The sequence below is a fragment of the Brachyhypopomus gauderio genome, chromosome 20 (assembly GCF_052324685.1).
Source record: "Brachyhypopomus gauderio isolate BG-103 chromosome 20, BGAUD_0.2, whole genome shotgun sequence".
NCBI classification, from domain to species: Eukaryota; Metazoa; Chordata; class Actinopteri; order Gymnotiformes; family Hypopomidae; genus Brachyhypopomus; species Brachyhypopomus gauderio.
In genome coordinates, this window is record NC_135230.1 from 3355816 (window position 1) to 3419123 (window position 63308).

The 63308-nt window shown below is 43.1% G+C and overlaps 2 protein-coding genes across 4 annotated transcripts; one reads left to right on the plus strand and one right to left on the minus strand.

Annotated features, from left to right (window-relative positions):
• The first annotated feature begins 4379 nt into the window (after positions 1-4379).
• On the plus strand, positions 4380-28323 carry LOC143484196 (uncharacterized). 3 transcript variants are annotated; one of them, XM_076982820.1, is made up of 4 exons: positions 4380-4702; positions 7964-8182; positions 8385-8982; positions 27285-28323. In XM_076982820.1, exons 2-4 carry the CDS (start codon positions 7964-7966, stop codon positions 27770-27772), a joined length of 1305 nt encoding a protein of 434 aa, XP_076838935.1. In that variant the 5' UTR covers positions 4380-4702; the 3' UTR covers positions 27773-28323. The 3 variants fall into 3 exon arrangements, with proteins under 3 accessions (XP_076838935.1, XP_076838934.1, XP_076838933.1); XM_076982819.1 differs by having other exon boundaries at positions 4381-4776; positions 8382-8982; XM_076982818.1 differs by having other exon boundaries at positions 4382-4702; positions 8382-8982.
• A 19660-nt stretch (positions 28324-47983) lies between these two features.
• On the minus strand, positions 47984-51911 carry LOC143484205 (uncharacterized). The gene is made up of 4 exons (XM_076982839.1): positions 51734-51911; positions 50556-50774; positions 49754-50354; positions 47984-49232 (listed from the first exon to the last, which is right to left on the minus strand). The coding sequence occupies exons 2-4, from the start codon at positions 50772-50774 to the stop codon at positions 48568-48570; spliced, it is 1485 nt and encodes a 494-aa protein (XP_076838954.1). The 5' UTR covers positions 51734-51911; the 3' UTR covers positions 47984-48567.
• Between the last annotated feature and the right edge of the window lie 11397 nt (positions 51912-63308).

Genomic DNA, 63308 nt, shown 5'->3' on the forward strand with positions numbered 1-63308 from the left:
CCTCTGAGACACTAAGCTGGTTGACTGTTTGCAGTACATCAACTGCAACAGGTTCTGGTTTGGGCATCCGGCTCAGTTTTTTCCTGTTCAGTTCCCAGGCCCGTGCTCTGCTTTTAAGGTTATAAATTTCCTGCTTATGCTGAGTGACTTTGTCAGACACGAGACGTTCCCATGCTAAGACCTTCTGCTCCAATTCATGGAGCCCTTCCAAAAAGCCATCACGTAGGGCTTCAAATTCATGTTCTGAATTGCAACGTTTGCATTTTCCACTTCCTTGCATTTTCCCTCTGTTCCTTCAATGTAGAGCAGAATCTCGGGTCTTGCAAATTTCTTGTACAGCGTTTCTCTGGTGAGCTGGACGGTGTCACTGTAAACAACAAGACATTGCTCGATTTTTGCTTTCGTGGTTCTTGCCTCTTCTTCACTGTCATCCACATCATCCAGAGCCTCCAAGAGGGCTAGCGCAGTGTCATGCATCCTGTTAAAGTCAGCACTGAGTGCACGCATTTCATCAGCAAGAGCTCCTTTTTCCAAGACGTCAGCAGTGAGAGACAGCTTATTTGCTCTCCTGGTGAACGTAGCTTGTGCAGAGGACCATTTTCCCTTTAGATCTTTCATTTCGGTAGAATCCATTTTCCTTTGTTTTTTGACGTTTAGAGGCGAAATTTTATTTAGAAGGATTTCTTCTTTTCTTTCGTTGAGGCACCGCAGTTTATGACTGTTCGGTTTTCCCACCGAAAGGGCATTGACGAAACGGCAGACAGATATAACTCTTTGTGGATTTGTTTATTTTCTTTATTTTCAGGTTATTCCCACAGCTTTTAGGCAGCCTTTAGTTGGCTCTTAGTCAGCATTGAGGTAGCTCTTAGGTCATAAACCTAAACCTTACCCATTTTGAACCAGTTCCCAACCCAACTTTAAGAATAGATTAATGGCGATAATTTTTATATCACACGATAAGAGTATCACCACTATTTGTTATTATAGACATGTTATTGAACAGAAACTCAGTGGATGAGCTACTTAGCTTTGAACTCTTGGTCCTTTAATTAAAAATGATGTAACATAATTTTCTTCACTATGCTTATTCCTGCTGTTCTTTTTTGTTTAAATAATTTGTATTTTTCATTATAGATTCACAACTTTGCTACTTGTGCTTCCTGACTATGAAGATGACCCAAGACCATGTGCTGACTGGAGTCCATTTCAATACTTTTCACAGTACATAGATCACAAAAACTTTGAAGATTTGGCAAGATTAAATAATCAAAGAGAGTTACAATCCAGAGGAGTGTCTCTGAATACTACTCCCCAAGAAATGAAGATCTTCTTTGGGGTCTCTGTCCACATGGCCTGCCTTGGCTATCCCAGAATTAAAATGTTTTGGGCCAAAAAAAACAAAAGTGCCCATTGTAAGTGACAAAATGTCAACAGACAGATTCTTCAAGATTAGAAGCTGCTTAAAGTTTGTTGATGACCTAGCAGTCTCTGATGAAATAAAAAAACACATTTTGTGGAGAGTCAGGCCTTTACTTGAACATGTGAAGCAAGCTTGTCTCAGCCTTCCAAGAACACAGAAGGCCTGCATTGATAAGCAAATTATACCTTTCACTGGTCACTGTCCAGTCAGGCAGTTTGTTCCTGTGAAGCCAAACCCTACTGGCTTAAAGGTCTTTGTCCTTGCTTCTCCAAATAGCCTAGTGCTTGATTTTGAAGTATTTCAGGGGAAGAATACATTCAGGGACCAAGCACATGGCATAGGAGTAGCATCAGTTCTGCGTATGGTTGAGACTGTTCCAACTGGGATCCACTTGTTCTTTGACCGGTACTTCACCACAATTAAACTCATGGATACATTGCTAGCAAAGGGCATTCCAGTGACAGGGACCATAATGACAAACTGAGTCCCAAAGGAATGCAAGCTACCAGGAGACAAGGCGATGAAAAAGCGTGGGAGAGGAACATCAGTGTTGGTGGTCAGAAGGAATCCTGAGCTGGCTATCACAAAATGGTATGATAATAAAGCAACACGGTGGCTTGGTGGTTAGCACGTTTGCCTCTCAGCACTGGGGTCTTGGGTTCAAGTCCCTATCTGAGTGGAGTTTCCATGTTCTCCCTGTGTCTGCGTGGGTTTCCTCCGGGGTCTCCGGTTTCCTCCCACAGTCCAAAAACGTGGAGGTTAGGTAAATTGGCAGTCCCTGACAAATTCTCCCTGAGTGTGTGTGTGTGTGTGTGTGTGTGTGTGTGTGTGTGTGTGTGTGTGTGTGTGTGTGTGTGTGTGTGTGTGTGTGTGTGTGTGTGTGTGTGTGTGCGCGTGTGTGTGTGTGCGCGTGCCCCCAGTGGTGGATGGTGCTCTGCCACTAAGGTCTGTCCTCTCTACCCTTCCTGCACCCCATTCAGTCCCCCAGGGAGCTGTGGCTTCCGGTAGAGAGTACGCTGTGTGCAATTGGCTGCTGCTTCTCTCCGGTGTGTGTGTGATTGGTTGTCTGTGACTTGTACCTGTGTTAAATTGTAAAGTGCCTTGGGAATTTGGAAAGGCGCTATATAAATTGAACATTGATTCATTCATTCAAGCAGTGATAATGGCGTCCACTGTGCATGGAAGAGACCCAGAGGATATTTGCCTCAGGTGGTCCAAAAAAAAGAAACATGTCCAGGTGAGAAGACCAGCAGTGATCAAACAATATAATGACAACATGGGAGGTGTAAACTTATGTGACCGCATATCGAACAGAACCACAAAATGGACAACACGTGTGATTACTCACTTCTTTGATGTTGCAATCACAAACTCCTGGATCCAGTACAAGTCTGACAGCAAAGCACTAAACCGATCAGTGAAGAACACGGAACAGTATTTGGATTTTAAACTGCATCTGGCTGAGGAGTTGTTGGATAGTCCAGAACTTGATGGCAACAATGAAGACAGTGAAGAAGAATATGAACCACCAACCAAAGTAAGAATCCCACAACCAGAGCCATCTGTGCGTAAACTAGGAGCCATACACATGCCAGAAATTATGGATATCAAGAATGCAGAGAGATGCAGGAACAAGGGCTGCAAAGGAAAGACGTACATGAGGTGTGCTAAATGCAAAATGTTTCTTTGCATCACCAAAATAAAGAATTGCTTCATGGGTTATTATCGCTGAAGAATGCAAAATATGAAATTTATGAAATTAAACATAAAGAATGACAACCTGTTTTCAGGGTTATTTTGTCATTGAAGTATAACTCTGCAGGCAAATTCAGTTCATTGTCAACTTTTAAGGGCGTACTCACACTAGGGTCTGTGATCCGGACCCGGGCACGGTTCCCTGCTGAAGCACGGTTCGTTTGACTAGTGTGATCGCTCCGAACCGTGCCCGGGCCCGGCCCAGTTAACCATGCCCGGGCCTGCTTGAAGAGGTGGGCCAGGGCACGACTCGCATGGACTCGGGCACGGTTTGCTTCTAGTGTGAGCGCTATCCGTGCCCGGGCCCGCTTGGTGCCTCGTGTGATTGGTTCATTTTGCCGGAACTCAAACATGACGTCAGTGATGCGACGCTCACGTTAAACAGTCATGGCGGCAAATGACAAATGATCGATAAATCTGTGCTTGCACGGTGTTTCTGCACTCCCAAAACGACTCCAAAAATACAATAAAAAGAGAATTGGGAACTCCATAGTGTTGTGCGAGCGCGCTTTTTTCCAAATAAAGAGGAGTTGTGATGACGTAAGCGTGCTCGGGCCGGCTTGATAAAGGCAGTGTGAGTGCAGGCCAGAGGGGGAGTGGGGAGGGGCAGGGCTTAATTTGAGCTGGATCCTGCCGGAACAGGATCCGGGAACTCTTTAATTTTGAAGCGTGCGTTCCTCGATACGGTAACATTTAATGTTGTCCGCTGTTTGCGTTCCGGCATCATTTGATTTACAAATTAAGCACTTGGGAGGGGGGATAACCGGGCCCCAGCACGGTACCAGCAAACTGTGCCTAGTGTGAGTACGCCCTAAGTTTAGTTCACTTTTCATACTTAACTGGATTGTTAGTCCACTTAATTATAGATTCCCATTATGTAGAGAATTGCAGAAATAAGGCCTGCAAAGGGAAAAAATATCCAGTACATGAGGTGTTCTAGGTTTTAAACCTGTTTTAAGAGTGAACTTATCATTCTACAATTGATTAATTTTCATGGTTTAAGTTTTTTTTTCAATGTTTATACTAAAATGGTCTTTTGTCCACTATAATGGACATGCTGTAAAATGAAAATAAAAAAGAAATTTAAAAATCTAAATTGTAAGTTGTTTTTTTTTTTTTACCCTAAATGGTTAGGAAATCACAACAAAAAAGAAACTGGATGACACTTTTTTTCCCTGGTTCCCAGGAGGATATGCTCGTACAGAAAACCTGCATAACGTCATCCTCTTGCGTCAAATAAACCCGGAAGACTTTGCGGAGCAACTTTACAAATTCTCTGCACCCTGACTGGGACGGAAGTTTAACTAACATTTAAAGACCTCAGCCATATGTTCGTCTCATGGATGAACATCCTATATGAATTTATAGGATAAATGTGTTTTGTATGTGGTTTTCACGTTGGGTTTTATGCACGTTTCTAATACCAAAGACCCTGGGTTGCTGAATTAAGTGTGAAGCGCTACACAAAGACCCAACGCGACCCGCCGCGCAATCTGGACGTTGGTCGCACACACTGCAGTAGCTCTGGTGCGTTTAACGGTGTTACTTTGACTTCTCAGTCGTGCTGTTTCTCTGAGTGTCTTGAGGACGTTTTCCGTGCGGTTAGTAATCGCTCGTCGTTAATAGTTTACTCGGTCGTACAGTCATTTCCTAGCGTGTACAGTGCATGCGTTCGTTCACCTCCTTGCGATCTGATTTCAAGCATTTACGTGAATATGATATTTGTTGGCCACCGTCGCTTCTGTTAATGGTAGAACTGTGATGACTGTTTTCGGTTTGTTTTACTCGAAACTTTTTAGTATTATTTTTCCGATGCAAAAATAGCATGCTGTTTCGTCTGTGTTATGGTAGTCCGAGGATGGATCGAAATTACTCGTCCACTTTTCACAACTCTTCTCACTTTGATCCCTTCTTTTTCATTCCTCGTTTTTCATTCATTTTCTTCAATTATTTTCACTGTCTTTTAGCTCCTGTGTCGTATATAGATTATTGTTGTATATGTTATTACTATGTATCAGAGGTGGGGACTCGAGTCACATGACTTGGACTCGAGTCAGACTCGAGTCATTAATATTAAGACTTTTGACTTGACTTGAAAAAATATTCAGAGACTTAGACTTGACTTGGACTTTTACACCAATAACTTGGGACTTGAATTGGACTTGAACCTGTTTACTTGCAAAGACTTGATTTTTTTTTACCCCAAATCTAAATTTTAAAACGCATATTAATATTTATAAAGTGCGCCCCATTAATTTCATTTCCGTCCTTCTGACGCAGACCAGTCCTCTGCTTTTCCACACTCTGTACGTGTGTGTGTGTGCATGAGCTGCAGCACAACCAATCAAATGGGGGGTTGGCGAACGTAAATTTTTACCGGGCGGGGTGTAAAATGGACACAAATTAAGTATTATATCGCGATCGATCGATCGCCAATGGTTGGTGCCAGAGCGAACTAGTAACTCATTGAATCATAGATGTGGATCAGAGGTAAATAAACTAGATTTTTTTCCGGCGTGAGAAATCGGATGTGTGGCGTGAGAGCGTGTGAAGACGGTCAAATGCGTGTGTCTCACGCTCAATGCGTGAGAGTTGGCAACCCTGGGTTCTGTATCTGAACTCGGGGAAGAGAGCCTCTCTCTGTCACCATCATAATATCCAGTTCTATCTCAGCATGGATTGTGTATTTGAAGACATCTACGTCGAGAAAAAAATATATTGACAAAAGTGGAGCGAGTTTTCCGCTATGGGGACATCATTCATCGTGCACAAATGACATACAGACTTTTGGCCAGCAAATGCAATGCAGAATAGTTTACTGAAATGTCTAAAGTTGCAGATTCCTGTTAATTGTTCAGTTCTTATATTTGTTTGTCTTGTGTCACTCACACATGTTCTCCAAGAAACCAGATAAGAGAAGAGAGGGAAAATGCTGTTATGGTTTTTTGTATTGTACTGTGAAAATATCAGCACTTTTTATTTGAACATGGAGTTCTACTTATGACTTTTTCACATAATATTTATTTCTGGAAAATTGTAGTTTAAAGTATGAATATTTTTGCAGCTAATTTTAATTTTTTTTTTATACTTCGTGTTTTCAGTTGCACATGTTTTATCAAGATTTGAGGAGAATACAGATTTTAAAAAGATAATGTCTATTATTTACATTTAAAATATACCTGCAACATTGGTAAAAAAAAAAAAAGACTCGAAAGGACTTGAAATTCCAAGTTTCAGACTTGGGACTTGACTTGACTGTTGCCTGTCTTGACTCGAGACTTGACTTGACTTGAGTGTCTTTGCTTGAGACTTGACTCGGGACTTGAGGTATAAAGACTTGGACTTACTTGAGACTTGCAAAACACTGACTTGGTCCCACCTCTGCTATGTATATATAGGATATTCGTCCTTTACCCATCACTCTATTGACTTTATAACTCCTTCAACTGTATAGATAGTACAACTAAATATGCTGTACTGACTCAACTGTACATATGCTAAATATGGGCTTACATTTTCTAATATGTTCTTAAACAGCCCATTATTTTCTTATAGTTATTCATTCTTTGTCATCTCTACATCCCTACATTGATTTTATCACTCTCTTAATTTTCAAGTTATGGTGATCAAACTTGGTGACAGTAGACAGTAGCTGACCCCAAACACCAACATGCATTCCATATTGACTGTACTCATCCATCTATTATCTCTGTCCTTCTATTCATCCCTCCATCCTCCCATAGGAAGCCATTGATTTTGTAACTGCTTCAACTGTAAAGCTAGAATAACTTCACTTGCTGTTAGGGATGCACCGAAAATTCGGCCACCGAAAATTTTCGGCCGAAATGGCTTAAATTTGCATTTTCGGTTTTCGGCCGAAATACTTTCATCACCGAAACAACACGGCCGAAACAATGTGCTGTGATGACGCAAACAAAAATCGCCACCTGCACGCGCTTATTTGGATAAAGCTAGCAAAAAAGTTTTCCAGTGATGGCGCCGAGGCAAAAGACATGACACCAAAAATTATGGAACTCGTTGCCTTAGACGATCAGCCGTTCTCTGTCGTAGAGGATGTGGGATTTCGTAGGCTAATAGAGCACATGGAGCCCCGTTATGTTTTGCCGAGCAGACGACATTTCTCAGAAGCGTGTTTACCTGAGCTGTTTAATGTTGTTGCAACTCACGTCACGTTTTTATGAGAGAATTTATATTTATCTTTCAGGCCAGTCAGTTATAACTAAATTTAACTCGTATAAAATACATATATTTATCCTCTCAGATAAAAACGGTCTGCAAGCGAGTTTAATTTAATTAGTGGTCGGCCGTTGTCAGCGGTATCGCCGTTAACGGCCCACCACTAATTTTATTTTATAATATGCATTACTGTAATGTCAGTGCTAAATAAATATTTACAAATCAAATTTTGTAGTTGATTTATTCTTTGAATAGCAATGCCTTGATTTTAGTGAGGTTAGCCATAAATCCAATGCTACTAATAATTGGCATAATGTAGGCTATTTCGGTGTTTCGGTTTTCGGCTTTCGGCCTTGGTTTCCTCATTTTCGGTTTTCGGTTTCGGCTAAGAATTTTCATTTCGGTGCATCCCTACTTGCTGTACTTATTGAACTACCAGGCCCTACTGGAAACTACTATACAGTTATTTGAGAATAACCACCATTTTAAATAACATATCAAACTACAACAGTGTGTTCTGTACAAGTAGTTGTGTGCATGTTCTTTTTTCCTTCATTCAATTAAACAGTTTCTCATGTTCCACCACTGCAGATGTCTGCTGACAGCAGTGAGGGTGGAGAGGAGGGTGGAGAGGTTCTACTGGAGTTACACCTGTTATGTGACTCTGAAACATCCTGCACAAAGTCAGTAGGGACTGATCTCTCTATGGAGGACATTGGAAACCTACAAACTGAAGTCTGTGAACTGAGAAAAGTGATTGAATTGCTGGAGAGAAAGTTGAATCAGCAAAGAAAAAATCTTTCTAAAGAGGTATGTGTCATTGGATTGAAGAAATTGTTTACACAAAAAAGTATTTTGCATGTTTAAAGCATACGCATGTGTGTATGGTGTTAATCAAATGCCTTCAACTGGTGCGGAATCATGTTTGCTATTTCATGTATGAATAACTCCATATTTACACTGTGTTTTCCCTGTTTGTTTATAATGTTTTTGTGGTCTTTACGTCTAGAAGGATGTTGCCCCTGTGTGCAGCGTCTGTAAAACTGAACTAAACCAAAAAGAAACACAAGACTATGGTCAGAGAGACCAGCACACACCACAGGACACAGAGGATATACTCAGTCAGAATCCAGTGTGTAAACCCGAAGCAAATCCCATGGAGACACTGGAACCTGACTGTAACGCTGGAGTCCAGCACACACTACAGGACATGGAGGATGTATCCAGTCTGTCTCCAGTGTGTGAAATGAAAACAAAACCCACAGAAACACTGGAACTTGACTGTAACACTGAGTACCAATACATAAAGCAGGAGATGCAGGATGTGCCTTGTGTATTTGTGATGTGTAAGACTGAATCAAACCCTGTGGAGACACGGAACACTGACTCTAACACCACGAGCCAATGCATAAAGCAGGAGATACAGGATGAAACCAATATGTCTCCTGTGGATAAAATAGACCCAAACCCCACAGAGTCCCTGGGCTCTAACTGTAATGTTGGAGACCAGCACACACCGCAGACTCCATTAAAGATGTGTTCAGTGAGACTGGTGGACTGCATCCGTGGTGGACATGATGATTGTAATAATAAGAATGATTTTATACCAGGTGAGTTAAGCAAGTTTAATTAAACACAGTATTAACCAAAACAACTATTGAGGAGGTCTGAGATTAGCCTAGAATAATTATTATAACCCTAAGGAGGAAATCGGCTTGTTTAGAAGTTAAATTACTTACCAAATAATTGGATCATTACAAGTATTATAGGATCTAATTACGTTGGATGATGGCTTATATATGTATCAATGTATGGAAGTACTATTGGTTGAGTTCACTTTATCACTGTCAGCCATTGTGCTACAACCTGATTGTTGGATAATAGCCACAGCGCTAATGTAGCATCTGTGCATGACTGGGCTGGATAGGATTACATCACAACAACCAGTCAAAGGCAACTTGATTGTCAAATCTGTGATGTGTACAGGACATACACAGGATTGAAATTACGTTACTCTCAGACTCCATAGTGCAGCGGTAAACATTTACTTAAAATCAACATTAACAAAAAGAAATAGTACAATAGTAATGGTAACAAATATAACTAATTAGGGGTGGGCATAGATAAATTTTTTTAATCTAGGTTAATCTCACTGAAATCTTGAAATTAATCTAGATTAATCTATATTAAAATGGCTCATGTGCGTGCTACCCAAGTAATGACTAAAAGTCAGTTTTTGAGATAGGGTTTATACAGAGGGTGCATTAGACCAGGGGCTCATCTCCTGTTTCCAAAATGCATCAATGACTGTTTGAGGAAGCTGTTCTGTTTTGATACTTGAAGAAAAAAAACATGCTCAATAAAATGTAGGCTACTCGTGTTCAACGGTTTATTCAGTTAAACATGAATTTGTAAGCCTACATACTGTACATTAAAAGTAGAGGTGGGCGGATCGATCCAAATATCGATAATATCGATACCAATGCTGGTATTGATATTGAACAATACTCGTGTAAAAAGATCGATACTCTAGCTGTTTTTCTCTCCCGCACGCACTGACTGCTGTGCACGCGGATTCATCAATGTCTCCCCTCTGTAAGAGCAGCGCTGCGTCACACAGCACGGAACAACGACCCGCCCCCCTCTCGTCTTTTGTTGTTGCATTACGTGGCTTAGTGGCGCTAGCCAAACAACTATGCAGGTAGCTTGGCCCACCCAATCAGCGCTCTCCTCGAGTCGACACATCACAGTACGGAGAGAGACACCACAGAAGTATTGAAATGTCTGAGAGAAAGAGAAGTACCGAAATCCCTCCGTAGCATACACCCACGAACCAGGATGAGACTTACTGATGATTTTTATGGGGTTTATTGAACTTCTCTGAATCTCAATTTCATTTTATCACCATACCCATTCAATCACCCTAAGAGCTGAAACATACAAAACATAACAAGCTTAACTTGCTGCCTTATATTTATACAAAACGAACATATACATACAAATGTTAAAATATATAAGCTGTTTAACAAACCTTTTGCCTCTTTGGAGGAGCTGCCAATATAAAGGGAAACTTTGGAGATTCGCTATACCTATCTTACGCGAGTGAGCAAATTTCACGTTCTGAACTGCGCTAAACGAGATTAACTTTCAAAATAAAAGTGCTTCGCTTAAGACAGGAAGTTACATTCAAACATTCAAAATAAAATACAATCGATTTGGCCTTAACAAAACATACAAAATATGGGGGTTACTTACACCCTCGTTTATCACGTTTATGCACTACTATTTATAACATTCCTTTATTAGGGTTCACACACATAGTGTGGGAACCCTATTGTAATTGCTGGTATTTTTCTTTCTTCTTCTTATTATTATTCTTTTGCCCATTTTGCTGTCTAAAAATGATACTGCAGCCTAAACCGTAAGGCCTAGACACACCAAACTTGCCAAACTTGTTCTCTAGGTCAAAAGGACCACACTCACTTATATTGACCCACATTGGCCTGATGGTGGCGCTATAGCACACTATGTGACTTTTTGGCCCATATCTCCCATACCATAAGTCATAGAAACAAAATTCCACTTCATATGCATTCCTTGGCTCAATTCAATAGGACATTTCATATACAACTATGAAGCTCCGCCTACTTAGATTTTTTTGCTAATTTGCATAATATGCAAAACCTACTTTTGCCTACTACTCCTTGGTTTTTCATCTGATCACCACAATCTTGGTATCAAACTACTCAGAAGAATCTCATTATCAAAACTTATCGCCAACATTGTGACATTTCCATAAAGCCTGGCTGTCACATGTCAATCAATAGCTCTGAGGCGTGGCCAAATTTACTTCAGCAGCTATATCTCAACAATGCTTTGACCAATCTTCATGAAAATTTATCAGTTGTTAGGGCATATGACTCGGAGGCCACAGGTCAAAGCTGGCCACGATTGTCCAATAGGGGGTGCTATAACATGGGAAAAACTGTTTCTCAGAAACCATTAGTCACATCAAGCCAAAACTTTACAGGCATCATCATGGGGTCAAGTGGTATCAAGACACACAATGATGACCTCATCACTCAAAAAACATGGCCGCCATAAGCCAATTAATTTTAATTTTAATTAATTGGCCATTTGACAGACTTACCATAGGTACATACACATGAAACTGACATGGTATGTTCATGTACACACCCTCTAAGACATACTCATGTTAGAAGGGAATTGCACTACTAGGTGGCGCTATACTAGAAAATCCAGAATTTCTCCTACATATTTTCACTTATCAAAAAATGCTTGGACTCATATGATTGTATGCAGAATTCCTAGCAACTTTGTAATTACATGTGCTTTGCAAAAATGTACCACTTTTTCACTATTATCTAATATATATAACTAGTCATTTTCATACTAGTCCTAGCATTTTAACTCCATCACCTTAAATCACACCTTGTAATACTCAGCAGACTCTGAAATGCTAAGATTAGCGAGAAAATCCTAAGTTTTTGACAAATTAATATTTTTCGTATGCATCACAATGCTACCATCATAACACATCAAATTCCCAGTTCAATAACTATGCCATAGTATGTCTGATTGTTATGGAAATTGAAATCCACATTCACATGACCATTGTGGTGCGATGTGCCAATTTTGAGCCAAATCCGTCCACAAACAGCTCTACAGTGAATATTTTCATTTTCCATACAAAGCAGTGGAGGGAGGCATAGACAGCTGCTAAGCCACACACGCACGTGCCTTTCTCACACACTCTGCCCCCCCCTCCTCCACTCCCCTCACACTCCCCCATGCTTCCAACACTTTACAACCCATGGGCTCTACCTCCCCCCTCTCTCTTTCACATGCACTTACAAAAACACAGGCCTCTGTAGCTTTCACACTGCCCTTGCCATACCTACCCATTTCTCTATGAGTAACCCAGATACAAACACACAAACTGACGTTTAGCTTCTGTTTTTGAAAACACACTCTCTCTCTCTCTCTCACACACACACACACACACACACCTACTTATAGGTTTAACATACACACTGCCCTAGCCATGTATACCCATTACTCTTTGACTAAAACACACACACACACACACACACACACACACACACACACACACACACACACACACACACACACACACACAGATATTTAACTTTTTTCTCCATACACATTCACACACAGGACTACAATTATGCTTCATATACACAGTTCTCTAGCCATTTCCAACACACTAACTGATGTTTAGCTTATTTTTGTCATCCAAAGACACACTAAGATAATCTCAGCAAGTGATTTAGATCTATTATCTGAATTGTTTTGCCATTACAATGTTTTGTGACCTTTTGGGCCTTGGTGACTCATAAGCCAGTTAAATGGACACTGATACTTCAGAGCACGCTACATGTATTCAAATCCAAGGTTAATTATTTACTCTAAACAATGCTCATATCCTATATGGCCCATGGGCCCCTGCATATCTTCTTGAGATTCAAGACAATTGACAATGGGTGACTTTATTTGCTTAATCTGATTAATGTCAGAACATACACTACCACAAACACACACACAAACACACACACACACACACACACACACACACACACACACACACACACTTCTACCTAAATGTATGTATAGTTTGTATGCATATTTATAGTATATGTATAGTATATGTCAGTCGTGCCAGCAATGTCAGTCGTATCAGTCATATCAGGCATGCCATGCCAGTCATGTCAGTTATATCAGTCATGTCAGTCATGCCAGTCATGTCAGTCGTGTTCTGCCAGTCATGTAAGTGGTGTCATGCCAATCATTTCAGTCCAGTCATATCAGTCATGTCAGTTCACATTCATACTTTGAATACATGGACAGTCATGTTAGGCGTGCAAGGTGTGCAAGGAGTGAATTAACAAAGCAGAGTCTCTGGCTCCCTCAATCTCTCTCCGTTGGTAATATACAGGCCCAATCATGTATAGACACAAGCAGGCCTTCCTATATTGTTCACATAGATGCAACCCTAGCCAGATGAGCTATTTCTGTGTCTCCTTTTCTGACACAAGCAGATGTCAGTCATGTCAGTCCAGTCATGTCAGACATAAGTCATGTCAGTCATATCAGTCATGTCATGCCAGTCATGTTACTCATATCAGTCATGTCATTACAGTCATGCTAGTCATGTCACTCATTCCAGTCATGCCAGTTGTCAGTCATATCAGTCATGTTATTTTTGTTCATCATGCCAGTGAAGTCATTTCAGTCATGCCAGTCATATCAGTTATGTCAATCATGCCAGTCATGTCAGTCATGTTATGGCAGGCTTTGCAGACTACATTCATACTTTGAATACATGGGTAGTCATTAGGGGTGCACGATATGGACTAGAATTGCGATGTGCGATAACATTGTTGGATATCCCGATATCGATGTGAACCACGATAAATTAAGATAAAAATACAGAAATGTAGTGTCTCTCTGAACAGCAGCACGTTAATTTGTTTTGTTTTTTACTGTGTAATGAATCTAGAATAATTCCAAATATTTTGCATGTTTATTCAACAATAGATTCAATCTAGGTTTATACTTTCACGAGTGAGCGACTCCGCACACCTCGTTAACCTCCGCGAACGGCGGAAGCGTTTAATCTTGCCGTGTCACATTCTTTGCAGTGTTGTCCGAAACGATATGTAGGCCTAGTAGTATAAAAAAACACCCCTCAAATACAGGGGAATGAACTTTTACCTGACCAATTTTAATGTTGCTTTGTGTTTCAGGTTTGAAAAGTGCTGGAATTTAGGCTAAAGTACTTGAAAATGCTTGAAATTGTAACTACTTCGTTTCACAACAAATATCTGTCTGACTGAACAATTCTCTTGTATTACGTTAACAAATACGAGCCTCTTGTAATTCCAGGACGAAACATGAGAGAACGTGAAGACGTTAAGATTGGGCGTTTTGAAAATAAATATCCATTAAATAATGTGATAAAAAAGCGAATTATTTCGAATCATTTAGAGTATATGTATAAATATTTAATTCAATTAAGTTTAACGTGCTGGGAATTATTGAAATGGACCTTGAAAGTGATGTACAAGTGCTTGAATTCCACCTTGTATAGGTGTATGAACCCTGCAAACATGACTGTTCTCATTGCGCTGAGACGCGGCGTGCGCGAACTTACAAAATTCGAGAGGTGCACGACCTCGTGAATCGACAGCGCGCGAGGCCATTGCACACGGGCGAAGCCACCGCGATTACGTTATTTTCGCCTCCCGGACCCTCGCGCCGCATCGGGGGTGGCGAGTGTGATATGGAGACAAATTAAGTATTATATCGCGATCGATTCTTAGTGTTGACTTGTATGCGGATGGATTTTCAAACAAGCCCAATTTGGCGTGAAAACCGCGAACCTGGCAACTCTGCCTCATTCTGCCTCTTGCCTACTTACGTCACGTGATCATAGTCTGCAGCGCGAATAGCTCCCTCTATTGCTGGACGAGGATAATGCAATTTGAGTTTGCTGTTATTCAAGGAGTTATCGTGGCTCTTTCGATGTGTTTATCGTGAAACTTCACATCGCGATAACGATAAAAATATGATTAATCATGCAGCCCTAGTAGTCATGTTATGCGTGCTAGGTGTGCAAGGAGTAAATTAACAAAGCATATTCTCTGGCTCCCTCAATCTCTCTCTGTCGGTAATATACAGGCCCAATTCATGTATAGACACATCCAGGCCTTCCTATATTGTTCACATAGATGCAACCCTAGCCAGATGTGCTATTTCTGTGTCTCCTTTTCTGACACAAGCAGATGTCAGTCATGTCATTCCAGTCATGTCAGACATAAGTCATGTCAGTCATATCAGTCATGTCATGCCAGTCATGTTACTCATATCAGTCATGTCATTACAGTCATGCTAGTCATGTCACTCATTCCAGTCATGCCAGTTGTCAATCATATCAGTCATGTTATTTTTGTTCATCATGCCAGTGAAGTCATTCCAGTCATGCCAGTTATATCAGTTATGTCAGCATGTGATTTACTTCTGATCTGAATCATTTTGCCTATTTTTTGGACTTTTTTGCCTTTTCGTGTGTGAACCCGCAATTGCCGCTTGCGGCTATATTTGTTAGAATTAATATTTGTAATATATTTGTATACAATTTGGGATCTTTTTCATGTAAAAATTCATAAAATATATATTTTTCCTCCGATCGAATAATGCAGAAAACCGGCGAAAAAGCGAAGATCCGCAAATTATTTTAAAAATTAATATCTTATAAAAACATGTGAAAGAGTGAAGCTGCACAAGCTGAAGCGTGAAGTGACATGGGATCACTGTATATAATATAGCCTATATAATTAAGACATTGAGATAACCTACTACATTTGTAAGAGTGTTATCTAAGATAACATTAGATTAAGCTTTAATCATCCCACAACAGGGAATTTTATAGAATTAAAGCAACAAGCAAGTGCACATAGTGCAAACAAATTTTCATAAGGATTGAAAGATATAATATGAGAAGTGGACTAGAAAAAATATTATGAACAATTTAACTTCAAGGAATATTTACACAGCCATACAAGTATGAAATTTATAGAGACTTTAAACATACAGAGGTAAAAAAAAAATTAGATTAATGATTTTCTGTCATTTTTTTACTGTTTATTTAAGAAAAAACAAATGCAATGAAAGGAAGAAAATAACTTTTTTCCTATGAACAATTCTTTAAAAAAATAATAAACAGAAAAAGAAATAGAAAAGATTTCTAGTGAGGGGATCATTTTTATTCATTTTGTATTTTTTGTGTATTCTACTTGTTTGGGCAACACGGTGGCTTGATGGTTAGCACTGGGGTCTTGGGTTCAAGTCCTTGAGTGGAGTTTCCATGTTCTCTGCGTGGATTTCCTCATGTGTCTCTGGTTTCCTCCCACAGTCCAAAAACATGGAAGTTAGGTAAATTGGCATTCCCTGACTAATTCTCCCTGAGTGTGTAACTGTGTGTCTCTGTTCAATAGAAAAGCAGGTGTCTGTGCATGAATGTGTGTGTGCTTGTATGCCCAGTGGTGGATGGTGCTCTGTCACTAGGGTCTGTCCTCTCTCCCCTTCCTGCATCCCATTCAGTCCTCCAGGGGGCTGTGGCTTCTAGTAGAGAGTACGCTGTGTGCAATTGGCTGCCGCTTCTCACCAGTGTGCGATCCTTTGGATCTATGAAGCTTAAATATTAAAAAGTATCGGTATCGATATCGACGATACTGGCCCTGTATTTACTTGGTATCGGATCGATACCACAATTCCCAGTATTGCCCACCTCTAATTAAAAGGGGTTGATAACATGTTTATTCAGCTAAACATTTTTTTGAAATGTAAGCCAACATTTAGTACATTTAACCTCACGGACGTAATTTGGGGGGGACTTTTTCAAAAGCTGGTTTTGGTCCTCTGCAGTTTTAACGGTTAAAAAGAAATATTTAAATAGCGACGTATCTAGCGCTAGGGCCATGCAGAAAACGACCGCTGCGAGCTCCGCTCTGGTAACACTTTACGTTCCTAAAAATGAATTTTCCATGAAGCAAACCGGGCGACTTCGTGGCTGCATCCATGTCAATCAATCGATCAATCAATCAAAGTTTATTTGTATAGCGCTTTTCACAACACATGTTGTCACAAAGCGCTTTACAGGATTTAAAAGGTTAACAATACTATGGGTCCAGAACCCTAATGAGCAAGCCAAAGGTGACAGTGGCGAGGAAAAACTCCCTATGATGGTGGGGAATAGGAAGAAACCTCGGGAGAACCAAGACTCAAAAGGGAACCCATCCTCCATTGGGCGGCCCGTTAACACACAAATTACACAAAATACAGACAAATACACAAGTCACACACAAATCACACAATCAGACTAAGTAAAGGTAAAAATGAAAGTTCTGGGTTATGATATTGTCACTGTAAATGTCTGTTGATGAACGCCAGGCTTTCATTCAGTGTCGGAGCAGCGATGCTGGTATTGTAGGCTCCGACTGCAATGTTACTCTCCAGGTGAACCTCGGAGAAAAGATACGAGATGTAGTAAATATGTAACAGATTAATCAAAGGCCAAACTAAACAGATGAGTCTTTAAACATTTAGACTGTGTCTGAGTCCCGAATAGAGGCAGGAAGATTATTCCACAATTGTGGAGCTTTAAAAGAAAAGGCTCTTCCACATGCTGTGATCTTTTTGATCCTAGGAACAGTTAATAACCCTGCGTCCTGCGAGCGAAGTGAACGCACTGGGTTATATTGTTCAATAAGTTCACTAAGATAGTCTGGAGCTAAGCCATGCAGCGTTTTATATGTTATAGTCAATACGGAATCTAATTTGCAGCCAGTGTAATGATGATAGTACGAGACTAATGTGATCAAACTTTTTAGTTTTTGTTAAAACTCATGCTGCTGCGTTCTGAACCAGCTGGAGTTTATCGATTTACCAGAACATCCAGCTAGGAGACTGTTGCAATAATCTAAATGAGAGGATATGAATGCATGGATTAGTTTTTCTGCATCACTAATATTTAATATGTTTGTAATTTTGGCAATGTTGCGCAAGTGAAAGAACGCTACCCTAGTTATATTATTAATATGTGTATCGAACGAGAGATCTGGGTCTATTGTGACGCCCAAGTTCTTTACCTCTGCGCTGGGGGTTATAGTAAAAGAATGTAGATTCAATGCTACATTATGTATCTTGTCTCTCGCAGCCCTAGACCCAACTATTATTAATTCTGTTTTATCAGGATTTAGTGCTAGAAAGTTACACGCCATCCAATGTTTTATCTCTTCTACACATTTCTCAATCTTACTGTTTGCGCCTAAATCATCGGGTTTTGCCGATAAATATAGCTGAGTGTCGTCTGCGTAGGAATGGAAACTGATGTCATGCTTATGCATGATCTCGCCTAAGGGTAACATGTACAGTGTGAATAGAAGTGGTCCTAGGACTGTCCCTTGTGGGACACCATATTTAACCTGCACAGATTTAGAGGTTTTATTATTAACACTTACACATTGGAAGCGGTCAGTTAAATATGATCTAAACCAGGAGAGTGCGACTCCTTTAATACCTACCGTGTTTTCTAGTGCTGTGTTAGAACTAGTGTCATTGATATTTCTTGTTAGTTTAGATACTGTCGCGAAGAGAAATCTAGGGTTATTTTTGTTGTTTTCTATTAGTGTTGAATAGTATGCGGCTCTAGCTTTTATTAGGGCATGTTTATATTTGACTATGGCGTCTTTCCATGTGATTCTAAACACTTCTAGTGAGGTGGATTTCCATTTTCGCTCCGCTGCTCGAGCTGCCTGTTTTAGAAGACGAGTGTGGTCGTCATACCATGGTGCAAGCTTTTTCTCGCTAATTAATTTTGTTTTAACTGGAGCTACACTGTCTAAGGTATTGCTGAGTGTGGAATAAAACTGTTGTGTTGCCTGTTCCAATTCATTGGGCTGCAGTGGCATATTGTTCGGTAGCTCTGGCAGTAAGTTTATAAATGTTGCTGCAGTGTCGGATGTGATAGTGCGCGTGGTTTTTGTATGGCGCATCTGATGTACATTGTATAAAGTCATTTCATATATTAGTAGGGAATGATCTGAAATGGCGTCATTTTGGGGGATGACTGCCAAATGTTCTATGTTTAATCCGTAAGTAAGTACTAAGTCTTAAGGTGTGTTTACAGCAGTGGGTAGGCCCTGTCACATTTTGGGCTATACCTACTGAATCTAGTATGGAGTCTAACGCAATTTTCAGTGGGTCTGATTCATTTTCATAATGAATGTTGAAATCACCCACAATTACAAGTATCTCGATGGTTAAGACTAGTTCCAAAAGAAACTCAGCAAATTCCTGAAGAAATTCTGAGTAGGGACCCGGCAGTCAATAGATGGTCACTAATTTAAGCTTATTGCCTATAAGATTATTGCCTATTTCACCTATCAAAGCCTCGAATGAGTTAATAGAGGTGGTTGGTTTTACAGTAAAACCTATATCTGTGTCATATTGTCATATTGTGGCTACTCCACCTCCACGCCCTGTGATACGGGGCTGATGAACATAACTGTATCCAGGAGGAGCTGCTTCATTAAAACTTACATATTCGTCTACTCTAGCCCATGTCTCTGTTAAACAGAGTGCATTTAGTCTGTTATCTGAGATTATTTCGTTTACTATCACAGCTTTTGATGCAAGCGATCTAATGTTTAAAAGTCCTAGCCTTAGCTTAATATTGCTGCTCACTTCATGTTGATTATTTAATTTAATTTTAATTAGATTTTTAAAACATATCACCCTGTTATTCCTATATCTGCCACGGCTAACAGACACAGTCTCAATGGTTTGGTAGTTAGGGAAGTAAGTTCTACTTAGCTGATTTGCGTGGTTTGTTGTGGCTGGTCAGGACCGGCGTAGCACGTCCTCGATGTTCCTGGAGAGGACTGCCGAGCCTAGGCGACTGGGGTGAAGTCCATCTTGTTGGTAGAGTGATGGACGCTCTCGGAAACTCTCCCAGTTGTCGACGTAGTCCACGCCGGCGCTGCTACAGGTGTCCCGGAGCCAGCTGTGGAGACAGAAAAGACGGCTAAATAACTCGCACCCTCGCCGGAACGTTGGAAGCGGACCGGAGACAACAAGCCTGGCCGACGTCTTCTTCCGCGCGGTGTCCAGAAGCGAGCGGTAGTGCTCCTTCAGGATCTCGCTGCGCCGGGCGAAGGTGTCGACAGCCCCCACGTGAAGGACGACGGTGCCGAAGTCATCTCGCTGCTTCAGCGCCGAGGGAAGCCGCCTGGCCACGTCCAGGACACGAGCGCCTGGAAAACAGGACACAGTGGGGGTTCTTTTAGCGCCTGACAGGCTAATCTTTACGCGTCGTGTTATCGAGTCGCCGATAACAAGGATGCCGCCCTTATTCTTCTTCGGTGCCGGCGCTGGTGAGGGTGGTGTCGGACGCAGGGGTGAGGGCGAGCACCTCGAACGGGTTCGCAGAGGAGAAGTCTGGCTGAGGTAGGGGTGACGACGCCGGCTGCCTTCCGCGTCCTCGTTGGCGCTCCCAGCCTGGTGCCCGGGTCAAGATGGCGGTCGCGCTGAGCCGCCGTGACGAGGGAGTGGAGACGGCCAAGTAGGCAGCGTCGCGGGCGGCCTCGAGCCTGGTCTTCTCCTGGGTGAGCTCCGCTTGCTTCTCCAGGAGACGCTGGATCTGCCGACCCAACTTGTCCAGCTCCGAGCCGAGCTTGACGAGAGTCCGTTCCTCCGCGGTAGCCATGAAAAACAGGGGAGACAAAACAGAGGGAGAAAGAAAGAAACAGGGGGAGAAAACGGGGAGAAAGAAAGAAACGGGGAGAAAACAGAAACGAGATAAAATAATTAGATGTCGGTAAGTGTATTATACTGATTTAGAATTGTAGTGTTTAATGTAAGTGTATAAGGCTGTAGCTAAGCTATGCTAATGTGATACGTGAATCCGCGTTTGCGTGCGAGCCTGCTGCCGTGCGCCTGTGAAACAGGAAACAGGAGTCCATGTAAACACACGTACGATTAATAATTCACAGGTTTGAAAACTCGTTCTTGCCCCTACTGTGCAATTTGGTTAGGAATACAACCGAACTAAACTATCAAGTCATCATAGTTTGCTTACCCATTTTGACCCAGTTCCCAACCCAACTTTAAGAATAGATTAACGGCGATAATTTTTATATCACCCGATAAGAGTATCAAATTAACGAACGCCGTTAACTGCCCACCACTAATATATATACATATATAAATATATATATATAAATATATATATATATATATATATATATATATATATATATATATATATATATATATAAATAGAGGTCTCTGACATTTACATTCAAGTAAGTGGCATATGCAGCAGTAAGTAAACATACTGTATGTGGTGCAAAGTGAGTGTATGAGAAATATGGTGTAATTACGATTAAAGTGAACATATGCAATGAATTATAAATATAATGTGCAAATGTAAACAGGAGTGCAAATTGAGTGAGTTAGACTTCTACAGTGATGGGTGTAGAACCAGTTCTTATCAGTTTAGAGTTCTTTGTTGAACTTGAGTGTTGTAGTCGTTGATTTTGAAATGTGTCTTGTTTATTAAAGATAAAAGAGTGGAAGAGCAGGGAGTGAGTTGATCCTCCTCACTGCCTGGTGAACAAAGCTGTCCCTCAGCCTACTGGTTCTGGCTTGTAGACTTTGTAGTCTCCTCCCTGATGGCAGTAAGTTGAAGTAGCTGTACATGGGGTGTGTCCGATCACCCACTATGTTTAGGGCTCTCCGAGTGATGCAGGAGTTGTGAAGGTCTTGTAGAGAAGGGAGTGAGGTGCCGACGATCGTCTCAGCTGCTCTCACGATGCGCTGGAGGGACTTGCGACAGGATGCTGTGCAGGTGCCGTACCACACTGTGATGCAGCTGGTCATGACGCTCTCGATGGCTCCCCTATAGAAGGTGCACATGTTGGGAGTGGAGCACTGGCTCTTCTCAGCTTGCGGAGAAAGTACAGGCGCTGGTGGGCTTTCTTGGCTAGAGATGCGGTGTTCTTACTCCAGGACAGGTCCTCTGAGATGTCTACACCCAGGAACTTGGTGCTACTCACTCTCTCCACAGCAGTACCATTGATGTTCAGAGGAGCATGCTGGGAGGGCAACTTCCTGAAGTCCACAAGTATCTCCTTTGTCTTTTGCACATTCAGAGATAGGTTGTTGTGACCACACCACCTGGCCAGGCGGCTCAATTTGTTTCATCGTTGTTGTTGATGAGACCCACCACAGTTGTATCATTCGCAAACTTAAAGAAGAAGTTGGAGCTGTATGTTGGTGTGCAGTCGTGTGTCAGTAGAGTGAATAGAAGGGGGCTCAGTACGCATCCTTGGGCCGCTCCTGTGTTAAGCACGATGGTACTGGATGAGTTGCTGCCGACCCGTACAGCCTTTGGTCTCCCAGTCAGAAAGTCTAACAGCCAGTTACACATTTGGAGGCTCAGTCCGATACTGTATAGTTTCTAAATGAATTGTTGTGGAATGATGGTGTTGAATGCCGAGCTGAAATCAATGAATAGCATTCTAACATAAGAGTTAGTGCTGGGCGGTATACCGGTTCGCAGTGAAAACCGGTGTTTATTTTTGTTATCATAAGAATTTTTCATAAACCGGCCAAACCGGTTTAAATAGCCTTCAGGTGTCCGGAACGCAGCGTTAACATCGTTAATTGTTTCTCAAGGGACGCTTTTTATTGCTGCGCTGCTAAGCACAGATGCAACAGAGCAAAAATCTAGCTTGCTGAAACATTGAAGTAAAAGATGATGCCCCAAAGGAACTTTTGCCAAAGAAGGGAGCAGTGTCTGTTGTCAGGAAGTACCGTATTTTCTTGACTATACAGTGCACCTCAATATAAGCTGCACCTACAATGTTTAAAAAAAGTCGTGTATATCTACTGGGCTAAAAGTCGCATATATCTAATGAACTGAATACATTTAACTGAACATAACTGAACTGATTATTTTCTGAACGGTGCCTGCAGCATTTCACGTGCAACAATTTTGGCTTTCTGCCGGTGTTGTGCCGAATTCTGACTCCCCTCGTTTATCCGCATAAAGACGCTACAGATGATATTGTCGATTTACGTTTCTATGCATTAATAAGAGCTAAACTTTAATTATCCATCACGGCAAATGGCATTATCTATGTCCAAAGATATACTGGCTCAAGGGTGTTAATTATTTTAAATAAAATACACACTGGCTACACCGAAGTTCACCTCTGACCATGACGCAGTATTACAGCCGTATTATGTCTAAATATCTAGATAAGACAAAAAAATTGGAGTGCTCAATGAACTAAGTTATAATCACTGTAACTCCCGAATACCATCTGTAGCGTCTTTATGCATGTGCAAACGAGGGGATTCGGAATTTGGCACAATTCTTTTGAAAAAATTTCTCCGTCGTGCCTGCTGGTTGCATGTGCTAAATGAAAATGAGTACTTGCTTCTTTGATTTGCAACTTTGTCCTACCACCTGATTCACTTTCTGCTCCACCCCTGGCGGGTGAAGAAATATCTACATAAAAGCCATACCTCATTATAAGTCGCATGGTTCAAAGTGTGAGGGAAAATACGGGTAGGAATATCCGCTGTGGCATGTCGAGGTCGCGTTCCGCTCTTTAGTGCTGTTACAGAATGACCGCGGGAGGGATTGAGACAGAAGCCATCATAAGCATTTACGCACCGTTGTTGTTTATTAATCAGTTGCATAGGTCTCCAAACACACTTTCCCCTGAATGAGTCCCGACATCCGTCAAAGTAAGAAAGAAAAGAAAAATAACTATTTACCAAACAAACAAAACAAATACAGCAAAATTGCATCATGAAGATCTTGACTCACTCATGGTACTTTGTTTGCAAAGTAGGCCTACACATCGTGTCAATACTGGCTCAGTCAGCCAGCCTAGCGGCATCTTAACAATCTCTCTCTTTCCTGTCTTAGGCTCCACCTTTTTATATAATTGGCCCAAACCTTTGTCCCAAAATATATACTCATTACTGGTGGTGCCAATTAGATCAAACATTTTTAAAAACAATACAGTATAAATACATTTGTTAAAATACAAACTAACTCAACAAAAAAAAAAAACAAAACAAATAATTCCTAATATTCCCCTTTTACTCTAATACCACTTAAAACCTCCCATGACCGGCACAACCTCCCATGGAACAGGCGTCCGCCCTGTTACAAGCGCTGTTATGTTTGCAAGGTTCATCCACCTTTTACAAGGTGGAATTCAAGCACATGTACGGAACTTTCAAGGCCCATTTTCAATATTTTCCAGCACCTTCAGCTTAACTAGGTTACATATTTATACAAATACACATACAGTCGAAATGATTTGATATAATTCGCTTTTTATCACATTAAAAGAGATAAAAAAATATATCATATGAGGCCATGCAAATCTGTATTACATGTAATACTGTAGCGTCGGTCCAAAGGGGGACCGCGCTACTTCCCATGAGCCCCTACGGCTCCGGTATTGGTTCCTTTTATGTGTAATGTTGGTGCGTGTATTTATTAGTTTAGTATTAGTATTATTATTATTAATAATTAGTATTATTATTAGTTAGTATTATGTATTTGGTTATGTAGCTTGAGTCCTCCCTTATCGGTTTATGTAGTTGTAGTGTATGAGTTGTTCCCTGCCATGTGTGTGTTGTCCTGTTGTTAATGTCATTCCCTCATGTACTGTATGAGTTTGAGTATGTTCTGTGTGATTATGGTTTCATACGTGATTACGTCGCTAAGGCAATTTAAATAGAAGAGCCTTGTTGTGTTAAAATGGATTGGTTTCCTGCTTCTTCCTACACCGCGCCACAATACTTAGGTGGAGATATTTTTCTAAAAGTGGAATAGGGTAGTCTTAGTAGGGTGGCTACTGGAGTAATTCTTTTCGTATTCAATGCAGTTAACGCATGGGGGGGGGGGAAACCGTCAAATACCGTGAAACCGATATAATTTAAAAATATACCGTGATATAGAATTTTGGTCATACCGCCCAACACTGATTTGACTAATAAGAGTCCTTAGTGTCTAAATGTGTGAGAGCTGTGTGTAGAGCAGTTGACATGGCATCGTCGGTGGAACAATTTGGTTGATAAGCGAACTGGATCTGGTAAGGATCCAGATTGGCAGGAAGGATTTACTTGATGTGTTGCATGACTAGTCTTTCAAAGCACTTCATAATGATGGGGGTGAGTGCTACTGGACGGTAGTCATTCAGACTGGAAGGTGATGCTTTCTTTGGGATGGGGATGATGGTGGTGGCTTTAAAGCAGGTGGGGACAATGGCCTGACTCAGTGAAATGTTGAAGATGTCTGTAAAGACAGCTGCGAGTTCCTTCGTCTTTTAACACACGGCCAGGAATGTTTTCAGGACCAGGAGCTTTCCGGGCGTTGATCTTGCCGAATGATTGCCTCACCATGTCTGTGGACAGCATCAGTCTGGTGGACAGCATCAGTCTGGTCATCAGCCTGGTCACCAGGAGAGATGGAATATTTCTGTGCTGGTGTGTTATTTGCTTCAAACCGGGCAAAGAATTAGTTTAGTTAATTCATCATGGAGATGGTGTAGTCGCAGGTCTGCGGAGCCGGCTTATAGTCCGTGATGGTCTGAATTCCCCGCCACAACCCTCGTGCATCATTGCTGTTGTTGAACTGATGAGCTATCTTCCTGGAATACTGCTTCTTAGCCTTTCTAATGCCCTGAGACAGGTTTTTTCTGGCTGTCCTCAGGCCCATCTGATCTCCTGCTGTGAAGGCAGCATTCCTGGCTCTCAGAAGCCTGTGGACTTTGTCAGCTATGGCTTTTGATTTACCCTCACAGAGCTCACTTGAGCTCGGTGACATCATCAATACACTTGGTGATAGATGAACTGATGGTCTCTGAGTACTCTTGGAGATTGGTGGTGGTGTTGTTGTCTGTAGCCGCTTCTTTGAACATGTTCCAATCGGTGGTGGTGAAACAGTCTTGAAGAGCTTCTGAAGAACCCTCAGGCCACACTCGTACCTGTTTGCAAACTGGTTTAGTGACTTTAACCAGAGGTCTGTATGCTGGCTTTAGCATGACACTGATGTGGTCAGAGGTGCCGATGTGGGGGAGGGGAACGGCTTTGTAGGCTCCTCTCCTGGTTGTGAAAACTTGGTCCAGTGTATTGTTTCCTCTTGTTGGAAAGTCTATCTGTTTGTATGTCTTTGGAAAGACGCTTCTTGGATCTGTGTGGTTAAAATCCTCAGCTAAGATTTAAAAAGCATCAGGGTGTGCTGTTTGCTGCTCACAAATGTGTGGATACAGTTCATTCAGTGCCACATTTCTATTTTTGTTGCTGGAACTCAGAGGTATATAAACAGCGACAATTATAACAGCTGTAAATTCCCTCTGTAAATAGAATGGTCGGCTTTTAATAACCACGAACTCCACTAAAGGTGAGCAGTGTCTATAAACCACAGCAGCATTGCGGCACCAGTCATCCTTAATGTAAACACAGAGCCCGCCGCCGCGGGTCTTATCTGCTTCAGCGAAGGTTCTGTTGGCTCGGTAGCATGTTAGCTGCTCGAGTTGGATAGCATGGTCCAGAACGTTGTTGTTTAGCCATGTTTCTGTAAGCACAAAAACACAACAGTCTTTCACACTTTTCTGTGTTGATCTGAGTAGGCGTATGTAGTCCATTTTAGTTTTCTAGAGAGCATACATTAGCCAGAACCATGGATGGAATGGCCGGTTTGTGCAGGCTAGCCTAGCTCGGATACCTCAGTGCTTACCCCGCTTCTGCTTCCTTTCACTCCGCTTGTGGCGCTTCCGCACTGGGCGAGATTAATGGGTGGGGGTCGGTGATGGTGCCGGCTTTCTGAGCAGGCCGCAGACTCGTAGCTCCTCTTTGAGTTCGTCTTTGAGTTTGTTGTTTATGTCCGGAAAAAAGATTTCCCGACGTCGAGCAGAAACTCGCGGCTATATTTGCGGTTTGGGATGTTTAGGCGTGACAAAGACGTACAAACACACTGCAATATGCAGCACAAATAACACAAAAACGCTGTACTACTGGGAGAGAGAAGCCGCAGCGTGTGCACGCGTCGCCATCTTGGGAGATCCACTGGATCTCCAGTGGCAGGCATGAACCCAAAAAGAACACAGAGAAAGGAGGCGGGGTTTAAAGGAGGCGGGGCTTCCTGTTGCTCCATAAGACATCTTTTTGTTACATTATTCCTGTTTCATATGATGTTCTGTATGATTATTGTGTTTATTATGTATGGCCCAGTAATAACGCTGCAGCTGCCACTAAGTTTGTTTTTTTTCTCTTCCAGAACTCAAATCATCTTCTGCACTCCTGCACGTCTTCTCCTGCTCTGTGTGTCCACATTCCTATACAACTCAAATGTATCTCCACAACCACATCAGGACATGTCACCATGAGGAGTATGTCAGACTGCTGAAGTCAGGACAAATTAAATATGAGAATATGGCACCCAAACGCAGCTTCAGAAATCCACGAATGTTATCCAAAACTCTCCAGCGCATTCACAAAGGGGCAAAGCTGTATCTCTGCTCAGAGTGTGGGAAGAAATTTGATAGATTGAGTAATTTCCTTCAACACCATCTCATTCACACAGGTGAGAAGCCGTATTGCTGCTCAGAGTGTGGGAAGAGTTTTAATCAACAGACTCATCTCCGCCAACACCAGCGCATTCACACAGGAGAGAAGCCGTATCACTGCTCAGAGTGTGGGAAGTGTTTTACTCAACAGAGTCATCTCCACGAACACCAGCGCACTCACACAGGAGAGAAGCCATAACACTGCTCAGAGTGTGGGAAAGGTTTTACTCGACGAGATGGTCTCCATGAACACCGGCACATTCACACTAGAAAGAATCCACAAATGTTATCTGAAACTCTGGCGGATTCACAAAGGAGCAAAGCTGTATCACTGCTGACAGTGTGGGAGGAGATTTAATAGATGGAGTGATTTCCATTGACACAATCTCATTCACAAAGGAGAGAAGCCATATTGCTGCTCAGAGTGTGGGAAGCATTTTACTAAACAGAGTACTGTCCATCGACACAATCGCATTCACACAGGCGAGAGGCCATATCAGAGTGTGGGAAAGGTTTTATTCGATGGGAAACACCTGCACATTCACACTAGAGAGAAGCGGAATCACAAATCAGTACAGTATGTACAACTTCTGGGTAAATGTTTACTTGATGTGTGCTTTGCATTGGCATTGACTTAAGAACTTATTGCTTTGCTTGTTATGTCCTGACTTGTTGTAATGCAGTGTTTATCTGTGTTCATATTTAAAGGTTTTCAACCTAAGTGATTAATAAAACTTAAAAGAAAAGGAAGCACTTGAGTTGTTCCATTGTGTCTTTAGAACGGACATGACTAGGCTCTTCAAGTTTGAGCAAATGTGAGCAAATAAATGAGCAAAACTCATAACTTGACAGTATTTGACATCCGCAGTAGATTTGTCAAGGGCAACACAACATAGGATATTATCGTTGTTCTTGTCATAATTTTTCCAATCATGCCTATAAACCTTCTCAGCTCACGTTTGGTCATAGGAACAGGAAAATTGTGAATAGCACTTACTTTAGTCTCTAAAGGCCCACTGTTTTCCGAGATAGGCCACCGTAGCACATCCAAAGTCACATTTCATGAGATTTAACATAAGATTCACTTCTTGGAACCAAGTAAACACTTCTCTTAACACTTGTAGATGTTCTTCCCAAGTTTCAGTATAAATAAGCATGTCATCCAAGTTGGCATCACAACCGGAGAGGTTTGCTAAGACCTTATTCATGAGTCTCTGGAAAGTTGCAGGTGTGTTGTGCAATCCAAAAGGCATGACTTTATACTGTAAAAACATCAGGCATGGCAAATGCAGAAATTTCAGAAGCACGATCTGTTAATGGGACGTGCCAGTAACCTTTAAGCAGATCTAGTTTACTCACAAATTTAGCTCGACCCACGCGATCAACACACAATCTCACGCGATCTTCAACTCTGGGTTGAGGAAAATAATCAGGTTTCCGAAAATCAGTACAAAACCTGTATGTACCATCAGGTTTTGGTACAAGTACACAGGGAGAACACCACAAACTAGAACTAGGCATTGCGAAGGAATGAGACAATAAATTCTCAGTTTCTTTTCTCATTATCTCTCTCTTTACAGGATTTACCTGATAAGCATTTTGTTTGATAGGATTATGATGACCAACATCTATGTCGTGGTATAATACCGTAGTTTGAGAAGGAATATCAGAGAAAAGACTACAATATTACTGTTGTCATGGAAATTTTCTGAAAATGGATGAGGACTCAGACGTGGTTAAAATGATTAATTTATTAAAAGACATTAAAAAGGACAAAAGACTCAAGCATGAGAGTCTCATCTAAGCATGACAACTCTAAAAGCAAGGGGTGCACTCCCCCTGACCTGGGTCACAGTATACCATAATAAGATATATCATAATTAGATGATCTTTTATAATCTAAATGAAATTACCTAATCAAGAATGACAATTTCTGTCATTCCCACCTTTGATTCTGTGTAATCATTAAAAGAGAGAATAAACCATTAATTCTATCATAGTACATCAACTCAATTCAGGCCCTGGAGTCAGTTAAGCTGCTCAGGGCCATCGGGCACAACCCAGCCAGGCGCCAGGTCGTCCCATTTGTCTCAAGGAGTCTGCTATCTCAGGCAGCTCCGTTGACAGGGGGGGACAACCGGGTCTGTTGGGGGGCCAGGGGGGCCCATCAAAGAGCCCAGCAATTTATTTTTTATTTAAAAAAATTAAAAAAAAATTTTATTAAAAAAAAATTATTTTTTATTTAAAAAAAAGTCTATAATTTTAAATAATCTTGAAATCTTTCATTAATATAAAATTCTGTACTCAAAATAAGCTCAATAGCTAAAATATATGTTTTTTTACCTATCTGCATATATATATATATATATATAAGTCCATACACCCCGGCCTCCCACTAAGAAATGGTTTGATCCAGCACCGACCGTAGCCGGCTGGTACCCGTCCAACAGCGGGAAATACAGTGGTGGATAGTTAAAGTAAATACAGAAATCTGGAGTGCAGAAAAGAAAGGAAAAACATTTACCTAACGAATTTTAAAGTTGCATTGTGTTCCAGGTTTGAAAAGTGCTGGAATTTAGGCTAAAGTACTTGAAAATGCTTGAAATTGTAACTACTTCGTTTCACAACAAATATCTGTCTGACTGAACAGTTCTCTTGTATTACGTTAACAAATACGAGTGTCTTTTTGACGGGTAGGGTGAGCGAAAATAAATGGAAGCGATCACGCCAAGTCTCAGGGAAAAAGGATGGTTTAATATGTAAAGTGTGCAAACCAAAACCCGTGAACTGATCCGAATTAAGGATATAATAACCAGCAGTCAACTGGTACAAAGACAAGACATATATAGACGAACAAACGACCCTCAGGTGAGACGGATCGCAGGCTCCGCCCACCTGAGGAACGAACACAACACCACACCCACAGGACAAGCTGCTGCTGTAGACGGGGGTGACCAGTAGGGGGCCGCCGTACCGTGACAGATCCCCCCTCCAAGCCGCACTCCCCTCCACCGGCTGTGCGGCCTACAGCGGCAGCACACAAAACAAAGGGACAGGCAGGCAGGGACAAGGGACACCCCCTGTAGTCCCGGAGCTGTAACACACAACACAAACACAGGTTAGCTCACCTACCTGGGCAGGACCCTGGACCGACTGGGCCGTCAACAAGACAAAACCATGCCCCGGTCGGTCACAGGGCCCTCACGCCCTAACCGGCATTAAGCCGCTTAGCCCCACAGGTGCGAGGACGACGGGCCACGGATCCTTGTCCGTCCGGGGTGTATGTGTGCAGGTTACCTCCCTGGGGCGTGGCTACATCACCTCCTGGACCCCGTGGAAGGGTCTCCGTCTTGTGCAGGAGCTCTTCAGACCAGAGCCCCATGGTCCCCAAACATCCGGGGGCCCCAACCCTCTAGAGAGGGGCTCTTTAAGACCGGGCTCCGGTCACCCCACAACATAAGGGGGCTCCTGCCTGGTGGAGACCTCCACAAGGCCCAGGAACGCTACGATGCACCACCAGGGAGAAGCACCTGCACATAAAACACAAATGCACACACACACCCACACACACCAACACAAAACACAGACGCGCACTGCCCTGATCCCCCTTACAATGGGGGAGGGGTCTCCTTCTCAGCAGGGGACTTCCACCTGCTCAGGAGAAACCCCCACGTTCCTGGTCAGGGCCTCCCTCAGGAGCGACGCCCTCCGTGCCACTCCCCGTGGCACGGGACCATCACTGGTCCACCCCCAACACACACTCAAGGGGGAGGAGCATGTGTGGAATTACATACAACATATCACAGGCACGCGAGAACACACACGCAAAAACTAGACAAACAAAAAACAGTGTACAAACAATCATGGACGTAATTTTGATTTCAAAAGGGGGGGGACATAGATTCGTCGCTATTTAAATATTTGGTTTTAACCGTAAAAACTGGGGGGGACCAAAGCCGGCTTTTGAAAAAGTGGGGGGGACATGTCCCCCCCGTCCCCCCCCAAAATTACGTCTGTGCAAACAATGAACGAACGGGACTCTTACATGCGCGCTCGGTAGTATTGTGACGTGCCGCTCAGGTTCGCAGTCGCTCCCCCACACAAAACACAAGACAACAGGGGAGCGAGGCGACAGTGACGAGCGGCACCCGCGTCACACATGAAACACTAAACATATAACACCACGAGCACACACACTGGTCCACACGCCCATTCACACGTACACTTCACCCACACAAAACATGAAGAGTATAACAGGGAAGACGCCCTGGTCCTCGCCGTGCAACACACAAAACAAACGCACGGTGAAACTCTTCAGACAGACAAACAACGGACATGAAGAGCTGTCTCAGGGCAGACTGCCCTGGTCCTCGCCGTGCTACACACACACACACACACACAACACAAAAGCACGGTGGAGCTCTTCAAACAAAACACCACGCAGACAAAAACTTACCACGAGACATGACCACGAACGAAGGAGAAAGTAAAGGAGACTGGCGGCTTCCGAAAGTAGCTGGTTATTCTGTGACGGGTAGGGTGAGCGAAAATAAATGGAAACGATCACGCCAAGTCTCAGGGAAAAAGGATGGTTTAATATGTAATGTGCGCAAACCAAAACCCGTGAACTGATCCGAATTAAGGATATAATAACCAGCAGTCAACTGGTACAAAGACAAGACATATATAGACGAACAAACGACCCTCAGGTGAGACGGATCGCGGGCTCCACCCACCTGAGGAACGAACACAACACCACACCCACAGGACAAGCTGCTGCTGTAGACGGGGGCGACCAGTAGGGGGCTGCCGTACCGTGACAGTCTTGTAATTCCAGGACGAAACATGAGAGAATGTGAAGACGTTAAGATTGAGCGTTTTGAAGATAAACCATTAAATAATGTGATAAAAAGCGAATTATTTCGAGTATATGTATAAATGTTTAACGTTCTGGGAAATATTGAAATGGACCTTTAAAGTGACGTACAAGTGCTTGAATTCCACCTTATAAAGGTGTATGAACCCTGCAAACATGACTTTGTTCATTGCGCTGAAGCGCGGTGCGCGCGAGGTTACAAAAGTCGAGAGGTGCACGACCTCGCGAATCGACAGCGCGTGAAGCGCATGGGCGGTGCCACTGCGATTACGTCATTTTCGCCGCGCGGGCCCTCGCGCCGCTTGCGACGCATCAAGTATAAACCAGTCAGCTGTCAGAAACAGCTTTGATGTGTGGCTATATTATATACTATATGACATAACACAAGGATTGTCTGCTACAGAGGAAATTCAAATGACATAAGCGGGGGGAGGGGGGGGCACATGAAACTTTCTTGTCCCGGGCCCCAGCAAGACTGTCAATGGGCCTGATCTCAGGCTCCTTTAAGTGGTCATGCAAGGCCAGCTGAAAATGCTGACGCATAAGGCCAGTGAGCCACGACGAACAGCAAGACAAAATACAAGGCAGCAAACACAACATCAGCAAAATAATTATTACAATTGGTAAAATCATAGTCAGCATCCAATGTCCCCATGGGCCTAGCCGTGAAGTAATCCACCCAAATCAAGAATCATCTGCCTGTACTGGTTCTTGAACCTTGAACATTTAATTGAATGTGATCAATTAAAGGTGTCTTCAACTAAGGATTTTCATAGTCAAATCTGATTCGTCAGATTTTCCCTTTAAGCCTGGTTCACACTACACGATTTTAGGCTGGTTTTTCAGTCGCCGACTGATCGCCGACAAAAACTGTGGTCGGAGGCAAATCGGCGATCACTCGTCGCTCGCTCAGTTGTGTAGTGTGAACTGCTGAAAGACGCTGAAAGACGCTCGCCGAGCCGTCGCCGACTGGTCGCCGACTGGTCGCAGACGACTGGCAGATATCTAGCATGTTTAATATCTAGCAGTCGGCGACTGAGAGTCGGCAGCAGCGTCTAGCTACAGCCAATGGGAACAGTAACCACACAAAATCCTCACCTTTCTTACAACTTTACTACAACACTGTCTAAGTTATTGTAACAGCACTGGAGAAATAGTGCGATTGATTATATCTATCACTGCAACGGAGAGATGAAATAATTCTGGCAACTTGGGACTATGGAGTGTTTAAATGGTAAAAAATAATAATAACGAAAATGTGGAGTACATGTACATTGTTTTTTTCTTCTACGTGGTGTTGCTGGTTCTGGGAGAGTTTCGTTTTCGTGTTCTCGTGTTTTTGGACGGCAGCCAGATGAGTCGGCGATTCCCCAGTCGTGTAATTCGTGAGCCCGCGTTGCCGATCAGTCATGTAGTGTGAAATCCACAACAACTGAAAGACTCGCGATTACAGCACGACCAGTCATGTAGCGCGGACGGCACAAAAACCTGACGACTGAAAAGTTGTGTAGTGTGAACCAGGCTTTAGTCGACTAATAGTCAAATCAGGGTTTTTTTTCCTAAAGCGCCCTAAAAGGGATCCTGTTCTCATTCAGGACTTTTTTCCACTTCAAAGGAAAAACCTAAAACACTCAGATAAATGAATAAACATGGGAGGTTGGCTTTATTCAGCTTTTATTTATTTATTTGTTTGCTTATTTATTTTTTTATGAAACGTAACCGTCAGTACGCATATCAAACTTTGTCAGACAGGCACTGTGCAAAATGTCAAAAATATTTAAAATAAAATATGCCTGCCTGAAATTATAAAAAACTATTTGCCACACAACAGCAAAAAAAAAGAGTAAAGGTTCAAGTAACGGGGTTTAAAAAGCCAACAACAAAAAAAAAATGTTTATAGGTGTCACATTACGGTCCCCGACCCCTCCCTTTTGGGCGTGTGTTTACGTTGTCTACGTCTAGGTGTCTGGTCAGTGGATCTCTGTGGGTGCGGTTATGTCATGTGTTAATCCGTCTCACCTGTGGCTCATCTCGTTACCACTTGGGGTTTATGTGGTTTGTCTATTTAATGTGCGTTCACACAGTGTCCTGTGCTCGTTGTTGTTTGTGTGATGTGCATTCAGTTGTAGGAGTGCCCAGATGTGTTCCTGTGGGGGATGGAGATGGTGTAGGTGTAGGAGTGGTGGATGTTCCTGTGTGTGATGCAGGATCTGGTGTTCCTCCATAAAACTATGGGGGGCAACAAATGGTGGGTTACCTCAAGAGGTTCCCATAGAAATGGGATAAAACTGACCATTTGTATTTTAGTTATATCAGTGTGTTTGTGTGGCATGTTTAGTCTCATTTTGCAGCTTGTTGTGTACTGGGTAAAGATTATGCTAACAGGATAAGAGTTCCATCACTCCCTGATAAGGTTTGTAGACTTCACCCCAAAGGGGACAGTCCTGTATGGAATGCACACTGTATGCAAATGTACTCTGATGTCTTTACCAGCAACCTGATTCCCATTGGTTAACCTGGTTTTTGTGACTGCTGTCCCTTTGAGATGCTGGGGGGATATAAAAAGAGAAGTTTGTGGGTGCAGGTCTCTCTTTTCATCTCAGCTCTTGCTCTTTCTTCTCTCTGGGCTCTGGCTCTTCTTCTCTTCTCTTCTCTTCTCTCTTGGCCTCCTTTGGGGTCCTTCTCCGTGAGGCAGCCTGCACCGGTCGGTATCTCTGTTTCCATTAGGTATTATTGTTACTTTAATCTAGTATGGTTGTTATTGCTTTATATTTTGTTGGTTATTGAATAAATCTGGTTCATTGTGTAGCCACGGTCTTCCTTGATTATAGCTATACTGGGCCAGATGAGCTCATTATTAGTATCAGTTAAAAGGTAAATCAATGCTAATACCAATTCCCTCTAAAGTATCCCATCTGCTACGCATGTTTATGATAAACCTCTGACAAAGCAGGCTATTGTTTATAGCAAGGTACTTTATAAAGTTGGTTAGGTATATTGTATAACCTGTGCTGATCTATTTGGGAAGTGAGTTCTTTTAGATTCTTACCAACTATAATTTGGAGTCAGATATTTAAGTTTTATGCACGTCAATCCTTCTTCTGCACCTATTTCCGTCCTTGGTTGTAGGCAAGCAGGTAGGTTAGTTATATCTCATAACTAAAACCCCTACACAGTGTTAATGTCACGTCCAGCCCCTCCCTCCTCCCTGGTCCCGCCTAACTCCCGCTCCCATTCGTCCCTTCGTCTGTCTGTCACGCCCTCGTCGTTAGTCTAGCACACCTGAGTCTTGTTTCACCGTCTCGTCTCTGTGTATAAAGAACCCCAAGTGTTTCATTCCCTTGTCGGTCATTCCCTGTACGTGAGTCCCTCGCTGTTCCTCTGTTTTGCCTTTGGTCCGTTCATGCTATTGTCCTTGTGTGTAAGTCCCTCGTTTTCCCTTTGCCCTGCTTCATAGTCTGGTTATGTTATAGTTCTTGTTCTCCCTCTCTGCTTCGTTCTTAGCCTTCGTTTGTTTTGTTTTCCCATGTTCAGCGCGTATGTTTTCCTTGTGCATATCCCTAGTCTTCTGTAATCTTTTGTACTTCCGTGTCTCATTGTTTGCTTAGTTTAAGTTTACGGTTGTGTTATCCCTGTATCATATGTTCTTCCCCTCCGTATGCTTACATAGTTCTCAGGTTGTTATGGTCTATACATTCACGTTTCCCTGTTGGTTAGCTTACCTGTTTAGTTGGTGTCCTCTCCCTATTGTTTAGTATAGTCCCTCTGTGTTATATTTGTGTTTGTTACTTTACTTATTAAACCCCCCTGAATATTGCACTTGCGTCACTCCTGCTACCTCCTGCCCCCGTGAAATGTTACAGTTAAATGTTAAACGTGCGCTGTCTGTGCAAATTGTGAATAAAGTTATGTGTTTGCAAGTGTGACCGGTGTGTTTCTGCGTTGTGTAAAAATTATCCGCCACATGCAATCTTTGTAGGCGATCTTCTTTTATTGGATCAGCCACTGTTGATACATAACAAGTGCATTGAACAATGCTGACAAACTCACTCCAGCACTCTAAAAACATAATAGAAGAAAAGTGAGTGAAGCACAAATAACAGATTTGTAAAACATTTCCCCATCACCACCATAACTGAAATAAAATGGGTGGATAACAAATAGTGACATACCTCTCCCACGATATTACAATGAAAAGGGGGGAGTTAAGATGGGTGGTCGCTATTTATACTTGGGGGGGAAAACACCACAAAAGAAGAAAACAGAAAGGGGAGGAGTCTGGATCCCACATATTCACAACTAGATAAACAAATACAGTACATTTTGTGTAATTATACACAACTGACAGATCAACCTGGTTACATTCACCCCCCAGAATTACACAAAATCACAAGACACACAAAAACACTCAGCAATATTACATGAACCAGTAAGAAAACGGTGACATATGTCAGCAAAACGCTACCCAAATGAAGGGCTAGGAGACCTGAGGACCGCCTGGCGCCCGGCAAGGCCCCAGGATACCCCATAGACACAAAGAGGTGCCATTTACACCTCAAAATGCATGTCACATACAATTACTGGGAAATCCTAGGAGGAGCTGTCCTCCAATAAAGTGGAAATAAAAACACATGAGGAAAAAAAAACAAGCAAACAACTATCTATCAAACAGCAGGTGGAGAAAATAGTATATATAATAATAATAATATATATAAAAATTCACACATTCATCAAAGGTGAGTGAACATTCTCAGTGTCAATTAGCGACTCTCTCTGAGTCATAGACTCTATCAAATGGCAAACAGGTCTGAGCACCCTACCAAAACGTGAGGTGAACCTACTACTCAAGTCGGTGCTGTGCTCGTCAGAAGGACGAATGAAGTGGAGAACAGGCAGGTGATCTACAGTAGCATCTGAATCAACTGGCCCTTCAGGGACAGAGGACCAGGACTCAGGACAGGAATCTGATTCCACAGTATAGCTCGACACAGCAGAAGGTTGCTGTTGAACCCATGATGCTGTGCGGTCATCATTACTGCACCAAGAGGGAGAAGCGGCTAGAGAAGATGCAGCAGTGGCTGCTCCAGTGTCCACAACAGTCACTTCAGTCTCACGTGCATCAGAGCCAGTTACATCACTAGCAAAATCACCAGCAGGGTGAAAGTCACAACCGTCTGTGTCTGTAGTGACAGGCAAGAAGCTCACATCAAGAAGTAGGTTGCGGTGCACCACACGTTCATTTCCCTCTCGGTCCCTGATCTTGTAAACGTGCAGATTAGGCTTTGAGGCTACCACCGTGTAAAGAACTGGCTCCCACTTATCAGAAAGCTTCCGTTTCCCCTTAACCCCTTTGTTAGCTACCAGTACTTGATCCCCAAGAGAGAGAGGAAGACCCTTGGTCTTTTTGTTATACTGGTCAGACTGCCGTTTCTGTTCTTTCATGCTGTTACGCTGCGCTAAAAGCATGGCAGAACGCAAAAATATCCACCAGAGATGTAACATAGGCGTTATAATCACAGACGTCACTATCATGAAGGACATTTTTAAACATGAGGTCAACCGGTAACCTGGGAACCCTACCGAACATCAAATAGAATGGTGCAAATCCGGTGGTCTCATGGGCAGTGCAGTTGTATGCAAACGTCATCGACTGAATCATCTGTGGCCATTTCTGTTTAGATCCTGGAGGTAAAGACCGCAACATGTTACCGAGAGAACGGTTAAACCTCTCCGTTTGTCCATTGCCCATAGGGTGGTAAGGCGTCGTGTGAGATTTCTGAACACCACACAAATTAAGGAGCTCCGCGATTAGCTCGCTCTCAAAGTTCGCTCCCTGGTCGGAATGAATGCGCTGAGGGAAACCGTAAACACAAAAAAATTCATCCCAAAGCTTCTTTGCAACGGTCCGTGCAGTTTGGTCTTGACATCGAAACGCATGTGCCAATTTAGTGAAATGATCAGAGATCACCAAAATATCTACAGATTTGTTGTTGCTGTCCTCAGCTGACCAAAAATCAATGCATACAAGTTCCAATGGAGCGCAGGTCTTAATACTCTCCAAAGGGGCTCTTGCTGCAGGCTCTAAACTTTAGAGTCTAAAGTTTTACTGAGAACACATCTGTGACAGTTGTGTCTAATGAGAGTGTGCGTGGTTGACCTTGGTGACCCGCGTTGTCATGAACACCAGACAGGACCAGCGATTTCAGGGAGTTAGGTACAACAAACTGGAACCTCTTGTGTTTAGTCATAGGGTTTCTCGTGACTCGGTAGAGTATGCCATCCAAAAATGTGAGTTTATCCCACTGTTTCAGAATCCTAAGGGTCTGCACACATTCACCACAACGCTCATGCCTTGAAGGCCGGCGTCTCCTCCCAACATAGAAAGCTACCCTGGAGACAACAGGATCTGACTCCTGATGGGAAAGGAGATCAGTCAAAGGCAACTCAGAGAAAACGTCCTGACTAGGTGGGGCCACTGATGACAGGTGATCAACCAGAGACGCAGCACGCTGTGAGGGACCTGCATCCCAGTCTCTAACAGAAGACATTAAGGCAGAGGTTTCACCTTCTGACATGGTGACTTCATCAGCATTCGAGTCAGGTGGATTTTCCAGGGATAGAGGCTGACAGATTAAATGAAACGCACTCTGCACATTCTTGTCTCCCACATCACAGACCTGATCAAGCAACGCAGAATACGGTTCTGACAGGAGGCGTTGGGACAGAGGCTTCACAAAACTGAGCGCTTCGGATCCGCCCATCGACATGGGTTCGGGGCACTTGGTCCTGTTGGCACCCTGGGACGGGTAGTGCACTTGGTGGGGGCGTCTGTCACGTTACAGTCCCCGAACCCTTTCTTGTGGGCGTGTGTTTACATTGTCTACGTCTAGTTGTCTGCATCAGTGGATCTCCGTGGGTGCAGTTATGTCATGTGTTAATCCGTCTCACCTGTGGCTCATCTCGTTATCACTTGGGGTTTATGTAGTTTGTCTATTTAATGTGCGTTCACACACTGTCCTGTGCTTGTCGTTGTTTGTGTGATGCACGTTCAGTGTTAAATGTTAAGCGTGCGCTGTCTGTGCAAATTGTGAATAAAGTTACGTGTTTGCAAGAACGCCAGATTTTCTGTCTCATCCGTCGCCTTGTGCAAGCCGTTACAATAGGGCTATGTGCCGAGACGACACGACCCGACCGAAACAACAAATGGCTGTGTTCGTGTGTTCAGCTCCACTCATTTGGATTGTGCAACTGCAGGGTGTGATTTATTAATGTGTAGTAAGGAAGAAGCCTATTGTTAATGTGCACACATCATTTAAAAATATTTATTAACAGAAATTAGGATGATTTTATTTGAGAAAAGGCTATATATAACGAAAACAAAGTCATTTCATGTAACAACTAATGCTTAGCAGCATCCTTGGGCACCCCCATGCAGTTAAAATGGTACATTCGACTATGACGTTCATAGGCGTGAGGAAAACCAGAGTACAACATCCTCCCCAGGCGAACTGAACACTGACCCCCGTTGTATGATCTTTTTTCTCAGGTAGAGCAGAGTAGGTTGTCTCTCCGCATGCCCACATCATCGACCCCTCTGTTACTGGGTTTACAATGCTAAGACAGGAGGGGAAACTCCATTTTACAGTCGAGTTATTTCTCCTAATGGTGCATGTTGATCCATCTCTGGCTGTTGCTACCAGATCAACCTGGCACTTGGTGTGCCCTATCCAAGGATCGCCCTTCAAGGCCCCCTCTGAGCAGAGGCACCACTCTCCCTAAACAGGGGTGGTGTCAAACGTCATATTGCGAATGCCGGCTCATGACATTTCGTCATTCGAGTCGCAGTCGACATTTCTATGATCCATACTTGCGACATCATTACCTACCCAATCGGGAACCTTACCTCTGTGAATAATAGCATGAGACATGTCGTAAAATTAACCTGTTAACCTATTAATATCGCATGTGGATCTGTTAATGAGCACTGAAGCCATCTCATAAGTGGCTTGTGTTGGTGTTCACGGCACGTGGAAAGGATGGCAAACCAGACAGGGCTGGTTTGGTTTCACTGCAGACGCAGTGACAATGGACATTGCACATGCTGTGTTTCCCTCACACCTCTCCTCCGGTGTGGGGGAGTAGACAGTTGACCCTCATGTTGAGAAAAGCAGCATGACTCTCATTCTGGCGCTGTTCTGGAGCTCTTTTGCAGTAGGTGTGGTTTGTCTACGTGGCTCGACCACTGGTCTTTACAGCTGTGTTGGTTGTTAGCAGCACTTGGAATGGACCCAGCCCAGAGCTGAAGTGGCTAATTGAGAGATTCGGGAGGATTCCCGATGGGCCGGCTCATGTCAATCTCTAGTTTGGGCCAATTGGGAGGGAAAAATCATTTTGGGCCAGATTTTGGAATGAAACTCCCAGGCTGAAAAAGGGGCTCACTCCGGCCCTGTCCCAGCCACCTGGGTTGGTTCCACCTCCATCGGCGGAAGTCTTTGATCAGCACACAGTCTCCTGGCTGAAACTCATGCAGTGGATTCTCTGACACCTCAGGCAGCACCGCCTTGACCTGCTTAGACACATCAGTAAGAGACTTGTGCAGAATCATACAATACTGCAGCAGTGGTTCATCAAGTGTGTGTCCCATTCGGCGGCCCAACCTTCAACCTTCATGTTTGGAGGCCTTCCAAACACAATCTCAAAGGCTGATAAGCCTGTGCGAGCTTGAGGCTCTGCCACAAAACCAGAGGCAGACATTTTACCCAATTCAATCCTGTTTCCTGAGTTAATTTAGAGAGCCCCCCCCCCCCCTTAATTGTGCCATTAGCCCTCTCCACTGCTCCTGTGCTAGCACGGTGGTAGCTGCAGTGTTTTCTCATTGTAACGTTGCATATGCAACGGGGCGAGGAGACGGACACAAACGCTGAGATGAGCGAGATTTATTCATGGGAATACCGAACTCGGAGTCGTATGTACAGGCAGGGGTCATAACGTGCAGGCTATCCAGACATGAAACGTAAATAGGCATGATAACAGACAAGGGGAACAACGAGGCGGGCGAACAACGGAAGGGCAGGCAAAACTCACGGAGGACGGGTAAACCAAAACGCAAACACGGCAGAACTCACGGCAAACAGGAACAAACCAACAGCATGAACAAACTGGAAAGACAAAACCACGGATCTCAGACTGGGGAATGACGGGACTTAAATACAATGACATTAAACAAGGGGCAGGTGACGGTAATAACGAGGGCGTGGTAATAAACAAGGAATCACAAAGACAAACGAGCGGGGCGAGAGGAACAGGCACGGAAACACTGACACAAGGGAACCCAGAGTGACAGCTACGAGAGGGGGCGTTGCCCTACGTGACAGAACCCCCCCTCAAAGCGTGCCACTCCGGGGCACGCAAGGGCAGACAGGACAGGGACACCGACTAGGACAGGACAGGGAACTACGGCACACGGCAAGGGACAGCAGACACGGGACGGACCAGAGGGACAGGACATGAGACCTGGGGCATGGCAGGGACTGGAGACAGGGGAGCAGAGACTGGTCAGGAGCTGGGTCGGGATACGGCAGTACGGGCAGGGCCAGGGGGAGACACGGGTGCAGGGCCGGGGGAGACAGGACTGGGAACAGACACGGGAGTGGGGCCAGGGGACAGGGCCGGGGCAAACACAGAGGCAAACACGGCGTGGACTACTGAGACCGGGACAGGAACAAAGTGGGTCAGGACTTGGGGAACAGACACGGGGACAGGGACCTGGAGGAAACGACCAGACACAGACACAGGGACGGGTACGAGGACACGAACAGGTACACACACAGGAACTGGGACCAACACAAAACCAGGGACAGAACATGGGAGCAAGGGGAACATGGGCAAAGAGACAGGGGCACATGGCAGAGTAGGGGGCACAAAGAGTCCAGGCCCAATAGAGGGCAGCACAGTCTCTGGGGACACAGGCGCGGCCGGGCGGCGGGCGGCGGGCACAGGCGCGGCCAGGCGGCGGGCAGCGGGCACAGGCGCGGCCGGGCGGCGGGCAGCGGGCACAGGCGCGGCCGGGCGGCGGGCAGCGGGAACCGGTAGGGTCCGCTGGCGGGCAGCGGGAACAGGAGCCGGCAGGCAGGCAGCGGGAACAGGAGCCGGCAGGCAGGCAGCGGGAACAGGAGCCGGCGTGGACGACCTCTCCTGGGTCGCGGGGACAGGAACCGGCGTGGACGACCTCTCCTGGGTCGCGGGGACAGGAACCGGCGTGGACGACCTCTCCTGGGTCGCGGGGACAGGAACAGGCACGGACTGCCTACGGGCAGCGGGGACAGGAACCGGCGTGGACGACCTCTCCTGGGTCGCAGGGACAGGAACCGGCGTGGACTGCCGACGGGCAGCGGGGACAGGAACCGGCGTGGACGACCTCTCCTGGGTCGCAGGGACAGGAACCGGCGTGGACTGCCGACGGGCAGCGGGAACGGGAACCGGCGTGGACTGCCGACGGGCAGCGGGAACGGGAACTGGCGTGGACTGCCGACGGGCAGCGGGAACAGGCCGCAGACGTGACATGACGTCCTCGGGGGGCGGAGTCGCCGCACTGACGTCCTCGGGGGGCGGAGTCGCCGCACTGACGTCCTCGGGGGGCGGAGTCGCCGCACTGACGTCCTCGGGGGGCGGAGTCGCCGCACTGACGTCCTCGGGGGGCGTGTCCGCCATACTGACGTCCTCGGGGGGCGTGTCCGCCATACTGACGTCATCGGGGGGCGTGTCCGCCATACTGACGTCATCGGGGGCTGTGTCCGCCGCGCTGACGTCCTCCGGGTTCCGAGCCGGCCACTCCTGGGGTGAGTGGCTAGTACTCCCCCCCAAAAAATTATTTGGGAGCCTTAGGGGAGCGGCTTCCGGGATCATCGGAGGGAGGTCTGCGTCACTGGGGTCCTGGGCGAGCCTGGAAGAACACACAGACACAGAAGCCTCTCGGTTGCTCTCTCTGCGACGGCTCCGCCTCCTCCGAGGCGTCGGGAGCTCGCAGTGGCCACCGAGAGCAAACCGAGGGTTAAGCCAACGCTCGTCTGTGCGCTCATTCCGTCTGCCCGCTGCAAGCAGGGCAGACTCACAGCGCTCAATAGGAGTCTCGTCGCGAAAGCCAGTAGTGAGAGACTGCGCTTTCTTCGGTCTGCGACGAGACTTCCTTGTTCCCACAGCGCCAGGGGTATTCCTGTCTCCGGCTCGTTCGCGCTGTAACACATGAGAGTTAAACTGCACGGAAGCAGCCAACAACTCGTTACAGCGACTAAACTCACCGGAGTCTCGCTCTCTCGCTGTGTCCTGGTAAGATCCGTGGTTATGTAACGTTGCATATGCAACGGGGCGAGGAGACGGACACAAACGCTGAGATGAGCGAGATTTATTCATGGGAATACCGAACTCGGAGTCGTATGTACAGGCAGGGGTCATAACGTGCAGGCTATCCAGACATGAAACGTAAATAGGCATGATAACAGACAAGGGGAACAACGAGGCGGGCGAACAACGGAAGGGCAGGCAAAACTCACGGAGGACGGGTAAACCAAAACGCAAACACGGCAGAACTCACGGCAAACAGGAACAAACCAACAGCATGAACAAACTGGAAAGACAAAACCACGGATCTCAGACTGGGGAATGACGGGACTTAAATACAATGACATTAAACAAGGGGCAGGTGACGGTAATAACGAGGGCGTGGTAATAAACAAGGAATCACAAAGACAAACGAGCGGGGCGAGAGGAACAGGCACGGAAACACTGACACAAGGGAACCCAGAGTGACAGCTACGAGAGGGGGCGTTGCCCTACGTGACACTCATGTCTGTTTCCAGGTACTTGGTCAGCTCTTTTAGCCCTTTGTGTACAAAGGACGTGCCATTGTCACTTGACACCCTCCTGGGTAACCCCCATCGTGGGTTTTTTTTTATTATCATATGGACAATATTACCTCCAGCAACAATATGATTACAAAGCCACATAGTGACATAACAAAATAACTAACAAATTTAACAACTTGACCCTGACAAAATACAGGCGAAAAACAACTCGAAAGCTACTGAAACCTACATTGTTCACTCAGTGAGTAACCTCTGCAGCTTTTCTTTTTTTTCTCTCAGCTTTTCTGCGCCACCTTTACATTTCGTAGTTTGTTTAGACTCTGGCTTAGACGGCTCCATATTTACAGCAATGCGGACTTATTTTTTCACGTTTCAGTAGTGTCAACCGTGTCGCGGAGGGATCACATGATGAGTTAGACCAGGGGTGGCCAACCTGCCAGAGACCAAGAGCCACTTTTTTTACTGTGCTACGGCAAAGAGCCACATCATATTTTTTTGTTGACGGGGTGGCGAGTGTAGATTGTTGACCGGGGGGGAAGGGGGGGGTGTAATGGACAAAAAACAACTATTATATCGCGATAAATCGATCGCCAGTAGTTGGCAAATTAGTAACTCGTGTGAGTAACTCGGTTTTAAAAGTATTCGTGGCTCGCTAGGCTTGTAAACAAACCGCGCAGCATGAAAATGTAGCAGTGTGTCGCCCTCAGAGCTGATGAGGTAACCGGGCCACGGCACAGACCGTTGGTGCAGGTGAGAGTGCGGACCGGCTGGGGAGCCGCATGAAACCAGGCAAAGAGCCGCAGGTTGGCCACTCCTGAGTTAGACCCTCAACAGTGTCAGTGTGCAACTGGCGTCACTCTCTTGACTTGTCACTTGTGGGATACAAACAGGGAGATATAATTAATGTGGCATTAGTATGGACAAGGCTTTTCCAGTTCCTGACTACTTGTATTAATAAGTGACACAGCAGCTGAAATCCCCGGTAGTAATGTATGCCAGTCCGCCCCTGGTCACAGTCTTCTACATGCTCTCATGGTCTCTGTATCAGTAAGTACTGAGTGCAGTATGTAGTGTACAGTATGTAGTCGTCTGTTTTGAACATAGCACCTGAGACGCAGAGCTGTGTCAGACCACAGCTAAAGCTTGAGACCGCCCCCTATTGGAGGCACAGGATTAAGACCATCTTGCGGTTTACACTGCAAACTAGGTCCAACACTTCCTAATGTCTGTGGAAGTGGCTCCCGGCTACCTCCTGGTCATGTACGCTGTGTCTGTTCTCTCCTGCCCTGCGTGTAGCTCCGCCCTCTAGTGGCACCTGAACCAGGTAATCGACTGGAGAAAGGCCATCTGGTATTGTTGGCGTTTTCGTAGGACAATAATAAAGATTTTGTAAGGAATGCCGTCTGATATGTCCCTCCCAGCTACACCTGCTACTATTACCACGCCCCCTTTTCAGTCACATATACACACCTTCCCACCACTTCCTCGTCGCAAAGTATTGCCGTTCCCATGCAGCATACCAAGCGTTTCCATTGCCTGTTCGATCTCCTGTGCTTTGACCCTTGCTTTCTCCCCAGACCTCGCCTCCTGCCTAGCCCTCCTGTACCTCCCGGATTCTGCCCCCCGTTATGACCCTAGACTGTCCTGACCATCCCACGAAAACGCTGCTGTTGTTACTGCACCTAGCGCTAGTGATACTCGTGCCGTTTCTTGTAAACGTGACTCATTTGAATAAAAGCGGTATACTTCCGCAGTTGGATCCCTCTCTGTCTGGTCAATACGTTACAGATTTCCATATTATGCTTTATGCTCATACAGAGGACCTGCATATCGTCGCCTACAATCGAATATTTAAGTTGATTTATACAGCACAATGACAGATGAAATGGTCAGAGGTGGGTAGGAACGCGTTACATTTACTCCGTTACATTTACTCAAGTAGCTTTTTGGACAAAAATGTACTTGTAAGAGTAGTTTTAATATGAACGACTTCTACTTGAGTAAATATGTGCTGAGAAAGACGTGACTTTTACTCCGTTACAATCGGATTTGCGCCACGGTACCGTTATTTTCGTTTTGTAAATAGTTAGTCTTTTCAGTGAGAAGACTGACCAACGTCTCGGCACCTGAGTATGTGTGACCAATCAAATGAAGCCGGTCAGTCACGTGATCACATACACAAACCTTCTCCACCGGTAGCAAGAAAGTGACAGAAAAACCTACCGAGCAACCCTGACCTCACATAAAAAGGACAGTTATATAATGCGCTGTCAGTTGTGTCTGCCAAACGTGTGGACATTTCAGCCTACAAGAACTCAACATCAAATTTGAGGAAACACGTTGCGATAAGTTTGCCGTATGTATAATTTTGTGTAATGTTATATCTCTGAGGCATAACGTTTGTATGATGTAATTATTAAATGTAACGCAGTGCAATACTAAAAACCAGTTCACACTCTGAATGTACACACTAGCAATATATGATGATTAAGTTTGCTACAAATTGATTCAGTTGGTGTCAATTTGTAGCTAAATGTATTGGCTGACAGTCTCATCAGTTAGTGCCTTTGTGGAACACATTAAAGGGACAGTTTCCAAAAACGTTTGAACCATGTGTCTGCGATGTTGTATCGCTGAGATATTAATAAAATTAATAGATATAGTTGGACGGCGGCCATCTTTCCATCAATCGACTTGGAAGGGTTTTAACTGACAGAATAAAATTGTGCTTGTGACCACTATCATCACCATCATGTCCGCCATGCCTGCAGTCCAACAGTCTCATTAAACACGTCTTTAATGGAGTCTGCAGGGTGTGCTGGTCTCCACCATTACAGTCAGAGTCCAGACTCTCTGTGGGGTTTGGGTCACTGTAACAGTGTAGAGAGAGGCTGGGTACATCCTCCTCCAACTCCTGCAGTGTGGACTGCTTCTCATCTACCACTTCCTGTTTTACATATTGGTCCCCAGTGTTACAGTCAGTGTCCCGTGTCTCTACAGGGTCTATATAAGAAAAAAGTGCAGCAGCTATGTGGGAAGTGGCAAGCCTATAAAAAAGAATTCATATAAATCCATGTACTCTAGTGAAAATGGTGTATATCCACGTAGAATAGTGAAGACAGTGTAAATCCACATCTAAATATTCCCTTACAAATGAACAAACCTTGAACCTTACCCTTTATCATTAGTTTCCTCTGGCCATTTTGTTGCAAAAAATTAGAAACCGATCGATGGCTCGCTTGCATCAGCAAAATTATAAAATTAGGCAAAAGGCACTCTTTTAAAGTTTGCCGGCTTAAGAGATCTACCCAACTAAATTACAGTTGTTATTTTGTGTCTAAAATAATGTTATGGTTCAGTAACAGCAAGTGGACTCATACTCTTCCTTTGTTGTGAATTATTTGTTTGTATGCCAATTACAAGTATTTATTGCTGTTAAATTGATGCATCAATAATGTTTAGATGCTTACAACTATGCTAACATACCAGTCATGACTAGCATCTCCATAGTGTTAGTTCCCTTTCTTAAATACTCACTTGCTATGTGTTTGATATTTAGCTGTGTATTCACATTCTACAGTGTGAAATTTTATTTAACTATTGTAGTTATGATTAGCCACAGGTGAACTGCATACTATGTTATTACACTTATTCAGTATAATTTCATTTAAGGGACATGAGTCAGTTTATTCTTTTTTTTTATTGCAGAAACATATTATTGTACACAATCACATAATCCTGTGCGAGTGCATTAGTGTTCATGGAAATGATTCTGTGGACTAAAATTCTCCACTGAGTAGTGAAATGGCTTCTCTCATAATCTCGCCTTCCAAACAACCAAAAAAATGCAGTTGTGTTTCAGTGTTAATACCCTGGACCAGATAAACACAGCGTTTGCAAAGTCTCAAAAATCAATATGGACACAATCTGGATATGCCAAAAATCAGACTTGGGCTGGCAATCTGAACATAGTCCAAGAACATTCACCTTCCTTCCATGTTGCTTACAGTCAGGAGAGTGAAGTTCTGGGCACTCAGTAATTCAGCTTGAATCCTGTATGAGTGTGCTGCTGGTGTTGGTGGAGATAACACTGTCTAATATAACTCTTCCCACACTCACCTGTGTGAATGTGCTGGTGTAGGCGGAGACAAAACTGTCTAAAATTCTTTCCACTCTGAGTAGAGATATGGCTTCTCTTCAATGTGAGAGTGCAGGTGTTGGTGGAGATGGCTGTGTACTAAAACTCTTTTCATACTGTTAGCAGTGATTCCACTTCTCCCTAGTGTGAATGTGCAGGTGTTTGTGGAGATGATCCTGTCGAATAAAACCTTTCCCACACTCCGAGCATTGATATGGCCTCTCGCCTGTGTGAATGCGATTGTGTCGATTGACAGTACTCTGACTAGTAAAACTCTTCCCACACTCTGAACAGTGATACGGCTTCTCACCTGTGTGAGTGAGATGGTGTCGGTAGAGATGACTCTGTTTAGTAAAAACTTTCCCACACTCTGAGCAGTGATAGGGCTTCTCTCCTGTGTGAATGCGCTGGTGTTGGTGGAGACTACTCTGTCTAGTAAAATGCTTCCCACACTCTGAGCAGTGATAGGGCTTCTCACCTGTGTGAATGCGGCAGTGTCTTTGGAGATCACCCTGACTAGTAAAACTCCTCCCACACTCTGAGCAGTGATGCAGCTTTGCTCCTTTGTGTATGCGCTGGAGAGTTTTGGATAACATTTGTGGATTTCTGAAGCTGCGTTTGGGTGCCAGATTCTCATATTTAATTTGTCCTGACTTCAGCAGTCTGACATACTCCTCATGGTGACATGTCCTGATGTGTTTGTGGAGATACATTTGAGCTGTATAGGAATGTGGACACACAGAGCAGGAGAAGACGTGCCGGAGTGCAGAAGAAGATTTGAGTTCTGGAAGAGAAAAAAAACAAACTTAGTGGCAGCTGCAGCATTATTACTGGGCCATACATAATAAACACATTAATCATACAGAACATCTTATGAAATAGGAATAATGTAACAAAAAGATGTATTATGGAGCAACAGGAAGCCCCGACTCCTTTAAAGCCCACCTCCTTTCTCTGTGTTCTTTTTGGGTTCATGCCTGCCACTGGTTGTTGTGATGTAATCCTATCCGGCCCAGTCATGCACAGATGCTACATTAGTGCTGTGGCTATTATCAACAATCAGGTTGTAGCACAATGGCTGACAGTGATAAAGTGAACTCAACCAATAGTACTTCCATTCATTGATACATATATAAGCCATCATCCAACGTGAATAGATCCTATATAACTTGAAATGATTCAACTATGTGGTAACTAATTTATCTTCCAAACAAGCCTATTTCTAATTATTCTAGGCTAATCTCAGACCTCTTCAATAGTTATGTTTTGGTTAACACAGTGTTTAATTAAACTTGCTTAACTCACCTGGTATAAAATCATTCTTATTATGACAATCATCATGTCCACCACGGATGCAGTCCACCAGTCTCACTGAACACGTCTTTAATGGAGTCTGTGGTGTGTGCTGGTCAACAACATTACAGTTAGAGCCCAGGGACTCTGTGGGGTTTGGGTCGATTTTATCGACAGGAGACATATTGGTTTCATCCTGTATCTCCTGCTTTATGCATTGGCTCGTGGTGTTCGAGTCAGTGTCCTGTATCTCCACAGGGTTTGATTCAGTCTTACACACCACAAATACACAAGGCACATCCTGCTTCTCCTGCTTTATGTATTGGTACTCACTGTTACTGTCAAGCTCCAGTGTTTCTGTGGGTTTTGTTTTCATTTCACACACTGGAGACAGACTGGATACATCCTCCATGTCCTGTGGTGTGTGCTGGACTCCAGTGTTACAGTCAGGTTCCAGTGTCTCCATGGGATTTGCTTTGGGTTTACACACTGGATTCTGACTGAGTATATCCTCTGTGTCCTGTGGTGTGTGCTGGTCTCTCTGACCATAGTCTTGTGTTTCTCTTTGGTTTAGTTCAGCTTTACAGACACTGCACAAAGTGGCAACATCCTTCTAGACAAAAAGATCACAAAAACATTATAAACTTAAACAGGGCAAACACAGTGTAAATATAGAGTTATTCATACATGAAACAGCAAACATGATTCCGCACCACTTGAAGGCATTTGATTAACACCATACACACATGCGCATGTTTCAAACATGCAAAATACTTTTTTGTGTAAACAATTTCTTCAATCCAATGACACATACCTCTTTAGAAAGATTTTCTGGTGGCTGATTCAACTTTCTCTCCAGCAATTCAATCACTTTTCTCAGTTCACAGACTTCAGTTTGTAGGTTTCCAATGTCCTCCATGGAGAGGTCAGTCCCTACTGACTTTGTGCAGGATGTTTCAGAGTCACATAACAGGTGTAACTCCAGTAGAACCTCTCCATCATCCTCTCCACCCTCACTGCCGTCAGCAGACATCTGCAGTGGTGGAACATGAGAAACTGTTTAATTGAATGAAGGAAAAAAGAACATGCACACAACTACTTGTACAGAACACTGTTGTAGTTTGATATGTTATTTAAAATGGTGGTTATTCTCAAATAACTGTATAGTAGTTTCCAGTAGAGCCTGGTAGTTCAATAATTACAGCAAGTGAAGTTATTCTAGCTTTACAGTTGAAGCAGTTACAAAATCAATGGCTTCCTATGGGAGGATGGAGGGATGAATAGAAGGACAGAGATAATAGATGGATGAGTACAGTCGATATGGAATGCATTTTGGTGTTTGGGGTCAGCTACTGACTACTGTCACCAAGTTTGATCACCATAACTTGAAAATTAAGAGAGTGATTAAATCAATGTAGGGATGTAGAGATGACAAAGAATGAATGTCTATAAGAAAATAATGGGCTGTTTAAGACCATATTAGAAAATGTAATCCCATATTTAGCATATGTACAGTTGAGGGTAAAGGACGAATATCCTATATATACATAGTAATACCATATACAGCATAACATACAACACAAGAGCTAAAAGGCAGTGAAAATTAATTGAAGAAAATGCATGAAAAACGAGAAATGAAAAAGAATTCTTTTATTAATTAATTAATTATTTTATAATTAAGGGATCAAAGTGAGAAGAGTTGTGAAAAGTGGACGAGTAATTTCTATCCATCCTCGGACTACCATAAAACTGTAGACGAAACAGCATTCTATTGTTTGAATCGGAAAAATAATAGTAAAAAGTTTCGAGTAAAACAAACCGAAAACAGTAATCACAGTTATACCATTAACAGAAGCGACGGTGGCCAACAAATATCATATTCACGTAAATGCTTGAAATCAGATCGCAAGGAGGTGAACGAACGCATGCACTGTACACGCTAGGAAATGCCTGTACGAGCGAGTAAACTATTAACGACGAGCGATTACTAACCGCACGGAAAACGTCCTCAAGACACTCAGAGAAACAGCACGACTGAGAAGTCAAAGTAACACCGTTAAACGCACCAGAGCTACTGCGGTGTGTGCGACCAACGTCCAGATTGCGCGGCGGGTCGCGTTGGGTCTTTGTGTAGCGCTTCACACTTAATTCAGCAACCCAGGGTCTTTGGTATTAGAAACGTGCATAAAACCCAACGTGAAAACCACATACAAAACACATTTATCCTATAAATTCATATAGGATGTTCATCCATGAGACGAACATATGGCTGAGGTCTTTAAATGTTAGTTAAACTTCCGTCCCAGTCAGGGTGCAGAGAATTTGTAAAGTTGCTCCGCAAAGTCTTCCGGGTTTATTTGACGCAAGAGGATGTCCGCGAATTTTCAAAACACAGTCAATGTATGAAAATGAATTGGGTGAATTGGATCTTCCTTTCATTTTCGAATGAAGAGTATTAAAATAAAATATACAATAATAAAACAATAATATATAGTGTGTTCCTTTTTCTACACCAAGCAGAACCATTTCCAGAGGTGGGTAGAGTATTCAACTATTTTACTCAAGTAAAAGTACTGTTACTTGAACCAAATGTTACTCAAGTAAAAGTAAAAGTATGCATCCAAAAATTTACTTGAGTAAAAGTAAAAAAGTACTTTGATTAAAAGCTACTCAAGTAGTGAGTAAATGCATGAGTACTGTCTTGTGTCAATAAATGACATCATGGGAAATTGAATTACTGGAAACAATGACTTTTAATGATAAAGATAATGTATTATAAATAAATATAATATATAAAAATAATTTATTAAAAATAAATATAATATATAAAAATTATTTATTATAAATAATATGTATTTTTGTTTGTTCCTAATTATTAGTCCTTTGTAACTTTAAATGTTAATTCATGCTTGAGCAGACTGGCCACAAGATGGCAATACATGACCGAGTTGAAGCATGCCCGTATATGGCTAATCCTTTTACGGCTTGCACAGAGGGGGGTTGATTGCTCCCCCGGTGTGACTGCCTGTGACTCCTGTTACTGGCAGATTCAAGTGTCAGTCATTACATGACCGCTGACCTCACTCACATCGCCCTTCACGGAAGTAGGAGGGCTTTAGGAGGACTTTAGATGCATTTACCTGCGGACAAACGGAAATACAAACATGGATCTCCGACAACTAATAGCTAGCTGGCTAGTGTCTAGTGATCTACATAGGAGATATGAAGGTAGGTTGAATTTCTGAGGGGTTTTATGAAAAAGTATAACAGATCGATGACTAAATGAATGTTATTTTGCAATATTGCTCACTATAATAGCGGACGATCAGAGATAGGTTCGCGATGTGTGCTTCTAGCTGCTGGCTAGCTAGCTAGAAGCTGCTTCTGTGGAAAATTAATCATTTATTCTTTAAAAATGATTTTTTAATGATTTCGCTCTTGTCTTTTGCCTAGATGTTTGCTTTATAGATGTGAAAGTATAGTATAGAATAATCTAGATGAGTGGATATGGTTTTGGCTAAGCTGATAGCCTGCTCTGTAGTTTGGTAGTTGTAGTTTGGTGTACACATTTCTGTTTACTACTTTATACTTGTATACTACTATATATATTACATGTTTCACTATTTTTGTGAAGCAAACACTTGAGCAAACATATTTCAAGCAACAATATTATTGATCTCTTTCAGTAAAATTGTAGTTTCATATAAAATATGAAAGAATTTTTCCAGGTTTAGGACCATATTATTTATTTATACAATACTCTAAGTCAATGTAACCTCATTAGGAAGAGAGCTGATATTGTTCTGAACATTTTGATATGAGACATGTGGGTAAAATGCTATATTTAAGTATGTTTAGCTTAAACAGCAAAAATGCCAAATGACCTGCTAGGAGTTTTTTTTACTGTTGACACATAGGTACCCCACATCATTGCAAGTTCACCATTCATATTTGAGACAAGACTGAGTTCTACAACACTACACCAAACATCCCAGTACAGCAGGTCTACAGCACTGTCCCCAACACCCCAGTACAGCAGGTCTACAGTACTGCCCCAACACCCCAGTACAGCAGGTCTACAGCACTGCCCCAACACCCTAGTACAGTAGGTCTACAGCACTGTCTCCAACACCCCAGTACAGCAGGTCTACAGCACTGTCCCCAACACCCCAGTACAGCAGGTCTACAGCACTGTCCCCAACACCCCAGTACAACAGGTCTACAGTACTGCCCCAACACCCCAGTACAGCAGGTCTACAGCACTGCCCCAACACCCTAGTACAGTAGGTCTACAGCACTGTCTCCAACACCCCAGTACAGCAGGTCTACAGCACTGTCCCCAACACCCCAGTACAGCAGGTCTACAGCACTGCCCCAACACCCCAGTACAGCAGGTCTACAGCACTGCCCCAACACCCTAGTACAGTAGGTCTACAGCACTGCCCCAACACCCTAGTACAGTAGGTCTACAGCACTGTCTCCAACACCCCAATACAGCAGGTCTACAGCACTGTCCCCAACACCCCAGTACAGCAGGTCTACAGCACTACCCCAACACCCCAGTACAGCAGGTCTACAGCACTGCCCCAACACCCCAGTACAGCAAGTCTACAGCACTGCCCCAACACCCCAGTACAGCAGGTCTACAACACTGTACCCAACACCCCAGTACAGCAGGTCTACAACACTGTACCCTACACCCCAGTACAGCAGGTCTACAGCACTTTCCCCAACACCCCAGTACCGCAGGTCTACAGCACTGTCCCCAACACCCCAGTACAGCAGGTCTACAGCACTGCCCCCAAGGAGCTTTGTGAGCTATGAGGGGGCAGGACCAGGAGGGATTTGGTAAGTCAGCAGATGTTTATACTTGATACAGGAAGATATTGGTCACCAGTGAAGCTGAAAAGTGTGAAGAGTACATGTTTACTATTGAAGAACCGGAGGCTGAAAAAGAGCCTTGCGTCTCTTCTGCTTCTATGGTGACAACGCCCCCCATCTGTTTGACCCACACCCTCATCAGTTCATCCTTGGGGGACATTGCTTTGACATATTGATTACCCATGTTTTCTGCAGTTCTGGGACTTATTTTCTACTTACTCAGATCAGTTCATCACCAACTGACTACAACTGACTACTTTTCTAGTATTAAAAGTAAATCATTCACACAAATAAATACATGATTAATTTAATTTTGATTATTTGAATGAATGTTCAATTTATATAGTGCCTTTCAAAAGACCCAAGGCGCTTTACAATTTTAACACAGGTACAAGTCTTACACAACCAATCACACTCCGGCAAGAAGCAGCAGCCAATTGCACACAGCATACTCTCTACCGGGATCCACAGCCCCCTGGGGGACTGAATGGGGTGCAGGAAGGGGAGAGAGGACAGACCCTAGTGGCAGAGCACCATCCACCACTGGGCATACAAGCATTCATGCATAGACACTCAGACAACTGCTTTTTATTGAACAGAGAGACACACTCAGGGAGAATTTGTGAGGGAATGCCAATTAACATAACCTCCATGTTTTTGGACTGTGGGAGGAAACCCACGCAGACACGGGGAGAACATGGAAACTCCACTCAGATAGAGACTTGAACCCAAGACCCCAGTGCTGAGAGGCAAAGGTGCTAACCACATAGCCACCATGTTGCCCAAGTTTTCAGTATGACTGCAACATTTATGTTTCTACTTTAAAAAATATATTATGAATATAGCATCTTTGCTTTCTGATTGTGTGTGTGTGTGTGTGTGTGTGTGTGTGTGTGTGTGTGTGTGTGTGTGTGTGTGTGTGTATCTTCAGAAAGTAAACCTCATCTTGTCTGTGTGTATCTTCAGAAAGTAAACCTCATCTTGTCTGTGTGTATCTTCAGAAAGTAAACCTCATCTTGTCTGTGTGTATCTTCAGAAAGTAAACCTCATCTTGTCTGTGTGTATCTTCAGAAAGTAAACCTCATCTTGTCTGTGTGTATCTTCAGAAAGTAAACCTCATCTTGTCTGTGTGTATCTTCAGAAAGTAAACCTCATCTTGTCTGTGTGTGTATCTTCAGAAAGTAAACCTCATCTTGTCTGTGTGTGTATCTTCAGAAAGTAAACCTCATAATGTCTGTGTGTGTGTATCTTCAGAAAGTAAACCTCATCTTGTCTGTGTGTGTCTCTCTTCAGAAAGTAAACCTCATCTTGTCTGTGTGTGTGTCTCCTCAGAAAGTAAACCTCATCTTGTCTGTGTGTGTATCTTCAGAAAGTAAGCCTCATCTTGTCTGTGTGTGTGTATCTTCAGAATGTAAACATCATCTTGTCTGTGTGTGTGTGTATCCTCAGAAAGTAAACCTCATCTTGTCTGTGTGTGTGTATCTTCAGACTGTAAACATCATCTTGTCTGTGTGTGTGTATCTTCAGAAAGTAAGCCTCATCTTGTCTGTGTGTGTGTATCTTCAGAAAGTAAACCTCATCTTGTCTGTGTGTGTCTCTCTTCAGAAAGTAAACCTCATCTTGTCTGTGTGTGTGTCTCCTCAGAAAGTAAGCCTCATCTTGTCTGTGTGTGTGTGTGTATCTTCAGAAAGTAAACCTCATCTTGTCTGTGTGTGTGTATCTTCAGAATGTAAACATCATCTTGTCTGTGTGTGTGTGTATCCTCAGAAAGTAAACCTCATCTTGTCTGTGTGTGTGTGTATCTTCAGACTGTAAACGTCATCTTGTCTGTGTGTGTGTATCTTCAGAATGTAAACATCATCTTGTCTGTGTGTGTATCTTCAGAAAGTAAGCCTCATCTTGTCTGTGTGTGTATCCTCAGAAAGTAAACCTCATCTTGTCTGTGTGTGTGTATCTTCAGAATGTAAACATCATCTTGTCTGTGTGTGTGTATCTTCAGAAAGTAAACCTCATCTTGTCTGTGTGTATCTTCAGAATGTAAACATCATCTTGTCTGTGTGTGTGTATCTTCAGAAAGTAAACCTCATCTTGTCTGTGTGTGTGTATCTTCAGAAAGTAAGCCTCATCTTGTCTGTGTGTGTGTGTATCTTCAGACTGTAAACGTCATCTTGTCTGTGTGTGTGTATCTTCAGAAAGTAAGCCTCATCTTGTCTGTGTGTGTGTGTGTATCTTCAGAAAGTAAGCCTCATCTTGTCTGTGTGTGTGTGTGTGTATCTTCAGAAAGTAAGCCTCATCTTGTCTGTGTGTGTGTGTATCCTCAGAAAGTAAACCTCATCTTGTCTGTGTGTGTGTATCTTCAGAATGTAAACATCATCTTGTCTGTGTGTGTATCTTCAGAAAGTAAGCCTCATCTTGTCTGTGTGTGTATCCTCAGAAAGTAAACCTCATCTTGTCTGTGTGTGTCTCTCTTCAGAAAGTAAACCTCATCTTGTCTGTGTGTGTGTCTCCTCAGAAAGTAAACCTCATCTTGTCTGTGTGTGTATCTTCAGAAAGTAAGCCTCATCTTGTCTGTGTGTGTGTGTATCTTCAGAAAGTAAGCCTCATCTTGTCTGTGTGTGTGTATCTTCAGAATGTAAACATCATCTTGTCTGTGTGTGTGTGTGTATCCTCAGAAAGTAAACCTCATCTTGTCTGTGTGTGTGTATCTTCAGACTGTAAACATCATCTTGTCTGTGTGTGTGTGTATCTTCAGAAAGTAAGCCTCATCTTGTCTGTGTGTGTGTATCTTCAGAAAGTAAACCTCATCTTGTCTGTGTGTGTCTCTCTTCAGAAAGTAAACCTCATCTTGTCTGTGTGTGTGTCTCCTCAGAAAGTAAACCTCATCTTGTCTGTGTGTGTCTCCTCAGAAAGTAAACCTCATCTTGTCTGTGTGTGTGTGTGTATCTTCAGAAAGTAAACCTCATCTTGTCTGTGTGTGTGTATCTTCAGAATGTAAACATCATCTTGTCTGTGTGTGTGTGTATCCTCAGAAAGTAAACCTCATCTTGTCTGTGTGTGTGTATCTTCAGACTGTAAACGTCATCTTGTCTGTGTGTGTGTATCCTCAGAAAGTAAACCTCATCTTGTCTGTGTGTGTCTCTCTTCAGAAAGTAAACCTCATCTTGTCTGTGTGTGTGTCTCCTCAGAAAGTAAACCTCATCTTGTCTGTGTGTGTATCTTCAGAAAGTAAGCCTCATCTTGTCTGTGTGTGTGTGTATCTTCAGAAAGTAAGCCTCATCTTGTCTGTGTGTGTGTATCTTCAGAATGTAAACATCATCTTGTCTGTGTGTGTGTGTATCCTCAGAAAGTAAACCTCATCTTGTCTGTGTGTGTGTATCTTCAGACTGTAAACATCATCTTGTCTGTGTGTGTGTATCTTCAGAAAGTAAGCCTCATCTTGTCTGTGTGTGTGTATCTTCAGAAAGTAAACCTCATCTTGTCTGTGTGTGTCTCTCTTCAGAAAGTAAACCTCATCTTGTCTGTGTGTGTGTCTCCTCAGAAAGTAAACCTCATCTTGTCTGTGTGTGTATCTTCAGAAAGTAAGCCTCATCTTGTCTGTGTGTGTGTGTATCTTCAGAAAGTAAACCTCATCTTGTCTGTGTGTGTGTATCTTCAGAATGTAAACATCATCTTGTCTGTGTGTGTGTGTATCCTCAGAAAGTAAACCTCATCTTGTCTGTGTGTGTGTATCTTCAGACTGTAAACGTCATCTTGTCTGTGTGTGTGTATCTTCAGAAAGTAAGCCTCATCTTGTCTGTGTGTGTGTGTGTGTATCTTCAGAAAGTAAGCCTCATCTTGTCTGTGTGTGTGTGTGTGTATCTTCAGAAAGTAAGCCTCATCTTGTCTGTGTGTGTGTGTGTATCCTCAGAAAGTAAACCTCATCTTGTCTGTGTGTGTGTATCTTCAGAATGTAAACCTCATCTTGTCTGTGTGTGTGTATCTTCAGAATGTAAACATCATCTTGTCTGTGTGTGTGTATCTTCAGAAAGTAAGCCTCATCTTGTCTGTGTGTGTATCCTCAGAAAGTAAACCTCATCTTGTCTGTGTGTGTGTATCTTCAGAATGTAAACATCATCTTGTCTGTGTGTGTGTATCTTCAGAAAGTAAACCTCATCTTGTCTGTGTGTGTGTATCTTCAGAATGTAAACATCATCTTGTCTGTGTGTGTGTATCTTCAGAAAGTAAACCTCATCTTGTCTGTGTGTGTGTATCTTCAGAAAGTAAACCTCATCTTGTCTGTGTGTGTGTGTGTATCTTCAGAAAGTAAGCCTCATCTTGTCTGTGTGTGTGTATCTTCAGAATGTAAACATCATCTTGTCTGTGTGTGTGTATCTTCAGAAAGTAAGCCTCATCTTGTCTGTGTGTGTGTGTGTATCTTCAGAATGTAAACATCATCTTGTCTGTGTGTGTGTGTATCTTCAGAATGTAAACATCATCTTGTCTGTGTGTGTGTGTATCTTCAGAATGTAAACATCATCTTGTCTGTGTGTGTGTGTATCTTCAGAATGTAAACATCATCTTGTCTGTGTGTGTGTGTATCTTCAGAATGTAAACATCATCTTGTCTGTGTGTGTGTATCTTCAGAATGTAAACATCATCTTGTCTGTGTGTGTGTATCTTCAGAAAGTAAACCTCGTCAGTGCTCTCATTGTGAGAAGAGTTTTATATCTATGTCACGCTTAAAAGCACATAAAAAAATCACTTTGGAGAAAAGCCTTTTAGTTGCTTCCAGTGTGGGAAATGTTTCCTGGAAAAAAAAAACCATTACAAACGGCATGAAATGATTCATACTGGTGAAAAACCGTTTAACTGTTCTGAGTGTGGAAAGAGAGTTTCACAGTCAGGAACCCTTAAGATCCACATGATGATTCACACTGGTGAAAAGCCTTTTGCTTGCTCACAGTGTGTTTTGCTGATAGAAGCACTCTAAGAAAGCACATGTACATACATACAGGAAAGAAACATCATCAGTGCTCCAAGTGTGAAAAGAGTTTCAGAAGCATCTCAAATTTAAAAGCACACCAAGGAGTTAATGGAGGGGTTAATCCTTTTACTTGGCCTCAAGTTTTTTTTTGAGATCCGAGGGCCTTGCACAACATGTTGAATCACACGGGGGAAAAGCTTAAGGTTAAATACATGATTAATTAAGGTTCATATGAGGCTTCACACAGGAGAAAGGCCTTTCAGCTGCATGGGGTGTGGAAAAAGTTTTTCATGTTCAGGAAATCTAAAAGCACACCAGAAATGTGTGCACAGTCTGTAGATGACATCATAAGGAGTGAATTTGCTGGTAGAGAAATTTCTCCTCCCATCACTCCTTCACCTATATCAGCCTATCAGCTCTCAAACCATCTAATCAGACACCCATTACCTGAACTTATTCTCATTCAGCAGGTTTTATCACATTTATCATTGGTGCTGTTTATGAACCTAACCGCTGTATAATTGACCCTTGTTTGAACTTGTTCTCATGCATGTTCCTGGTATGTGTAAATGAAGGTTTTGTGCTCTTCCATCCAATCCTTTACCAACATGTTTTGAAAACTGGTGAATACTTAGTGACTTATGAATCCATGCATCTTTAAAATATTAACATTACATTAGTAAGTCCTCTTGTTTTTTCAGTAATCCTAGAAGCTCCAAAGTTGATTATAAATGGCAGTGTATTGTGCTTGTCTAATGATTGTTGTCTTCGGTACGTCCCAATGAAATCCATTAATTACTTACTGTAATTAAGTTTACTGTTTATTTATTTACCTCAGTTTACAGTGTATGTGACCGGTGTTTATTTACCTCCGTTTATATTGTATGTGACCGGTGTTTATTTACCTCAGTTTACAGTGTATGTGACTGGTGTTTATTTACCTTCATGTGGCTGGTGGTATTTACCTGTTTCTAGCATTACCTCGGCATTTCAGCACAATAGATTCTCCTCTTGACATGCAATTTTCAAAAAAAAAATCAAATCAAAATTTATTTATATAGCACCTTCCAACAATGCCTTGCATTAACCAAAGTGCTTAACAAAACAAAGAAAACAATATCATAAAACCATTTAAGATAAAAGTAGGATATTAAAATGTCAAAATTAAGTGCTTAATCAAATTAAACAAATAAAACAATATCATACAACCATTTAAATAACAGTAGAAGTAATTAAAAGAGTCAAGAATTATACGTTAAAGGCCTTTTTGAATAAATAGGTCTTTAGTTTGGCCTTAAACAGAATCAGGTCAGAGATGGAACGCAACTCTAAGGGAAGACAATTCCAGGCCATTGGACCAGCCACAGAAAAGGAACGATCCCCCCAGTGCTTGCATCTGGATTTTGGTACTTTGAGTAGGTATTGGCCAGCTGACCGTAGGGGAGAAATTTTAATTCTCGATTTAATTATTTAATTAAGATGTTTGTTAGTTAGCTGGATATCCGCAGCTCCAGGCTTCTCACTCCGCTAGCATAAATGCTAATTAATCAGTGTATAAAATTGTATGCTATAAAACCTTACTTTGGTCACAAGGGGTTTTTATGTGGTTTTATATTAAGATGTGTGGAAAGAGATTTTCACAACCTTGTAACTTTATGCCCAATTTGAATCCTTCTACTGGCTTCTAAAGTAGGGGTGGGAATCGTTTACTATCTCACGATTCGATTCGATTCCGATTTTGGGGGCCACAATTCAATTCAAAAATCGATTTTCGATTCAAAACGATTTTCGATTCAAAAAACAATTTGATTTTTAAAAATGTCTGCTTCAGTCTATAAAATCTGCATGATCTACTACAGTCTGCTTTGCAAGACAGAACGACAAATACAGAAAATTAAGTGTCTTTCACATTTAATTAACAAAAATTAAGTGCTTTGGTAAAATAAAATGGTTTTTGTTGTTACCAAAATTCTTGAGCTTCATTTTGCGAGCTGTCAGGGCCGGCTCGGATGCAGTTCCCCCAGCCATCGCTAGGGGCACCAGAGTCAGTCCCAGACTAAACCGACGTAACCTTACGTTCTCAGCCAGTCTCTGCTTTCTCTGTGATTGCTTATCGTTTAATGGTGTCTCGCCACCTCTCTCTGTTATCACTACGGTTGAGTGTTATTTTTCATGCGTTGTATTTTCCGCATTGGTTTTTTGTTTCTATTTACTCCGTGCCCTCACGGTTTTGCTTTCTATTCTCTTGAGCGTTGAGTCTTCCGTGTTGTTTTGTTTGTTCGTTCTGGGTCGCTGTGCGCGTTTCCCTCTCGCTAATATATTTGACGAGTGTCAAACGTCTTGCTCTTGCGAGCCGGCACTTGAGTCCATCCTCTATATTATTTCTCACCCTTAACGCTCCCGTGCTCACCGCGTTACACAAGCCTTGCACACGAGCTACATTGTGTCCAGTTCGGTCTTCCCCGGCATTCTGTAAAAACCAAAATGAACCCATATTTTTGCCTTAAATGAAGACCGGACAGGTTGAATATCTCTTTCCTCCATGTGTTTTGAACCTTTTCCGCGCATGAGTGTGTCCCAGAACATGCAGCGTAAAGTCTCGCGTAATTTTGTAATTACGTAACGCGAGACTTCACCACGACTTAGAATCGATTTTGGGACATTTAAAATCGATTCTGAATCGTAGTAAATGAGAATCGATTTTTGATATATGAATCGATTTTTTGGCACACCCCTAGCATAAAGCCATTTGCATGTCCTGAGTGTGGAAGATTGTTAAGTTCTTCACAAGTGTTGTAAAACACATGCACATATGCAGGAGATCAACCCTGAATCAGGTTGTCTGATTTACCCAAAAGTGCTCACAGCATGCTAATAAACAAACTAATAAACATAACAGTATTTCATCATGGACATAGGTTGTACTTAGGTATGTTAGTCAAAATATACCACTAACACACTAAACCTCCTCACGTCAGTGTTTTGTGATTTTATTGTTTATCTCCTCATTGTTGATGTTCCCTACAGGTATCCTACACACTGTTGTATATTAACCTGTAGATGTGGGAATTAGTGAATGAGTAGACCATTTCAGACTCCTGTAGCTCATCTGGTAGAGCGGCTAGTGCATAGTGCAAGCACCACCAAAGCCCAGAAGAGGGCAGTATAGGCAAACGTGAGAAGTGCACAAGCACACAAGTGAGAGTCTGTCAGGTGTCTGGGACCAAGTTTTACCACGGACGTAATTTTGGGGGGGGACCGGTTTTTCAAAAGCCGGTTTTGGTCCCCCCCAGTTTTTACGGTTAAAACCCAAATATTTAAATAGCGACGAATCCATGTCCCCCCTACTTTTGAAATCAAAATTACGTCCATGAGTTTTACAACCATACCCGGTCTCCCCTATATCAGTCTGACAATATATTTTAAAGCTAGGAATAGTTCTGTTTAATTTAGGCTAAGAATAATTCTGTTTAAATGGGGTGTGTTTTTGTTCTCATATTTTTAATTGAGAGAGCACGTGCCCACTTGGTTTTCATAGTTTAAACTCCAAAGCAGTGATGTCAGGTCAAGCTCTTCACTTGAAAGTTTAAGCAGATGTCTTTGAACTCATCAAAGCAAAGGAGTATTTATAAATATTTAGAAGCAAACGATTAACATATTTAATAAGAGACAAAACTAATTGTTATATTTTGCATGTTGATGATAAATCACATATCAAATGAA

Excerpts from the sequence above, each read along its gene's own strand:
- LOC143484196 (XM_076982819.1), top strand. The coding sequence starts at position 7,964 with ATGTCTGCTGACAGCAGTGAGGGTGGAGAGGAGGGTGGAGAGGTTCTA. Across the intron at positions 8,183-8,381 it reads GAAAAAATCTTTCTAAAGAG|AAGGATGTTGCCCCTGTGTG; the intron begins GTATGTGTCATT and ends CTTTACGTCTAG. Across the intron at positions 8,983-27,284 it reads TAAGAATGATTTTATACCAG|AACTCAAATCATCTTCTGCA; the intron begins GTGAGTTAAGCA and ends TTTCTCTTCCAG.
- LOC143484205 (XM_076982839.1), bottom strand. The coding sequence starts at position 50,774 with ATGTCTGCTGACGGCAGTGAGGGTGGAGAGGATGATGGAGAGGTTCTA. Across the intron at positions 50,355-50,555 it reads CAGAAAATCTTTCTAAAGAG|AAGGATGTTGCCACTTTGTG; the intron begins GTATGTGTCATT and ends CTTTTTGTCTAG. Across the intron at positions 49,233-49,753 it reads TAAGAATGATTTTATACCAG|AACTCAAATCTTCTTCTGCA; the intron begins GTGAGTTAAGCA and ends TTTCTCTTCCAG.